The sequence below is a fragment of the Engystomops pustulosus genome, chromosome 3, assembly GCF_040894005.1.
Source record: "Engystomops pustulosus chromosome 3, aEngPut4.maternal, whole genome shotgun sequence".
In the NCBI taxonomy this organism is placed as follows: Eukaryota; Metazoa; Chordata; class Amphibia; order Anura; family Leptodactylidae; genus Engystomops; species Engystomops pustulosus.
In genome coordinates this window covers 105,777,044-105,846,368 of record NC_092413.1, presented here as the reverse complement: position 1 = coordinate 105,846,368, position 69,325 = coordinate 105,777,044, and the positions used below count along the sequence as shown (strand labels likewise).

The 69,325-nt window shown below is 43.3% G+C and overlaps 1 protein-coding gene across 1 annotated transcript; it reads left to right on the top strand.

Moving 5' to 3' along the window:
• Positions 1-8,880: 8,880 nt before the first annotated feature.
• LOC140122864 (G-protein coupled receptor family C group 6 member A-like) lies at positions 8,881-45,029 on the top strand. Its single transcript, XM_072144109.1, has 8 exons — positions 8,881-8,913; positions 11,409-11,607; positions 23,912-24,014; positions 29,905-30,202; positions 32,749-33,606; positions 37,115-37,315; positions 41,540-41,657; positions 43,972-45,029. Exons 1-8 carry the CDS (start codon positions 8,881-8,883, stop codon positions 45,027-45,029), a joined length of 2,868 nt encoding a protein of 955 aa, XP_072000210.1.
• Positions 45,030-69,325: the final 24,296 nt, after the last annotated feature.

The window sequence follows — 69,325 nt, the reverse complement described above, 5'->3', positions numbered from 1 at the left end:
GAGTCTTGAGATCTGGAGAGAACACCAAGATGTCATCTAGGTAGACCACTACACACGTATACAGAAGGTCTCTGAAGATGTCATTGACAAACTCTTGGAAGACAGCTGGAGCATTGCATAATCCAAAAGGCATCACAAGGTATTCGAAGTGACCATCTCGGGTGTTAAATGCTGTCTTCCATGCGTCTCCCTTGCGGATACGAATAAGATTGTAAGCCCCACGAAGATCCAAAATCTTGGAACCGCGCATGCGGTAAAACAGTTCTGTGATCAGTGGCAGAGGGTAGCGGTTTTTAACCGTGATCTTATTAAGTCACGATAATCAATACAAGGACGCAAGGAGCCATCCTTCTTGGTAACAAAGAAGAATCTTGCACCCGCAGGAGAAGAGGACTTCCGTATGAAACCTCTTTGCAAGTTCTCCTGGATATACTCTGACATGGCAGTGGTCTCAGGAACGGAGAGTGGATACACCCAGCCTCTGGGAGGAGAAGTGCCCGGCAATAACTTAATAGGGAAATCGTAGGGTCGATGCGGTGGCAAAGTCTCAGCCTGCTTTTTAGAAAAGACGTCAGAGAAGTCCTGGTAGCACGTGGGTAAACCCTCCAAGGGCTTCGTAGACAGAGAGGAGGCCAATACAGGTACAGGAAGAGAGGCCCCCATACAGCGGGACTGGCACTCAGGACCCTAATGAAGGATCTCCCCTGTCATCCAATTGAGAACAGGTATATGGAGCTGCAGCCACGGAAGACCCAACAGGATAGAGGACGTGCACCGAGGTAGCACGTAAAAGGACAGTCTCTCCTTGTGCAACACTCCGACTTGCAAGAACAGAGGCTTGGTGCGGTACAGGACCAGGTCAGAGAGGATCTGGCCACTTACAGATAAGATGACCAACGGCTTCTCAAGGCAAACCACTGGGATGTGATGCCGGGAGACCAGAGCGGCATCCACGAAATTCCCTGCAGAACCGGAGTCCAAGAAAGCGGAGACATGGATCTGGGGGCTGGCGCCAATGCTGAGAAGCACCGGAATCATCAGACGTGGAGAAGCTTGGCAGACACCTAGGGACGCTTCTCCCAAGAACCCTAGGTGCTGGCGTTTCCCGGACGCTGAAGACGGATAGGACAGGACCCGATGAAGTGCTAGCACAATAAAGGCAAAGGTTACCCTGGCGTCTTCTGATGCGTTCCTGGGAGGAGAGTCTAGCTCTGTCCACCTCCATAGGCTTCACTGCGGGTGGTATGACCAGAGGCTGGAGTGGTCTTTGGAAGGCCGGGGCCAGGCGGGGAAGGCGTCGAGGACGGACTTGAGGTTGCTCGAGGCGTGACTCCTCAGCACGCTCTCTAAATTGCACGTATATCCGGGTGGCCAAGTTGATGAGACCACTCAGAGTAGACGGCAGATCACGAGCGGCCAGAGCGTCCTTCACATGAGAGGCGAGACCCTTTTTGAAAGCTGCTGACAGGGCTGCGTCATTCCAGGAAAGTTCCGAGGCCAGCGTGCGGAACTGGACTGCATACTCCCCCACGGAGGAATTTCCCTGGCGTAGATTCAGCAAGGCCGACTTGGCTGAGGAGGCCAGGGCCGGTTCTTCGAACAAGGAGCGAAATTCAGACAGAAAGGCCGCAAGAGAAGCTGTAACTGGGTCATTCCTATCCCAAAGAGGTGTAGCCCAGGCCAAGGCTTTCCCGGAGAGAAGGCTGATTACAAAGGCCACCTTAGATCGCTCCGTGACGAACTGGGACGGCATAAGTTCTATGTGCAGGGAGCACTGAGTAATAAAGCTTCTGCACATCTTGGAGTCGCCATCGTACTTGCTGGGCATGGACAGCCGTAGTCTGGGTTCAGCAGCGGGAAGACAAACCGGAGCAATAGAAGCTGCAGGGATAGCCTCAGGAATCTGTTGCTGGTTAGAAAGTAATTGCTGCAGCATGGCAGTAACTTGTTCCAACTGATCTTGTTGCGCAGCAATCTGTCGAGATTGGTGGATCACGATGGTAGCGAGATCAGGCTTACTGGGAGGCGGAACCTCAGCGGGATCCATGGCCGGATCTTACTGTCAAGCTTACGGGATGTGGATCCACTGGACCACTGCAGACGATGACTCAAGCCACTACCTGGGACCGGAGTCTAAGTGGTACCCAGTTTTCACCAGAGCCCGCCGCAAAGCAGGTTAGACAAGCTGCGGCGTGGTACCACCAGGTCGTTCCTCGGGCGTGACTTGTCTGCAGTGGCGGCCAAGGTTGAGGTACAGAAACAGCAGTCAAGCTCGAGGTCACAGTACAGGCACAGGGTCAGGGCAGGTGGCAAAAATGCAACGTCAGAGTCCAATTCGGGGTCAGCAACAGGAGGTCCAAGCAGAAGGGACGGGAACACAGCACACACGACAGCAACACGGAGGAACACTGGTACACGGGAACACGGAGGAGGTCAGGTAACACAGGAACACAGAGGAAGTCAGGTACGCAGTAGACACAGGAACGCAGGAGACACTGGAACGCAGGCAAATCACAACAGAGCTTTCTCTAAGGCTGTGAGGCACAAAGATCCGGCAGTGTTAGATGGGAGAGGCAGATATAAATAGCCTCATGGGAAATAACCAGCACCAATCAATGACGCGCTGGCCCTTTAAATTTCCTAGAGGTGCCGCGCGCGCCCTAAGGCACGGGACCGCGTGCACACGGAGCGAGGCCGGGACTCAGGAGCGGGGAGAGGTGAGACACGCTGGCGCGGCGCCTGCGGGAAGCGAGAAGCACGGGTGAGCCCGCGACCCGCGATGTGGGTCGCGGGTCGACCTGTGACAGTTACATGTATTTCATTGAATGGTATACATTATGATACCATACAAATGTGATATAAATGTTACCTTTATATGCTTTAATTATAGTAACAAGGTAAACTAGCTACTGACATAAAAGAACAAGAAAAACAAAGAAAAAACAGAAAAGAGGTCTGCCAGTTGATTTATGGAAAATGAGAAGTTTGACTCAACGGTGATATAAATTGTGCAAAATATCAATACTTGTTGTCTTTACATATTGTGCGTGGAAGCATAGTCACCCAGTGTTTTTATGAATCCGCGATCCACCAAAATTTGATTTGGTCTAGGAGTGTTGCTTGGAAATATGTATTTATGCATGGGCTGTTGAGACCTCCTAAGTGGCTGGGTAGAATTAGTGTTTTGGTTGCAATTCTGGGTTTTTGACTCTTCCCTAATAATTTCTGTATAAGTTGTTGGAGACGTTTTATTGTAGAAGTTGGGGTATGGATAGGTAAGTTACGAAAAAAGTAAAGAATTTTGGGTAACATCAGCATTTTTGTTGCTGCTATTCTCCCCAGCCAAGATATTGCTTGTATGTCTTTTTGTAGCTGGTTGATTAGTTGGTTGTAATTGGTAGAGATTATCTTGTTAATTGGGTATGTTAGGGTAATCCCTAGGCATGGGATTTCTCCATTGGACCAAACATAGGAAAATTGGTTTGTTAGTTTTATACATATGGTGTCTGGGATACCCATGTTTAGAATAAGGGATTTGGTAACATTCACTTTATAATAGATAACTGAGCCAAATCTTTCAATTATCTGGGTTAGATGTGGTGGGGTGTTTTCTGGGGAAGCCAGGCATATTATGACATCATCTGCAAAGAGACCTATTCCTTGGTCTGTTGGTCCAACTTGCAAACCTTGTAGTTGTGGAGAAAGTCTAATGTGTTGGGCAAAGGGTTCCATAATTAGGGTAAAAATAAAGGGGATAAGGGGCAGCCCTGATGTGTTCCATTGGTTATTTTAAACGGGTTAGAAACCGCTCCTGATGTGTAAGTTCTGGCAGTAGAATTATTATATAGTCCTAATATAAGTGTCCGGAATTGGGGTGGGATATCAAACTCTTTAAGTGCTTCTTTCATGTAGTGTTTCTTCATTCCTTCTCTGCATCCAAGGTGAGGAGCAGAGAAGGCGTTCAATGTGTCCCAGACGGAGAGATCAAATATATAAATCTATGTGTTGCATCATAAGTTTGTCTTCCCTTGACAAAACCGACTTGATCTTTGTGAACTACTAGTGGGGTTATATCTGCTAACATTTTTCCGTAAATTTTAAGATCTGTGTTGAGTAATGAGATGGGTCGGAAATTTGTTGGAGTAGTGGGGAGTTTCCCTGGTTTAGAGAGGGTAATTATTACTGCTTCCACCATTTCTGTGGGGAATTTGCCTATATTGGAGATGTTATTAAATAATATTCAGAGATGTTAAATAATATGCGATTTATATTTTTTATAAAAATTATTGGTAAGACCATCAGGGCCGGGTGATTTGTGTTGTAATGTGTTTGTTTATTTAATCTGTGCAGTTCAGACTTGTCCGCGGTGGAAGCCAAGGTCGAGGTACAAAGTCAGCATGCAATCTCGTGGTCGGGGACAGGCAGGAGGTCAAGACAGGCAGCAAAGGTTCAGTGTCTGGGATGGAGCAGGAGGTCAGGGCAGGCAGTAAAGGACCGTAATCGGGAACAGGTCCAGGGTCACGACGGGAGATCGATATACGGGAACAGGTCACAGGAAACAGCTTTCTCTTGTGCAAAGATCAGACGGGAGATGCTGGGAGAAGCCAGCTTTTAGGCAATACTGCAATCAGTGGTGCGCTGGCCCTTTGAATTTACGTGTGCCGGAGCATGCGCTCCCTAGGGGACCGAAACGCTTGCTGGGAAGCCAGAATGGGAGCAGGAGCGTGTTGAGGTGAGTGACAACAGGGAGTACGAGCGCCTCGTAGAGGGGCATGGGTGTGCTTGTGACCTGGGATGTGGATCGCAGGAGCACCCGTGACAGTAACCCCCGCCCCCCCCCCCCTTCGGCCTCCTCTTTTTCTTACTCTGATGAAACCTTTGCAGGAGGCTACGGTCTAGAATGTTTTCCTCAGGCTCCCAGGATCTCTCCTCAGGCACGAACCACAATTTGTTATATATACCACACACCCTGAACTACGGCACCCTGCTAAGTAATATACACAGTAATATACACAGTACTCCATATAAGGTCACCCAGTTTAATTAAAATCTAGCCCCTATATACAGATTCCCCCATAGACAGTATATAGAACTATGCCAACCCCAGTACCATACAGCGTTTATGGTAATGCTTTCACATAGCCTTTAGATGAACATCAAAAATGTAGTTCATTAAAGTAAATTCAAAGTGCCCCTGAATCTGTGTAGTTGCCCCTACAGAATGATATGCTAATCTCCATATAAGTGAGGTGGTGAAAAGTCCTCTTTAAGGAATCAGGCCAAGCGACATGCTCAGCGGACAAAAGTGCCCTGTTAACATCAAAAGTGCATGAAAAAGCTGAATATGTATCATGCATTATTGGTACATTTGATGGAAACCATAATGAAATCAGTGTGTTCATTAGTAATTTATGGGAAGTTCTCTTACACGATAAAGAGGTGGCCAAAATCATCCCTCCAAAACCAGCAATCAGTTACAGGAGAGAAGCTTACAGGACTTGTTAATCCACAGTTACCTAACCCCGGAGAAACCAAGTGGTACATGACTGGATAGAGAACCAAAGGGGACTTTTTGATGCGGCCGTTGCTCAACCTACAAGTCCGTTACACCATGTAAATCCATGTAATACAAATGCATCCACAGGAGAAAGGTTTAAATATGACTTAATTGTTCTTCTGTGGGGGTTGTTTATAAAAGGATGGGCAGAGTCTGACAGAAAACTGGCGCAAGGACCTTAGTAAATATGCCCCATTATGTTTATTAGTACTGTGTCTGTACAGGCCTGTAGAAAGGGATAATGAACATTGAGAGCAATTTCTTACTGCATAGCTCTAACTGAAGAGTGGCTGGTCATTTTCCACATATATGGTAGGATGGAAAAGACCAGACATGTTTACTATGAAATAATTTCACCCACTATCTGCCCCAATTCAAACGGAAAGGGTAGGAAACAAGGAAAATTATAATCACTTAATTTTGGTATAAAACTTTTGTGCAAACTTTACTTTATTTCATTATAATATAGCAATATATATGTATATATTACATATAAACACTTGGGCTATGTATATAGCACTTTAAGGCTGTACTGCCACCTTGTGGCTGTTCTAAGTGATAGCATTTAATCCCATGTAATCTGGTGGCTAGTCCTCACTATATGTCCTCTATATGTACTCTATCCTGTAGATCAGCAACTTTTTAACCTCTAATATGTTATTACATTGGGATGTTTAGTACGCCTTCCTTTTAGATTGGGATAGATATTGGGTTTAATAGTTTTTTGGCCAATTACTTATGGTAGTTGACTCTCTTAGGGCACGCATTAAAAAGAACTAACATATATACACCATACACCTTCTGTGCCCAATGTAAGTCTATGGGAAAATGTTTTGTCATTGTTTGTGCTTTAATTTATCCACTCCCCTCTCCCCCCTGTAGAAGGTTTATAAAGAAAACAGTCACAGTCCCTGGTGTCCTGCAGTTAAAGAACAGAGCTTGGAAGCGGATACTCTGCCAGACTGACTAGAAGAAAAAGCAGAGATGGGGACAATCTGCCACAGTACTTTGGCATCTAGCCTGAGCCAGGGTACCAGCTAGCCAAGGCATTTAATCATCATGAATCCTTCCTTCTGCTAGGGAGGAGAACAGAGAAGCCTATCTATGCTTTGTATTGTTTCTGAATTTCCTCAGCAAAAAATAAGACTGCAGACACTGACTCTCTGGACTTATTTCTTATTTGGTGCTCCACCCCTTACGATCCCTTCCAGAGAGATGCAATACATGGTGATACCTTGACCATATCTGGCAGACCTGTATATATATACTAAATGACCTACTCCTATCTATGCATTTTTTATTTAAATATTTTTGAATAGCGACAGTTTCAACCTATTTTCAAAATGAGAATAGATCAACCCATTGTGCAGTGACCCGCAAAGGGGTTTCAAACCTTCTCCAAAACTTTAAAGCATAAAGAAGTGTTACAACAAAAACAAACAAAAAAATAACAATAGAAAAGTTGGTTATCAGTAGTAATCAAGTTAGTAGTGTATCTATGATACAGCTGGTGTGATGATGGCATAGATGTGTCTTACATAGGAAGTTCTAGCAGCAGAGGAAGCGGTGAAATCACCAGAGAATGGTAGGTAAGTAATGGTTCTTGGACTAATGAAGAGGGGCACTGTGCTACAAATTAATAATCGGGTGTGGGGCTAGTGACCAGTATACTTATTATTAAGGGGGATTGCTAAACAGTATATTAAGAGGGTTGCTGGATAATATTTTTATTAATAAATGGGACTACTGTACACTAAATTAATATGGGGTTTGCTCTATATTAAGGTTTTATCTCTATATTAATAAGTAAAAGGGCCAATGAACTCTTTATCAACCCTTTTGAGACCAGAATTCAAGAATTCTGACACCCATAACTATTTCATATTTTGGTGTATGGATCTGGGGATTGTTTCATCATTTTGCTGGATGATATGATGTTTTCATTACTACAATTTTGAAAACAATATGACCTCTTGATCACTTTTTATTCAAATTTTTATTGTTCAATTTGGAATTTTGGATGTTTTTCGGTTACATTGTTCATCACAGTGGATAACTGTTTTTGTATTTTGATAGAACAAACATTTTTGGTTGTGGGGATACCTAATATGTTTATGATTTATTGATTTATTAATATCTGATTTGTTTATTAATATCTGCATCCGGCAGACTTTAGCACATAGGGGCACATTGGAGGAGGAGTTCACCGAAAGTGCATTGTCCGATGATGCACTGTGCTGGACAATCATTAAGATAGATATCCTGCCTGTGTCACTTCCCTGCTCAGGTCCAACAGAGTTCACCTTCTACCTGGTGCATGTAAGTGCTTGATCTTGTGACACAATTTGAAAGTTAAATCCCGCGCTCAGTCCAAATCAGTCGGATTGTCCGCCGGCCCGCCCCCCTTTTTTCAGTGACATGAAAGCCAGCGCAGCTGTGCCAAAATCAGATTGTGTGTGACACAGTCCTCTCTAAAATACCTGTCACAGGCATGCAAAACCCGAAAGCGTTGGGAAATCCAACAAAAGTGCAGCCGTGGACCCTTAGTAAATAAGCCTCATAGTGTCACATTACATCTATGGGAGACTCAATGTTGTCATGCTAAAGCTGAAGTTTCTAGATGTGTGAAAGTATAATTTTTCTCACAGGTTTGGATGTATGTAACGACCTGGAATTGGGGCCATTACAAAATTCTTATGGACACTGAAGGCCTGATCAACTTGCTGTGATATGTAACCCAGTTTTCTAGAGAATATTACTCTTTCTAAGTGATTTCATTACTCGCTAATTAGGTTGCATATGTGTGTAAGCATATGGGTATATATTGAATTCAATGTATCTTTTTTTGAATATATGCATACCTGTTAAAATGATGTTTACACTATGTTGTTATAATAATAATAATAATCATAATAACAACTTTCGGGAAAGTTCTTCTTACCAACTTCTCTAAATAAACAGTTAATTATAAATAACATTCGGTTTACCCACAAATTATAATAAGACTCTATCCCATTACAAACTGAACAAAACAAAACAAAACACATAAAACACATGTTGCTCCACTTGTTATGCCCCTATTACACACTTGCAGGCAACTTTTAGTGCTCACTTTTGTTGTGATCATTATATACTATGGAAGCGCTGCTTAGGCACTGAACAAGTTAACCTAAGTGAAGAAAATTCCTTCCTGCCAAAACACTACTGCTGGGGAGATACCAGACTCAGGCTTGCATCGGTCAAGCATGCTTTATCTGGTTTCAACTTGACTGTGAGTAGAAAAATCTACTGCACCCTTCCTCTGCCTGGTAACTCATCACGCGATGTCGTTCCAATTGCACAAAACGGGAGCCATGGTATAAAGGAAGAGACTAGGGGGAAGCAGTGGAATAGCAGATATAGGGAACCTGGTACCAGATTTAACCCAATTTAACTACTACTCCCCCCAGATGGGATATGAAATGTCCTTTTCTAGAATTCCCTTTCCTCTATGTGAAATTTCTGCGCAATCTAATTCCAATTTTATAGGCTGGTGGGGAAGATTCAGTTCAGATACTCCAATCTTTGTTTTTTAAGTACCTAAAAACACGCTGTTGGTGTAATATGAAAGATACGATTCTTCAGATTGCATAGGACTTATGGTTCTGTCAGCTACAGAATCAGAGATACAGACAATTGAGAAAAAGGCAGGAATTGGAGTTTTATCTTTTAGATAAGAAAAGTGACAGATCCTCCTGCAATCTCTAAACTTGACTCATCTCAGGCAAGGGAAATATTTTACATGAAAAAGGGGCAGGAAATCTGGTGGTTTAAGGTTTTTACTAACACAGTTTCAATGTGTGTGGGTTTAGTAACACAGGACAAAAGGGTTTAATATGCTTAGGTTAAACCCATATAGAGAAAATAAAGATGTGTCACAGCTTTAGAGAAATCCCCCTTCAAGCAGTTGATTATGTGACATAAGAGGAAAACCCCTACAGTTACATAAGAGTTAAACAGTACTAAGATGAACTATGTAATGTTAACCACTTGACGCTCTGCATTCAATATATTTAATGCTCAAAATCAGAGCTGAGCCGGCATCATACAACATGGGGTGTCAGCTGTAACTGTGCATGTACATAGGCTGATTCAGCTAATACCCTGCAAAACTTCAATATTGCAGGGTATTATCATGAACAAGCCATGAGATTTAGGTCCCATGGCGGAAGAAATAAAAAAGTAAAAAAAATGTTATTCCATAAAAAATACATTAATAAATTAATAAAAATGGCCCAAATTCCATTAACACAAAAATGACATATTGGGGCTTATTTACTAAGGGTCGCGCACTGCACTTTTGTTGGACTTTCCGACGTTTTTGCGTTTTGGCTGTGGCAGGTATTTAACAGAAGTCTGCGCTGGCATTGTGTCACAAGCGATCGAATTTTGGCGCAGCTGCGTTGGCTTTCATGGGACAGAAATGGGGGAGTGCCGTCAAATGATATGACTGATTCGGACTGAGCGCGGGATTTAACTTTCAAATAGTGTCACAAGCTCAAGCACTTACATACACCAGGAAGAAGAAGTTGGACTCCGGCGGACCTGAGGGGGGAAGCGACACATGCAGGATATCGGGTGCACGATCTTGATCGTGAATTGCGGCAGAATGCATTATCGTCGGACAATGCACTTTCAGGGAACTTCGTCGGACAGGTAAGTAAATGTGCCCCATAATGTGAAAAAGGTGAAAATCATAACACAATCCCCACAGATATAGTATATTTATTATTAAAAAAAATTAATATGTTTTCAGCAATAGGGGATACCAACCCCAAAATGGTATCACTTAAAAATCATCCCGCAAAAAAATTGCCCACATAAGGGAAGCTATTTAAGTCTGCCGCTTCCTGCAAGCCCTGATTATTCGATAATTCTGCGTTCCTATGTCTCCTGCGTTCCTGTGTCTCCTGCGTTCATGTGTATTCCTGCGTTCCAGTGTGTTCCTGCTCCTGAGTCCTGTGTTACCAGTGTTCCTCCATGTTCCTGTGTTACCAGTGTTCCTCCATGTTGCTGTGTTCCTGCATTGATGTGTACTCGTGTTCCCATTCCCATCTGCCAGACCTCCCGTTGCTGACCCCGGATTGGACTTGACCCTGCATCTCTGCTGCCTGCCCTGACCCTGTGCCTGCACCCAACCACAAGATTGTCTATCCTTAAGGTACCTCAACCTCAGCTGCCACCACAGGCTAGTCGCACCTGTGGAACGACCTGGTGGTACCCTTCCGCAGCAAGTCCATCCCGCTTTGCGGCGGGCTCTGGTGAAGACCAGGTGCCACTTAGACTCGGGTTCCAGGTGTTGGCTAGTATCGCCTCCCGAGGTGGTCCATTGGATCCACACATCCCGAATCCTGATAGATTGTTTGTATGTCGACATGTTTTAAGAGGCATAACATTTAAATTTTTTTGAATTTGGAGTTGTTTTAGGGCTTGTTTTTTGTGGGAAAAGCTGTAATTTCTATTGGTAGCATGTTCGGGTAAATGCTACTTTTTTAGCACTTTTCTTATTCAGTTGGATGTGAAAATATCGTAATTTTTGTGTGTTTTTTAAAAAAAATCTTTTACGGCGTTCCCCATACGGGTTCAGTAAAAATGTTATTTTATTGTTTGGGTTGTTACTGATGTGATCATACCCAGTATGTATTGTTTTGTGGTGATTTTCACTTTTTTATTATTAGATTTTTGTATCTGATGGGACATTAGGGGATCTTTATTTATTATCCAAAGAAAGTAGAGTTTGACCGGCACTCGGAAATTACTTAAAACTTGAGGCTTTATTTCATATCCATTAAAAATATGTGTACATTTGCAGGTAGCAGACGACCACCAGGTGGTCGTCTGTACACGTATTTTTAATGGATATGAAATAAAGCCTCAAGTTTTAAGTAATTTCCGAGTGCCGGTCAAACTCTACTTTCTTTGGATATTGAAACCGGTCTCCGACAAGCCGCCTTGGACTCGAGCACCGGGACTATGCAGATACCTCCATTACCTTCCTAAGTCTGGCATACGTGAGTGAGCGGACAGCTCTGTTAACTTATATTTTTCTATCTTTATTTATTATTTTCATTATTTTTTTTATTTTGACTCTTTTCATTCTGCATAGGCTGACATAAGCACTGCTAGATCTAGCAGGCATTTACTGACGGCAGCCCTGGTGTCCTTCATTGGACCTCAGGATTGCCAGGGAAGCGGCTGGCACCTCGAGCCCTGCATGACCGCGGCATCTATGGGGTGAAACAGCCGGGATAGCGAGTATCACATACAGCCGAGATTGCGAGAGTCACATACAGCTGAGCTCCCACAGCAATCGCATGGGCTCTGCTACTAAGGCTGGGTGATCGCCGAGATGTACATGTACGTTGGGAGGCAGCAACTGTACATGTATGTCTAATTGCACCAAAGGGGTTAAATGTCCTGCCTATCAAGTAGTACCTGAATGGTTCTACTGCTCACTTGGTTGTCAAGCATTTTTTCTCTACCATGGATACATTCTTTAATGGACATTTAATTTCCTACTCAGGTAGAACAAGGGATGTTCTTCCCCACCAATAATTGGTGACAACACAGCTCCTACGTCTGTGTGCACAACAGACTCTTTGGTAAAGTCTTCTGTTATTAACTCCTCAATGATTCTTGACGTACCTGTATGTTATGGAGCTGTTAAGGATGTATGTAGAGGGCTCGCAGGGGGAGCATATCGCATGAAACACCCACCGCTAACACCAGCGAGCACCGTTGGAATTTATTTCCCACTTCCCAGTACAAGGCATGGAATAATAAATTCCATCACTGCAAAATGCAATTTGTTACACAGAAAAAGGCCCTCATACAGCTCTGTACACGAAAATCCCCAATTTTTGAAAGTGGGGAGCGAGAATTGAACAAAAAAGTCTGCATCCTTATGCGCTTAAGCTCTGTGCCCAGCCAGTGTTATTTTAGTCCTTGGAATCCTTCCCTTTAGTAAGGTCGGTTAAAGGGGCAGCAACACTTCATATACCATATATTCTATCCTATAGCCCTATCATATACCAAGTATCTAGCCTCTTCCTGTCTGATGGCACATTTTTCGTGGACTGGCTGGCAAACCGGCTTGTCTGATAGAATTCAGTAATGCTTGAACCATTGGCCGACGGCTCTCCCAATCTATACTATGTTTGATGACATCATCTAGATAGGCAGCACACATATATTTTGTTTACTGTAAGTCTCTTCATCAATCGCTGTGGCTGGGGCCTCATGCAAATAAAAATGGAAAACCACATATTGGAGATGGACATCAGGGGTACTAAATGCCATTTTCTTTTTGGTCTGCTCTGTCAATGGTACTTGCCAGTAACCTTTTTGAGATCTAAAGTAGTGAAATATCTAGCAGCACCTATCAATTAACTCCACAGAGATAGAGAAAATAATTTCATTATGACCGGAGCTCCCAATATTACTCTTCTCCCTCGTTATTCCATCTTTAACTACCGATGAACGGCACTTATCCGCAGTTTCTTATGCTGAAAGCATGCCACCATTCAGACTCTGAAACTGCGGATTAGTGCCGTTCATCGGTGGTTAAAGATGGAATAACGAATGAGAAGAGTAATATTGGGAGCTCCGGTCATAGTGAAATTATTTTCTCTATCTCTATGGACTTTTTCTAAGACTGTGTGGAACGGTCTTATACCATGAGTAGCTCCTTAAGGGGCAAACTGTGCACCACAAATAACTGTGTTTCTGTGCTATCAATTAACTTGTCTACTTGAGGCATGGGATATGCATCAAACTGTGATACCGGATTCCGTTTTATAAAATCCGAAATACAAGGTACCACCAGGTTATGGGTTCAGTTTAAGCCAAGTTACAGTCACAGTTGAACAGTTTATTTAATGTCTAAATATTTACACCAAATCTTAGTAAGGACAGAATTGAATATTTACATCTAATATTTAAATCTAGTGATTCAAGTAATTGAAATAAAATAACATGTTTCAACAGTTGCCATATACCTAGATGGCTGATTAATGTCCCATACAGACAGTATAGACTGTTAAGAAGAAACTGCACTCTAAAGCAATTTTGATTACGATTTGATCCAATGATTTCTAGACAAACAATATTCTACATCTAGGATAAATCAAAGTCTAACTCCCACGTGCAAGAACTACTTACATGCAATAGCAAGGGTGTAATATACCTAATCAATATCCCTGTTCCAAACAGTACATTGGACAACTATAGACCATTGAAAAAAGGAGTGGGTGAGCACTTACGCAATATAAAAAATGGGGTTAAAACCCATTCCTTATCACACCATTTTATCACATACCATAATAAAGATCAATCTACAATACATTTCTATTAGAGAAGAGCGAGCACTAAAATGCTCGGGTACTCGTTATTCGAGACGAACTTTTCCCGATGCTCGAGTGCTCGTCTCGAATAACGAGCCCCATTGAAGTCAATGGGAGACTCGAGCATTTTTCAAGGGGACCAAGGCTCTGCACAGGGAAGCTTGGCCAAACACCTGGGAACCTCAGAAAAGGATGGAAACACCACGGAAATGGACAGGAAACAGCAGGGGCAGCATGCATGGATGCCTCTGAGGCTGCTTAATGGCACCATTATGCCAAAATTATGGGCAACAGCATGGCCATGACAGAGTGACCGAATGAGGCTAGATAGCATCTAAAACATGCAATAATTGACCCTGACACTATAGGGGACTGCATGCAGAGGCAGCGGCAGCAGTGGCAGGCTAGAGAGTGTCATGGTGACATACCCTAAATGGACTCAGGCTTCACCAAAGGAGGTGAAATGATTTCCTATGTGAACAAAAGGTTGACGGTATATTTAGTCGATAACACAGCATGGTGGCGACATAGTGACCAAGTTCCATAACGTATCTGGTGAAACACCTGAAAAATGAGCCTGACACAGCTCTTTTGATAAGGGGACGACATGTGGATGCAGCCATGGAGGCGACTTCCATGATTAAGAGCGACAGTATGGGGCATTCATATTGCGCTGCTATGATTGCAACTTCAGGTCTCCAGCATGGCGGCGACAGATGGGCCGAGTTCCACTATGTATCTGGTGAAACACCTGAAAATTCTGCCTGACAAAGCTCGTTTGATAAGGGGATGATGTGCTGCATATCCTCTCGTGCTCCAGCGTCTGGGGTATAGAGAGTTGAAATGAGACATTGGTGGACGCTGTGGAGGATCGTGGAGGCAAAATGGACAGGAAACAGCAGGGGCAGCATGCATGGATGCCTCTGAGGCTGCCTAATCTTGGGATGGAGCTGGCGGTCCACTGCCAGGCGAGATTTCGCCTGTCCAAGCCCCTGTCTCTTGGCTCCTCCCCACCCAAAATGGGCCTGGGGGCCAGAAGCGTTTACTTTGAAAAAATTATAATTTTCAAAGCAGGCGGGGTCGTTTGAATATTTCACCTATAATACTAAATGAAATATAATACTATAATGGAATAGCATAGTGGTTCTATTTTTAATTGTTTTTCGGAAATGGTTCCATGATTAAGAGTGACAGTACGGGGCATCCATATTGCGCTGCTACTTCAGGTCGCTGCAACTTCAGGTCTCCAGCATGGCGGCGACAGATGGGCCGAGTTCCACTATGTATCTGGTGAAACACCTGAAAATTCTGCCTGACACAGCTCGTTTGATAAGGGGACGATGTATGGAGGCAGTGAAGTAGTAGTAGATTAAAGGTGCTGCAGTTAAAACTATGTTAGTTGGATCTTGGGATGGAGCTGGCGCTCCTCAGCCAGACGAGCTTTCGCCTATCCAAGCCCCTGTCTCTCGGCTACTCCCCAAACAGCACTTCTAAGAACCTTTTGTATAAAATCAAGTGTAGTAATGTTCTTATAAGTTTGGGTTATGGCGGAAGAGGGGAATGTAAACAGATGCGCAAGAAGTGCTGAAATAATATCGGTAAATGATAAAAGTTTGCCAGTATATTTTGTGGATTACACAGCAGGGTGGCGACAAAGTTAACAAGTTTGTGTGGAAGCCATGAAAACAACCCAAAATTCTGCCTGACACAGCTCGTTTGATAAGGGGACCATGTATGGAGGCAGTGAACTAGTAGTAGATTAAAGGTGCTGCAGTTAAAACTATGTTAGTTGGATCTTGGGATGGAGCTGGCGCTCCGCTGCCAGGCGAGCTTTCGCCTATCCAAGCCCCTGTCTCTCGGTTGCTCCCCAAACAGCACTTCTAAGAACCTTTTGTACGATGTATGGAGGCAGCTATATGGACGACTTTTGGAGGCAGCTATGGCGATGACTTGTGGAGGTAGCAATGGAGACAATGTGTAGAGGCAGCTAAAAAGACGACATGTGGAGGCTGCTATGGAGACAATTTAATTTGGATAGTGCCTGTATGTGGCAGTCCAAAAAGTTTTCAAACCAGAGGAGCAGGTAGGTGGTCCTCCAGAAAAATTAAATAGATTGAGTGCCTGTATGTGGCAGTCCAAAAAAGTTTTCAAACCAGAGGAGCAGGTAGGTGGTCCTCCAGAAAAATGAAATAGATTGAGTGCCTGTATGTGGCACTCCCAAAAATTTTTTAAAACAGAGGACCGGGTAGGTGGCCCTCCAGAAAAATTAAATACATAGAGTACTATAGCTAGAGCCAGTTGGCCCTGGCAAAAAATAGCCAGTTTCCTCTGCTTTAGTGTACAAAGAGGAGGAGAAGGAGGACAATGAGGAGGAGGAGTGCATACATTATTCAGGTTGAGCTTCTTTCACCTGGTGGAGAATGGAAGTCCTGAGAAATCCAGGCTTTATTCATCTTGATAAGCGTCAGCCTGTCAGCGCTGTCAGTCGACAGGCGTGTACGCTTATCGGTGATGATGCCACCAGCTGCACTGAAAACCCGCTCGGACAACACGCTAGGGGCAGGGCAGACAAGAACCTCCAAGGCGTACAGCGCCAGTTTGTGCCACATGTCCAGCTTTGAAACCCAGTAGTTGTAGGGAGCTGTGTGATCATTTAGGACGATGGTATGGTCAGTTACGTACTCCCTCACCATCTTTCTGTAAAGATCAGCCCTACTCTGCCGAGACTGGGGACAGGTGACAGTGTCTTGCTGGGGTGACATAAAACTGGCAAAGGCCTTGTAAAGCGTACCCATGCCAGTGCTGGACAAGCTGCCTGCTCGCCTACTCTCCATCGCTACTTGTCCCGCAGAAGTACGCCCTCTGCCGCTAGCGCTGTCAGAAGGGAAATACTGTTTCAGCTTGTGCACCAGGGCCTGCTGGTATTCATGCATTCTCACACTCCTTTCCTCTCCAGGGATGAGAGTGGAAAGATTTTGCTTGTACCGTGGGTCCAGGAGAGTGAATACCCAGTAATCGGTGCTGGAATAAATTCTTTGAACGCGAGGGTCACGGGATAGGCAGCCTAGCATGAAATCTGTCATATGCGCCAGAGTACCAACGCGCAAGAATTCACTCCCCTCACTGGCCTGACTGTCCATTTTCTCCTCCTCCAACTCTTCCAACTCCTCTTCTTCTGCCCATACACGCTGAACAGTGAAGAACTGAACAATGGTCCCCTCTTCTGTCTCGCCAACATTCTCCTCCTCTTCCTCCTCATCCTCCTCCACCTCCTCCGATATGCGCTGAGAAACAGACCTGAGGGTGCTTTGGCTATCAACAAGGGAATCTTCTTCCCCCGTCTCTTGTGACGAGCGCAAAGCTTCCGACTTCATGCTGACCAGAGAGACCAGGCCAAGCAGCGGGATGGTGAGGCTGATGATGGCGGCATCGCCACTGACCATCTGTGTTGACTCCTCAAAGTTACTCAGCACCTGACAGATATCAGACATCCACGTCCACTCCTCATTGTAGACTTGAGGAAGCTGACTGACCTGACTACCAGTTCTGGTGGAAGTTGACATCTGGCAGTCTACAATCACTCTGCGCTGCTGGTAAACTCTGGATAACATGGTTAATGCTGAATTCCACCTCATGGGCACGTCACACAACAGTCGGTGAGCGGGCAGTTGGAGGCGGCGCTGCGCTGCCCTGAGAGTGGCAGCATCTGTGCTGGACTTCCTGAAATGCGCACAGATGCGGCGGACCTTCGTGAGCAAATCAGACAGATTGGTGTATGTCTTGAGGAAACACTGAACTATGAGATTTAACACATGGGCCAGGCATGGCACATGTGTCAGTCTGCCGAGTTGCAGAGCCACCACCAGGTTACGGCCGTTGTCACACACAACCATGCCTGGCTTCAGGTTCAGCGGTGCCAGCCACAGATCAGTCTGCGCCGTGATGCCCTGTAATAGCTCTTGGGTGGTGTGTCTTTTATCGCCTAGGCTCAGCAGTTTGAGCACCGCCTGCTGTCACTTAGCGATGGCACTGATGCTGTGCCTAGAGCTACTGACTGATTGCGCCGTACCCACGGATGGTAATTCAGAGAAGGAGGTGGAGGAGGGGTGGGAGGAGGAAGAGGCATAGTAGGCCTTTGAGACCTGGACCGAGGTAGGCCCCGCAATCCTCGACGTCAGCAGTATATGACCAGCCCCAGGGTCAGACTCAGTCCCAGCCTCCACCAAGTTAACCCAATGTGCCGTCAGCGATATATAGTGGCCCTGCCCGGCAGCACTCGTCCACGTGTCCGTGGTCAGGTGGCCTTGTCATAAACGGCGTTGGTCAGGGCACAGATGATGTTGTCTGACACTAGCTTGTGCAGGGCTGGGACGGCACATTGGGAAAAGAAGTGGCGGCTGGGGACCGAATACCGAGGGGTGGCCGCCGCCATGAGGTTTTCGAAAGGCCTCGGTCTCTACCAGCCTATAGGGCAGCATCTCCAGGCTAAGCAGTTTGGAGATGTGGACGTTGAGGGCTTGGGCATGTGGGTGGGTTGCACTATACTTCCTTTTGCGCTCCAGCGTCTGGGGTATGGAGAGCTGAACGCTGGTGGATGCTGTGGAGGATCGTGGAGGCGAAGATGGGGTTTTCGCACGGGAGGTGTTTGGGCCAGGGTTCTGGGCAGGGGGCTGACCAGCAGATGACACAGGGGAAGGAGCTGTGGTGTGCCCGGCCGGAGGTGAACGGGCTTGGTGCCATTGAGTGGGGTGTTTAGCATTCATATGCCTGCGCATACTGGTGGTAGTTAAGCTAGTAGTGGTTGAACCCCTGCTGATCCTGGTTTGGCACAGGTTGCACACCACAGTCCGTCGGTCATCCGGTGTTTCTTTAAAGAACCTCCAGACTTCTGAAAATCTAGCCCTCGCCACGGGAGCTTGACTATGTGAAACATTTGGCGCTGATGCACCAGCTCTGGCCTTGTCTCTCCATCTGGCCCCACCACTGCCTCTTCCAACCTGTTCTGGTATAGGACTCGCCTCCGTCTCAGAAGCAGTGTGTTCACCCGGCCTATCAACCCAGCTTGGGTCTGTCACCTCATCATCCTCCGATCCCTCAGTCTGCTCCCCCCTCGGACTTCCTGCCCTGACAACAACTTCACCACTGTCTGACAACCGTGTCTCCTCATTGTCCGACACCTTTTTACACACTTCTTCCACTACGTTAATAATGTCATCATCACCCACAGACTGCGACCGGTGGAAAACCTGGGCATCGGAAAATAGCTCAGCAGCAACCGGACAAGTGGTTTGTGACTGTGGAAAGGGTCCAGAAAACAGTTCCTCAGAGTATGCCGGTTCAAATGCCAAATTTTGCTGGGAGGGGGCAGACTGGGGGGAAGGAGGCTGAGGTGGAGGAGCTGGAGGAGTGCTGATTTCGGTGACATGGGTGGACTGCGTGGAAGGCTGACTAGTGGACAAATGGCTAGAAGCATTGTCCGCAATCCACGACATCACCACTTCGCACTGTTCTGGCCTCAACAGTGCTCTACCACGAGTCCCAGTAACTTGAGACATGATGAACCTAGGGAGTGTAGTTCTGCGGCGTTCCCCTGCTCCCTCATCAGCAGGTGGTGTCTCACCCCGCCCAGGACAACGGCCTCTGACCCCTGCAGTAGTTGGACGTCCACGCCCTCGGGTTAAACATTTTCAAAATTAAAGTGTAAACTTTAAATTTTTTGTGTTTTTTTTTTTTTTTTTTAAAACAAAACGATGCTATCCTAGTGCTATGGCTAGTTTCTAACCTACACTGACAGCACAAAACTGGATTTTGTGCTGTGCCTGATGACTTTGAGTTATAAAAGTAAATAAACATAAAAAAAAATAAATCAGCAGACTGTGCCTTATTCAAATCAAACCCCTAATAAATTGTCCCACTTCGGTGTTTGAGGTGGATATGTGTGTCACTAAGAGCTAAACACAACGGTCGCAAGTCTCCCTGCAAATTCCTCACAATATGGCACTAGCTGCACTACTAGTGGCAGCAAGCCCAGCCACAAGCAAACCAAAAAAAAGTAAAATATAACGCTATTGTAGGCCTAAGTAAGCCGTTGGGGTTCTCCTATGGCTATTTTCTAGCCTACACTGAAAGCACACTGCTTTGCCAGATTACTTTGAGTTATAAAAAGAAATATACGTAAAAAAAATAAATCAGAAGACTGTGCCTAATTCAAATTAAACCCCTAATAAATTGTCCCACTTCGGTGTTTGAGGTGGATATGTGTGTCACTAAGAGCTAAACACAACGGTCACAAGTCTCCCTGCAAATTCCGCACAATATGGTACTAGCTGCACTACTAATGGCAGCAAGCCCAGCCACAAGCAAACCAAAAAAAAGTAAATATATAACGTTATTGTAGCCCTAACAAGGGCTGTTGGGTTCTTGTAGAATCACTCCTGCCTAACACTATTGTAATAGAACACCCTAACGCTTTCCCTGACCAGCAGCAGCTCTCTCCCTAGCGGCATCCAGACAGAGAATGATCCGAGAAGCGTGGGCAGGGGCTAGTCTATTCCAGGGTCACCTGATCAGGCCAGCCAACCACTGCTATTGACGTGTAAGGGTACCACGTCATGCTCTGTGGAGTGCAGAGTCTCCTGGCTTGTGATTGCCTCTGTTTCTGGCCGCCAAAAATCACAACCGCGGGAGATGCCATTTTCTCCAGCTGGCGAAATACTCGTCTGAGCAACGAGCAGTTTCGAGTACACTAATGCTCGAACGAGCATCAAGTTCAGACGAGTATGTTCGCTCATCTCTAATTAAAATGTACAGGGTCTTCTGAATTATAATATTGTGTCTGTCATGAATTATTATAATAGTGATTTACATATATACTTCACTAGAACAAACCTTAGTACATAAATACAGCACCAATATGGAGTTCAATACATCAGTACACCAGGACCAGTTCCCTGTCCCTATATACATATATATACAATATCCCAAATGATTTCACATATGTACAGCGCCCTCTCATTTACATGTATTACAATACCCCCATAATAAATGAATACATGCCGTCCCCCCTTTTAATTCATACTGTGCCCCCTACAATCGCCATGTTTGTAACAACCAGTGCAATAAAATGAAATTGTTACTGAACCCGTAAGGTGAACACTATGCAAAAAAGCAAAAAAAAATAAATTATTTCACATCCAACCTCATAAAAACAGAATAAAAATTGATCAAAAAGTGACATTAAAAAAAAAAGTTATGCCACTTGGAATGTGGCATTGCAAAAACAAATACATTTCTCAGCAAATTAGTTCTGCATTCTGTAAAACAAGTCAATATTTTAAAAAAAGCTTATATAGTGGGTTTATCCATAGTCGTTGTGACATCTAAAATTAAGATAACATATCATTTCTATGATAAAATGATAAAAAATTCTATGATAAAAAAAAGCAAACTAAACAAGAATTAATGATCTTCTCCAAATTTAATAAAACCTTATGAATTAGCTATAGATGCCCCAAAATAAAGTACCGTATATTCCGGCGTATAAGACGACCTGGTGTATAAGACGACCCCCCTACTTTCCTGTTTAAAATATAGAGTTTAAGATATATTCGCCGTATAAGACTACCCCTTTTCGAACGCATACAAAACACCGTTAAAAATTAAAAAAAAAAAAACAGATTTGAATTTAACATGGTCCTTTTTTTAATGTAAATTCTTATGACATGCAGGTATATAGCAGGAAAACTGTCGCTCATAAACATAAGGCATACAACAACAACATTACCATTACAGCACAGCCCCCAGTAGTATACAGCACAGCCCCCAGTAGTATACAGCACTGCCCTTAGTAGTATACAGCACTGCCCCCAGTAGTATACAGCACAGCCCCCAGTAGTATACAGCACAGTCCCCAGTAGTATACAGCACAGCCCCTAGTAGTATACGGCACTGCCCCAGTAGTATACAGCACTGCTCCCAGTAGTATACAGCACAGCCCCCAGTAGTATACAGCACTGCCCCCAGTAGTATACAGCACAGCCCCCAGTAGTATACAGCACAGCCCCCAGTAGTATACAGCACTGCCCTCAGTAGTATACAGCACTGCCCCCAGTAATATCCAGCCAGCCCAGCATTAATAGAAAATAATAAACTTATATACTCACCCTCCGGTGGCCCCGACCTGCAGCGCTGCTCCCCCGATGTCCGCGTGGGTTCTCTTCTGGCTTCGGCGCCCGTCTTCTGTCTTCACTAACTTCGTGCCGGGCGCCGCCATTGTTTTCCCCTGGACGGGGCCTAGTATGATGCGCCGCTGCTGACGTCATACTAGGCGCCGCCCCGGGGAAAAGCATGGCGGCGCCCAGCAGAAGAAAGAAGACTGCGCGGAAGACGATCCGTGCGGACATCGGGGCCAACGGAGGGTGAGTATGCACCCCGATGTCTTTTTGAGGCTGCCGGCAGCTTTGATCAGGTTCCTCTAAATATAGGTTTTGGCGAAAGATTTCCACAAAAATTGTCAAAGCCATACCAACATAAAGCAGACATTTGGGAAATGTTAGTTATGAAGTTATTTGGGTGCCCTGACGATCTGCCTGAAAAGCAAAGAACTGAGAAAACTGGGAATTTTTAAAATTTTAGACAAATTTCTGTTTTTACCATAACTAAACCAAAAAATATCAACTAATGTGAAGCACAATTTATCACAAAGAAACGTTAAATATCCCCTGGATATGTTAACGTGTTCCAAAGTAACAGCCACTTACTGTGACACAGGGCAAACTTTAATATTTTGGCTTGGTCCTGAAGCCCTAAAATGACTTAGCCCTGAAAGGGTTTAAATTCCCTAGAATGCATATTAAAAAAAACAAATAAATTGATAAAAATATTAAGTACACCTGCCTCCAAAAATATCTGATGAATCAAAATTAAAAAAAAGATTATCCCATGCTATAAACACTGTAATGGACAAAAAATGTCATATTGCCATTTTGCCTCTCATAAAAATGTTAATAAAGTGGTCACACTGTTGTCTAAATGGTACAAATGAAAATATCATCTCCTCTTGCAAAAAATGTCACTCTATGAAAGTCTGTACACCAAAGAATGAAAAAGTTACTGGTAGCAGAATATGGCTACGCAAGACCTTTTTTTAAATGCAAAGATTTTAAATTTATTTTAGGTATTAACACATAAAAAAAACTTTATACATTTGGTATCTCTATGATCATATTGACCAGAAGAATACAGGGCATGTATCACCTTGACTAAAAAGGAAAATCCATCAGAAAATGGCACAACTGCTTTTTTTTTTATAATTCCACAGAGTACATGGAACAGAATGTTATAAAGCCCTCATAAGGCTTTGCAAACAGAAAATCTAAAAACTATGGCTTGTGGAAGCGGGGTAGTGAAAATCAGAAACACAAAAAAACTGAAAAAAATGTGGTCCTGAAGGGGTAAATGGATAAATAAATGTGGTCCTGAAGGGGTAAATGGATAAATAAATTGCTTGACGGCCAGGAATTATTTTCTTCCTCACTGTGTTTTCAGGAATTTTATGTTGGTTTGGCAGTGCTATTTTGCTTTTGGTTCTACTTTGTATATTTCTGGTCAAATATAGCTCTTTGAAAACCAAAGGCAGAACAGGACAAAATAAAAAAATAAAGTTCTCCTGCAGCATTGGTCAAAATGAAAAGACTCCATTTGCTAAAGACAGACACTTAAAGAGTTAAAATAGAGTTTGTAAGGTGGTTTCCAGAAAGGAATTTCCAAACAAAACTAAAAAATCTGACATATGTGGAAATTCTTCTCTTGGTTTCATGTATTACTCTATAAATAGTGCAATCTTGCAGACTGCTTATTGCTTACCTTGAGAGTAAACACACTCCTCTCAATATGTTTCTGAACATACATGTGTTCATTTTCCTGTCGTTCTGTGGATATGCAATACCATGTGATGTACATGAACGTCCTTTAGCTAGATTACCTGGGGACATTATGATTGGTGGGATTTTTCCAATTCACTCAGGAGTATCTAATTTGTTACAGCGTCCTTATGCTGATGGGTTTACATGTACTGGGTAAGTACTATTTAGAATGTATACATACTATTTATTTTATTTTAGTTTTTTTTTTTTGGGGGGGGAGACTTAATGACATCAGAAATGTTTTATTTTTATGTTTCTTTTAGTCTACTCTAAAACCTACTTGCCTTGTGTTTTTAAAATCCATGTCATTTATACATTAGATTTTATTACATTTTCTTCTGGGGGTGGACTATCACAATTACAGTATTCCAAATACAATATCATTTAATAAAATTTTATGTACCAACATATTTATAGATACTTTTTCCCACCCACTTCCACTTGAACATTTTTTTTTCTAATATTTCTCATCAATTTTTTGTATGTCTCTCTTTATTATGTCTTTGGGGTAAAAACTCCATGACCAAATACATTGGCCCACATTTATCAATAGTAGTGCAAACTGTACTAAGTGCAGTTTGCCTGTGGGAAGTGCAGAGTGTGCTATATTACTGAAAAGTGGCTCATGATCCTGCATCAGAACACCCCTTTTTGTGCCGAATATTGTGTCACATGGGGCATAAAATAGTGCAGCTGCGACTCAAATGGGCTGTGGACACTTTTTAAATAAATGTGCAAGCAGTTTGCACATTCTTTCTAGTGCAAAGTCCAACAGAAAACTGGCGCAAAGGCTTTAATAAATGTGGGCCACTGTGTTCATCTTCATCCAAAATGTTCTGAATCAGACCTTTCCATATATCCCAGAAGTTTTTCCACATATATGTAATTTTTACTGCCAAACCTCATTACTTTATTCAAGGCATCAATAATATCCTTCCCTTTGGGACTTTCTTCCCTTTGGCATAATATATACTTTTAGCTATCATCCGAATAATTGGCTGTAACATGTGTTATGTTTTGCCTTTTATCTTTACAATGCAACAAATACGGCCAAGAATTAAGAGAAAGTCGTGGAGTTATTTCTTTGACTAAATAATTCTGCTATATACCTCCAAAATAAGAACACAGGGGGATATTTATCAGGACCTCTGCGCACCGCCAGTGTATGATAAATATCCCCCACAGTCCTAAAAGTAGTGAAATAAATTAGCATTGTTATCTTGATGTTTATTTGTTAGCATTTATTAGCTATATATGCATTATTAAATACATCCCTTATTATTTCTGATTTACAATTTTTACGCCATTTTCTTATACTCTTTTTTAAATTTTAAATTAACCATTTATACCAAATTGTTTAATTTCATACATTTTTCCATCTTATTATTGTAACGGGTCACACAGACAACAGAACTAAAAGTCTCTATGGGAAGAGTCCGGAGGGAGGAGTCTGTGGACCAGTGGACCCTCTGGACCACCGCAGGAGATGGTATGAGGCCCGCGGTGGCAGCCAAGGTACAGGGATGTGCAGGAAACCGTCCAAGCCTGGGATGACAGCAGCAACACAGAGGAACACTGGTAACGCTGGCGCGGACTGCAGACACCGCTGAACTGGAACCTTGGAAGGCACAGCAGGAAGCGTATGGGAACGCTGGAGACGGGAGAAACGGAGGCGTCTGGAAACGCTGGAAGACAGGACACACCAGGAGCGCATGGGAACGGTGTAGACACACAGAAACACAGGAAAGCGTCTGGAAACGCTAATGGGCTTTCTCTTCCACAGGAACGGCTTAGGGAAGCCTGGCATGGAAACCATAGGAGATCCTAGGAGAAGATCCGGCAGGGAGAGAAGGGAGGTGCCGGATTATAAGGGCGAGCCGGATTAGCAGTAGCCAATCAGGAGGACACTGGCCCTTTAAGGCTTGAGAAGTCCGCGCCCTCTAGTGGTGAGAGCGAGCGACTGCAGGCAAAGAGCATGCGGCCTACACGCTGGGAGCCAGAGTACAGGCCGGAGCCAGGAGAGGTAAGTGAGGGCTGGGGGAGCGGGGACCGCGGCAGGAGAACATGGGTGTACCCGCGATCCTCTTGGAAAGCTGGAACAGCTTTAGGAAGCTGCGGAGGCTGGAGCGGCTCTTGGAAAGCTGGAACAGCTTTAGGAAGCTGCGGAGGCTGGAGCGGCTCTTGGAAGCCGGAGGCCTCTGGGAAGGCCGGTGGAGACACTGGAGCGGCCTCTGGGAAGGCCGGTGGAGACACTAGAGCGGCCTCTGGGAAGGCCGGTGGAGACACTGGAGCGGCCTCTGGGAAGGCCGGTGGAGACACTGGAGCGGCCTCTGGGAAGGCCGGTGGAGACACTGGAGCGGCCTCTGGGAAGGCCGGTGGAGACACTGGAGCGGCCTCTGGGAAGGCCGGTGGAGACACTGGAGCGGCCTCTGGGAAGGCCGGTGGAGACACTGGAGCGGCCTCTGGGAAGGCCGGAGGTTCTGGAGCGGCTTCTGGGAAAGCCAGAGGAGAACTTGGAAGCGGTGGAAGCATGGCGGCCGGCTGGAGTGGTTCTTGGAAAATCGGATTAGAGCTTGGAAGCTGAGGAAGCACGGCAGCCGGCTTTTGGAACACCGGAGCCAAGCGAGGCTGACATGGAAGCGGGACTTGTGGTTGCTAGCAATCAGACAGCTGCAGAGGCATGGAGGCAGGCTGGAGTGGCTCTTGGAAAGCCGGAGCAGCACTGGGAAGCTGCGGAAGTAGAGTCTGCGGTAGCCGGGAGTCTAGCAGCGTTCGGAGCAGGGTGGTAACCACGCTCAGATCCTTTCTCCAAGAAAAAAATCAGTTGAGACTGCTGGGTGAGGACCTCTGCCAGCAATTGGTCTGAGTCATTAGAACAGTCCATGTCCTTGACAGGATCCATGGCCTTGGCGGGGTCCATGGCCGGATCTTACTGTAACGGGTCACACAGACAACGGAACTAAAAGTCTCTATGGGAAGAGTCCGGAGGGAGGAGTCTGTGGACCAGTGGACCCTCTGGACCACCGCAGGAGATGGTATGAGGCCCGCGGTGGCAGCCAAGGTACAGGGATGTGCAGGAAACAGTCCAAGCCTGGGATGACAGCAGCAACACAGAGGAACACTGGTAACGCTGGCACGGACTGCAGACACCGCTGAACTGGAACCCTGGAAGGCACAGCAGGAAGCGTATGGGAACGCTGGAGACGGGAGACACGGAGGCGTTTGGAAACGCTGGAAGACAGGACACACCAGGAGCGTATGGGAACACTGGAGACACACAGAAACACAGGAAAGCGTCTGGAAACGCTAATGGGCTTTCTCTTCCACAGGAACGGCTTAGGGAAGCCTGGCATGGAAACCATAGGAGATCCTAGGAGAAGATCCGGCAGGGAGAGAAGGGAGGTGCCGGATTATAAGGGCGAGCCGGATTAGCAGTAGCCAATCAGGAGGACACTGGCCCTTTAAGGCTTGAGAAGTCCGCGCGCGCGCCCTCTAGTGGTGAGAGCGAGCGACTGCAGGCAAAGAGCATGCGGCCTACACGCTGGGAGCCAGAGTACAGGCCGGAGCCAGGAGAGGTAAGTGAGGGCTGGGGGAGCGGGGACCGCGGCAGGAGAACATGGGTGTACCCGCGATCCTCTTGGAAAGCTGGAACAGCTTTAGGAAGCTGCGGAGGCTGGAGCGGCTCTTGGAAAGCTGGAACAGCTTTAGGAAGCTGCGGAGGCTGGAGCGGCTCTTGGAAGCCGGAGGCCTCTGGGAAGGCCGGTGGAGACACTGGAGCGGCCTCTGGGAAGGCCGGTGGAGACACTGGAGCGGCCTCTGGGAAGGCCGGTGGAGACACTGGAGCGGCCTCTGGGAAGGCCGGTGGAGACACTGGAGCGGCCTCTGGGAAGGCCGGTGGAGACACTGGAGCGGCCTCTGGGAAGGCCGGTGGAGACACTGGAGCGGCCTCTGGGAAGGCCGGTGGAGACACTGGAGCGGCCTCTGGGAAGGCCGGTGGAGACACTGGAGCGGCCTCTGGGAAGGCCGGAGGTTCTGGAGCGGCTTCTGGGAAAGCCAGAGGAGAACTTGGAAGCGGTGGAAGCATGGCGGCCGGCTGGAGTGGTTCTTGGAAAATCAGATTAGAGGTTGGAAGCTGAGGAAGCACGGCAGCCGGCTTTTGGAACACCGGAGCCAAGCGAGGTTGACATGGAAGCGGGACTTGTGGTTGCTAGCAATCAGACAGCTGCAGAGGCATGGAGGCAGGCTGGAGTGGCTCTTGGAAAGCCGGAGCAGCACTGGGAAGCTGCGGAAGTAGAGTCTGCGGTAGCCGGGAGTCTAGCAGCGTTCGGAGCAGGGTGGTAACCACGCTCAGATCCTTTCTCCAAGAAAAAAATCAGTTGAGACTGCTGGGTGAGGACCTCTGCCAGCAATTGGTCTGAGTCATTAGAACAGTCCATGTCCTTGACAGGATCCATGGCCTTGGCGGGGTCCATGGCCGGATCTTACTGTAACGGGTCACACAGACAACGGAACTAAAAGTCTTTATGGGAAGAGTCCGGAGGGAGGAGTCTGTGGACCAGTGGACCCTCTGGACCACCGCAGGAGATGGTATGAGGCCCGCGGTGGCAGCCAAGGTACAGGGATGTGCAGGAAACAGTCCAAGCCTGGGATGACAGCAGCAACACAGAGGAACACTGGTAACGCTGGCACGGACTGCAGACACCGCTGAACTGGAACCCTGGAAGGCACAGCAGGAAGCGTATGGGAACGCTGGAGACGGGAGACACGGAGGCGTCTGGAAACGCTGGAAGACAGGACACACCAGGAGCGTATGGGAACACTGGAGACACACAGAAACACAGGAAAGCGTCTGGAAACGCTAATGGGCTTTCTCTTCCACAGGAACGGCTTAGGGAAGCCTGGCATGGAAACCATAGGAGATCCTAGGAGAAGATCCGGCAGGGAGAGAAGGGAGGTGCCGGATTATAAGGGCGAGCCGGATTAGCAGGAGCCAATCAGGAGGACGATGGCCCTTTAAGGCTTGAGAAGTCTGCGTGCGCGCCCTCTAGTGGTGAGAGCGAGCGACTGCAGGCAAAGAGCATGCGGCCTACACGCTGGGAGCCAGAGTACAGGCCGAAGCCAGGAGAGGTAAGTGAGGGCTGGGGGAGCGGGGACCGCGGCAGGAGAACACGGGTGTACCCGCGATCCGCGACATGGATCGCGGGAGCACCCGTGACAATTATATTCAATTCTCTTTGTCCATTATCATTTACTTTCCTTAAAATCTTGTAAGCCTCGGATATAGACAATCTTTGATTTATAAGCTGTATATTCTGGCTTTGATTTTGGTTATTAACTGTTTAAATGCTGCTGGTAAGGTCGCCGGTGGCATTTAAACTAATGCGGCCACACACACCACTAGTTTGGGCATTTAAAGAGTTAACCTAACCCCTTCAGTAGAAGTTGGAGTTCAACTTGCACAGTTTGCATGTGCCTAATGCCTACAAAATGTTAATGTTAGTGGACCACCAACACTTCTCAGGTTCAAGTGATTGTCAGTAGTGAGCTGAATATGTTTTGGACCTTAAGGCCTCTGACATATGCTAGGGCCTGGACGACCATGCGTTGGAGAGCGCTGCTGAACCCTCTCCATCTTTTACGGTAGGGTGGGCAATACTTCCATTTCAATGGATTGAAGTATTACCCATTGAAATGCACATGGCCATATGCTACCCAAGAAAAAAATGTCAGTGTGAAAACAGCCTAACAGCTTTACTGTTCTGAAACAAAAAGACAGATTCCTGGTTCCATACTAGGGTACATTTGATAACTGAAAAACAAATATTAGACTATGGCACTGAGCCAGTGGGCTTGTACCTACTGCAGATCCGAGAGACTATGATAGCTCGCTTCCCCTAGATTTTGTTACTGGGATGCCAACTGCTGATATAGAGAGCCTCCATCCATTATCAAATGACTTATGTCCTGTGATTGTTGTTGACCCCAGCATCTGCAGGGTTAAACAGAATTTTTTTATTTTTTTAAATATTACATTTTGTTCCAGACTGGACTTACGAACAGTGACTGATGCTCTGGGAATGATCTATGCAATAGAAACCATTAACAATTCCACCACTTTCCAAGGCATAAAATTGGGATATGAAATTTATGATTCATGTGCAGATGGTATGAAAGCAACTCAAGCAACAATGAAGTTGATCCCTGAGTTTTTTGCCATAAGAAATTCAACAGAGTGCAACTACACAGAAGTTATACCTGCTGTCAAAGTTGTTATTGGAGAGGAGTTCTCAGAAATCTCTATGACAATGTCAAGAATTCTAAGCACTTATTATATTCCTCAAGTAAGTGTCTATTATTATAACATGATTTAATCATTAAACTGATTTTAACAAGTTTTAAATCTTTAAAAATAGCAAATAAAACCAGGTGTTTATTCCATGCACTGTTTTTCTAATTAGCCTATATCAAGCATGATAATGTGACAAAACAGGTGAGTATTTAAATGCAATTTAATGTTAATTATAAAAATGTTGTGATTGTACTTAGCGCACCATGACATTCCCCAACGTCATGGAGATTGCAAGGGCTCAGAAGCAGATCCAGTGCGATCCATGCTGGACAGCGACAGCCACATTGCTGCACAAACAACTGGGATTGTGATAGTTGTGATCCCGGCTGTTTAACACGTTAGGCGCCACAGTCAAACATGGCCCAAGCGTCTTAAGGGCTCAGCCATCTCTCCACCCAGCGACTGGCACCCCTGTGCAGGGCATAGGGGTGCTAATCATGGCATCTCCATGGCAATAAACTGCTTGCACTTGTATTAATCAAATGTCTGTGCCACTTTTGTGTCCCCAAAAGGGGTGTGTTAGTGCTCAGTCGGAAAGTGCGCCACAATTTTGTCAGTGCCACAATTCTAAGGAAACAAAGTGCTCAAAAAAGATGGTGCACACTTCCTGAGCAGTGCAGTGCAGATTTGCACTCACCGGCCACTTTATTAGGTACATTAATTTCTAATCAGCCAAACACATGGCGGCATGTAGACATGGTCAAGACAATCTCCTGCAGTTCAAACCGAGCATCAGTATGGGGAAGAAAGGTGATTTGAGTGCCTTTGAACGTAGCATGGTTGTTGGTGCCAGAAGGGCTGGTCTGAGTATTTCAGAAACTGCTGATCTACTGGGATTTTCACGCACAACCATCTCTAGAGTTTACAGAGAATGGTCCGAAAAAGAAAAAAACATCCAGTGAGCGGCAGTTCTGTGGGTGGAAATGCCTTGTTGATGCCAGAGGTCAGAGGAGAATGGGCAGACTGGTTCGAGCTGATAGAAAGGCAACAGTGACTCAAATCGCCACCCGTTACAACCAAGGTAGGCAGAAGAACATCTCTGAACGCACAGTACGTCGAACTTTGAGGAAGATGGGCTACAGCAGCAGAAGACCACACCGTTTGCCACTCCTTTCAGCTAAGAACAGGAAACTGAGGCTACAATTTGCACAAGCTCATCAAAATTGGACAGTAGAAGATTGGAAAAACGTTGCCTGGTCTGATGAGTCTCGATTTCTGCTGCAACATTCGGATGGTAGGGTCAGAATTTGGCGTCAACAACATGAAAGCATGGATCCATCCTGCCATGTATCAATGGTTCAGGCTGGTGGTGGTGGTGTCATGGTGTGGGGAATATTTTATTGGCACTCTTTGGGCCCCTTGGTACCAATTGAGCATCGTTGCAATGCCACAGCCTACCTGAGTATTGTTGCTGACCATGTCCATCCCTTTATGACCACAATGTACCCAACATCTGATGGCTACTTTCAGCAGGATAATGCGCCATGTCATAAAGCTGGAATCATCTCAGACTGGTTTCTTGAACATGACAATGAGTTCACTGTACTCAAATGGCCTCCACAGTCACCAGATCTCAATCCAATAGAGCATCTTTGGCATCTGGTGGAACGGGAGATTCGTATCATGGATGTGCAGCCAACAAATCTGCGGCAACTGTGTGATGCCATCATGTCAATATGGACCAAAATCTCTGAGGAATGCTTCCAGCACCTTGTTGAATCTATGCCACGAAGAATTGAGGCAGTTCTGAAGGCAAAATGGGGTCCAACCCCTTACTAGTATGGTGTACCTAATAAAGTGGCTGGTGAATGTATGTAGAATGTGCACCACAAATCCTGAATCAGGCACACTCTGTACACTTCACAGGAAAACTGCACATAATGCAAGTTCATGCAGGATAAAATGAGAAAACATGTATCAAATTTTGTTTTGCAGTTTCTTTTGTTGGGCAATACCCCACACGTCAATATAATCTACTTTAGAGCGCAGAACAGAAGGAGCCATTGAGCTTTTAGAGGGCAGATTTTGAAAAGTTCCTGATATACGAGAATATTGACCCCCCCCCCCATAAATGATCCTATTTTGGAAACTACACCACCTAGAGAATTTATCAAGGGTTATGCTTTTTACCACCACAGATGTTTTATAGAAAGTATTTACCTTGGCTCCTAAATTTTTATTTTTTAAAACTGCTGTATGGGTGCACAATGTGGCTGAGAAGAGAAGGAACGTCTATTGGCAGATTTTGCTGGAACAGATATAAGGTGCAATGTCCCGATTGCTGTACCCCTAAGACTAAAACTAGACCCCTATATATATATATATATATATATATATATATATATATATATATATATATATATATATATACACACTATGGCCGGAAAAAATATAAAAATAGCATACATATTTTAATAGAGATCTGTATTTTAATTTCTCTGTGATGTGTCATTGTGTCAGTGGTTGCTTAGATCAATTTAATTTAATTTGTCAGAATGATTCTACTTTAGTAATGGTTTTATTAAATGTTGCCTTTAGATTAGTGCTGCCTCAACTGCTGATACTCTTAGTGATGAAAGAAGATTCCTTTCTTTTCTACGGACAGTTCCAAGCGATAAATATCAAACCCGTGCAGTTGTGGAGCTGATCAGGACATTTCAGTGGAATTGGGTTGGTATCATTGCTAGTGATGATGATTATGGACGATCCGCTCTAAGTTTTCTCAATGACTATTTTAAAGACTTTGGAATATGTACTGCATTTACTCACGTGGTTCCAATTTATGTTGAGCACCCGGCTTTACCCAGCAGCCTTATTGATATAATTACTGACCTAAAAAAAAGCACAGCTAAAGTTGTCATTGTGTTTGCAAGAGCTGAAATTGTTAGTAGCATTTTTAAAGAAGCCATCAGAAATAACATATCCCGTACATGGATTGCCAGTGACTCTTGGATTGTATCTGGACTTGTTCAAAATATTGAAAACATAAAAAATGTTGGAGCAGTATTGGGATTTACTTTCAGGGGAGATTCAGTTCCTGGATTCATGGAATATGTTCAAAACATTTTCCCTATTAACCAAGAGGCAACAAATGATTTCCTTGAAGAATATAGGGAGCTAAGGTTCGGTTGCACGGAAGAATACAGGGAATACCTGCAATGCATGAATTCATCTTCCAAGAACTGCAAAGTTCCTGATTTATCCCAATACAAATCTCCACTGGCATGCAATGTGGAAAATATTTCTATAGTTAATGACGACTATCTGTTGAAGAATATAGAACCTGGTACATTATATTCAACATCCCTAGCCGTTGCAGCCATAGCGGAAGCACTACAGAATATTATATGCAAAGATGGAAAATGTGATAAACATCTTCAAGTGTCACCACATCAGGTAAACTATTATGTCATTATGGAATGTCACATGCAATAAATATTGTAGGCAATGTTAGAAAGCCATTAACTTTTTGGGACCCATAAAATCCATAAAATAAAATTATTTTTATTTTTGCTTTACATTACTTTTCACAAAATGTTTCTACTCCCATGAAAGGCTCCTACAGGGAATTATCATTTGTCTAGAGGGCTTGTGAACCTGGCAGACCCCCCTTTAAATGAAATTACTATCCCTTAATTTATTTTTCTCTCATATGAGTTTCTTAAAAGAAATCTATCAGCAGGATCAAGAATTATAAACCAAGCACACTTACATTCAGGTACGTGTCCCCTCTGGCAGGAACCAAACTTATTTTATCTTCTTACATCCTTGGTTTTCCAAAAATCCTGATTTGATGATCCTAATTTCCATTTTTTTTTGTTAAAACAAGATTATAAGGCACTAAAATAAGAGTGGATCCTGCTAGAGGAGATGCACACCAGCATGTAAGTGTGCTTAGTTTACAATCCTTGATCCTGGTGGTAGATTTCCTTTAATCATCATTCCTCTTTCATCTCCCTCTCCTATTATGGCCCCTCTCATCTCTTACTTATGCCCTTTGTCACTTTATTGTTGGATGTGTCCTTCTTTTCCACATCCACAGTTATCTCATTGATCTCTTTCCTACTTTCTGCATACATGCTGGAAAAGTTGGATTTGGACGGGTGCAGTCAGACTGTGTTCACATGTTGCATGTTTGGGGCTTTGCAGCAGGTGTTTTGCATGTAAATAATGCGTGTGTCCTGTTGCTCATTCCAGAACATATGTGGTAACACATATGCATCCTGGCAAAGCCACTCTCTGTTGCATTTTCCAAAGCAGTCAATACACATCTAGAAATGGAACTTAATTGAAATGCAATTCAGCATCTGTGGAGAGTAGATTTGGCTAATTGAATTGCATTAACAGTGCGTTACCATAGTGGTGACATAAATGCAAAGTTAATGTCAACATTTGGTTAACAGTAAGTTAACATTGTGTTTTATCAAACAATGTTAACACAATGTTACTAGGCAAATTGCAATTACAAAAAGCAATTTAAACGCCACATTTCAAGCACATCGTAATGAAGGACTAACAAAATTAATGGAAAAACAAAGAAACATTCATTGATACATATCTATAATAATGATGAGATGAGTTAAATACAAGATGAAATGAGCTGAATTTAAATTTTCTGGGGAGCCATTTCCTGTCATCCTAATGGGCCCAGACCTTTAAATCAGCACTTCATACTGGGCACAGATATCTTCTGTTCCAGCTCAGACAAGGCCATGGGTGTGATAGAACCTTAGGTCTTTAAGCTTAAAGATTTTTCCCATGTAAGTAAGATCTCAAATTTTAATCCCCCAGTGATGTTTACACAATGAAGATAATGTCTAACCCCTTACTTTCCAATTTTACTCAGTTTTATTGCTGTTTTAGCTTCCATCACTCAGTGATGGTCAGTGTAAGAATCCAGAGTTTGGACGGGGACCCTCTAAGCAGACACTCCATTTAGTGCTTTGAGATGCTGTGTGCTGACAAAGTGGTTAGATTATCAGGGTACAGGGTTTATCTACACTTTTATTTACCTTCTGAATAGTCTACTAGTGTCTGACACATAGAGCATAGAGATGAGACAGATCAGCGATTATAGATGAGGAGATCAATGAGATGGACATAACACACAATGACACTCTCAGCTCTGAGCCATAACACACACAGTCAACTCTGCTATAACTACATCCCCTGCTTTAAAGATCTAATCTTATCTATAGCTTGTAGATTTAGTCTCCTCACACTGATGCTTGCCGGCAGGAAGTGTCTCAGTGTGAGCTTCTATTACAATGCAGGGGGAGAGGGACAGGAGGCAGAGAGCACTGCAGCAAACCAACAGAAGAAGATATTCTTGAGAAGAATCTGCCATGCCTGACCCTAAATCAGAGAATTTATTGTCAGATCCCCGGGCAACCAAAATTGTATATACTAGGACTGATAGAGACAGGTTGGAATTAAATCTGTGAAATGCTGTATTTTTGGTAATAACAGTGAATTAGAGAATGCATTATTTTGTTATCTTGAGTATATTTAATAAACTTGTCTTCATGGGATTACCACTTTAATGTCTAGCAGTTGTCAGCAGTGTGATGGGGGATTAGCATGAGAAGGGTTCTCAACTTTGACAAACTGGAAATACAATAAATAGGACATAAGGAACTAATTAAAAATTATGTTTGTTACCCAAACACGTTGATAAATTCAAATTGTATTAGACAACCACCTATAACTAGAGATGAGCGAGTATACTCGTCCGAGCTTGATGCTCGGTCAAGTATTAAGGTACTCCAAACGGCTCATTGCTCGGTCGAGTATTTTCCCTGCTCGAGATCGAGCACTTAATTAAAAAAACACAGTGAAGAACAATGAAGAATAGAATAAAAACAGTGAACACAGTGAACACAGGATCATTTAAGTGAAAAACACAGTGAAAAACACAGTGAAGAATAGATTACAGATGTTCGGCACATCTGCTTACTTGTCGGGAGATACGCGCAGAATGGTGCGAACAAAATAGTATGTGAAGAACAATAAATATGTGTGAAGAACACATTGAAGAACACGGTTTGCAGGACAGAGACACCGGGGAGCAGGACAGAGACACCGGGGAGCAGGACAGAGACACCGGGGAGCAGCACAGAGACATCGGGGCAGCGGCAGCACAGGGACATCGAGGCAGTGGCAGCACGGAGACATCAGGGCAGCGGCAGCACCAAGACATCGGGGCAGCGGCAGCACGGAGACATCGGGGCAGCGACAGAACGGAGACATCGGGGCAGCGGCAGCACGGAGACATCGGGGCAGCACGGAGACATCGGGGCAGCACGGAGACATCGGGGCAGCACGGAGACATCGGGGCAGCACTGAGACATCGGGGCAGCACGGAGACGAGACATCGGGGCAGCGGCAGCACGGAGACATCGGGAAGGGCAGAGAGATCGGGGAGACTTCAGTGGAAGAAGAGGAGTGGATCCTGGGACAGCATATCTCCCGACAAGTAAGCAGATGTGCCGAACATCTGCAATCTACTCTTCACTGTTTTTCACTGCGTTTTTCACTTAAATGTTACTGTGTTCACTGTTTTTATTCTATTCTTCACTGTTCTTCACATCTGCTAACTTATCGGGAGATAATATACGCGCGGAACAGTGAAGAATAGATTGCAGATGTTTTCTTACATCTGCTAACTTATCAGAAGACATTCTTTTTCAATAAAATAACACATTTTATTCCCGAACCATGGTCCCTTTGAATCTGGAAAAGTTTGTCTCGAATAACGAGCACTCGAGCATTTTAGTGCTCGCTCATCTCTACCTATAACCTTTAAGTAATTTAATCTTATCTTTCTGCAGATGATATTGCCAACATTACAGTTTACAACAATATTCCTCCATCATTTTTTAATAATTTTAATCTGATTTTACAGCTTCTTCAAGAAATAAAAGAAAGAACATTTTCCTACAATGGTGCCAAATTCAACTTTGAAAGCTCTGGGGAAGTATTGCTGGATTATAATTTAATTAATTGGCACATGTCAGAAGATTCTACAGACTTTGAGACAATTGGGAGATATGATACTTTGAATCAAAGAATACATATCATCAGAAGTCTTCTTTTATGGAACACAGTAAATAATTTGATACGTACTAATATTTCAGCTACCAAAGACACTTTTAGGAGAGTATTTAAGATTTTTTGTACCTATTAACATGTGTAAAGGAAACTTAAAGGAAGTCTACCATCAAAATCAGGCATGATACCAGGTTAGGTTACACTGTGTAGGGTTAGAAGGTAGCATTTCTCCCTTCTAACCATGTGCTGAAACTTTCTCTTCTGCCATGAGATTATATCAGGCAGAGGGAGGAGGAAGTGCTGAAGGAAAGGGAGACAGTCTAACAGCCTATGAATCTACAGCACAAAGGGCCTCTGGTAGCACCCGAAGTGCCCTTCTGGCTCATTAACAAATTTAAAAGTTGATTTTAGAAGACCTAGATGGTCTGAAAAATAGTAAAAAAAAATTCAATTTTAAAAAATAATTAAAAAAATTTTTTCGAATCACCCCCCTTTCCCTAGAACTGATATAAAACAAAATGAACAATTAAAATCACAAACATGTTAGATATTGTCGCTTCCCGAAATGCCTGATCTTTCAAAATATAAAAACGTTTATTGCCGGCGGCAATACACTATTTTACATCACAGAAAAAGGTGATGTAGGTCACACAGTCCTCAAAATGGTAGCAATGAAAATCAGCTCATTTTGCAAAAAATGACATCTTACACAGCTCCATACACCGAGGTATGAAAAAGTTCTTAGCATTAACCCCTCAACGCTGAAGCCACTTTTCACCTTCCTGACACGGCCCATTTTTTCAAATCTGCCCTGTGTCACTATAAGTGGTTATAACTTCGGAACGCTTTAACATATCCAAGTGATTTTAAAATTGTTTTCTCGTGACACATCGTACTTCAGGTTATTTGAAAAATTTTGGTGGTATGTTTTGCATTTATTTATGAGAAAATCAGATATTTGGTGAAAATTTGGAAAAATTTTTGATTTTGGAAATCCAAAATGTTCTACTTTTTCCATACATAGTCATAACCGCAAAAAAAACATAATAACTAACATTCACTAAATGTCTAATTTATGTGGACATGGTTTTTTATACATACTCTTATTTTTGTAGGATGTTATGGGCCTTTGAACGTTAGGTGCGATTTTTCACATTTTCATAAAAAACGCAAAATCCTGCTATTGAGGAACCTGCTCAGGTTTCAAATCACTTTGAGAGACCTAAATAAAAGTAAACCCCATAAATTACCCCATTATAGAAACTACGCCCCTCAACGTACGTGAAACAACTTTTATGAAGTTTGTTAACCCTTTAATTGTTTTACAGGGGTTAAAACAAAATCGGATGCAATTTTGAAAGTAACATTTTTTGGGCTAAATTAATATGTTTTTCAAAAAATTTACAAATTCTCAGTGGATAAAATACCAAAACGCTCCACAAAATTTGATACCCAATCTCTTCCGTGTATAATAATACCCCATATGTGGTGGTAACCTGCTGTATGGGCACACGCCAGGGCATCAAAGAGAAGCTGCGCCATTCAGAGCAGATTATGCATTGTCAATTTTTATTGGCTGTACAATCTTTATTTTTTTGGCAATTTGGACATATAAGGGCTTATTTTCTGCTACATGAGATGCACTTTACAAATACTTCATTTTAGTGGGTTATTAGCTTATTGATGAGATTTTATTAACTCTTGAATGTATGGGTGAAAAGAAAATTGTCAATTTTGGTTTACTTTCTTTTCGTATTTTTTGGGGGTCCTACACCGTACACTAAAAATATTATATTATCTTCATTCTATAGGTCACTACGATTACGGTGATACCTCATTTATATAGTTTTTCATTTATTTTTACAATTTTACTGCATAAAAACTAATATAGAGGAAATCTCATTTGTTTTTGCATCGCCATCTTTTCGGAGACGTAACTTTAATATTGTTTGGTTGACAGAGCTAGTTTAGGGCTTATTTTTTACGTGTTGAGTTGTTCTATTCAGTGGTACCATTTTTGTGCACATAACTTTTTTTGATCACTTTTTAGAACATTTTTGTGTAGAGATTTTATGAAAAATGTACATTTTTGGCGTGTGTTTCGGGTTTTGTTTTTACGGCGTTCACCGAGCGGGTCCAATAATGTTTCTGAGTTATTGTACGGATTGTTACGGACGCGGCGATACCAAATATGTGGGGGGTTTTGGTGATTTTGTGTTTTTTTCACTTTATTGCATGTGTATAGGGAATATTTGAGTTTAGGGGACTCTAACTTTATTTAATTAATTATTTTTATAAAAAAATTATTTTATGTAATGTTTTTAACATTTTTATTAACTTTTACAGGTTAGCTTGAACAAGTGATCCACTGATCACTTGTTCAAGCTCTTCTTCACATTACACAGTGTAATACAGATGTATTACACTGTGTAATGTAACACACGGCACAATGCTCAGTGTGTTACAGCCGGGTCCTGTCAGAAGGCAGGGACCCGGCTACAGGAAGGAGGATCGCGCAGTCCCGGGGCTGCGATCGGAGCAGTGGACCCCCCCGGTAAGCGCCGCGGGGGGGTCCGATTCTTCTGAAATGCCCCTTGCACGCCGCGGTCGCGCTGTCAGGGGTTAACACCCGCGATCGGAGAAATCTCCGATCGCGGGTGTTAGAGGCAGGTGTCGGCTATAATATATAGCTGACACCTGCAGCTTCTGGCGCCGGCTCCGTTCAGGAGTCGGTGCCAGAAGCATGACGTAATAGTACTGCATTTTGCGGGAGCGCACCTCCCGCGATGCGGTACTATTACGTCAAATGTCAGGAAGGGGTTAAGAGATGGAGAAACCAAATTTTTTACACATTAGCCCACATTTACTACAGTAAATTTGGTATCATTGGGATTGTACCGAACCAAACAGTAAAGTAGACATATCATTTGGAGTGCAGAGTGAAAGTTGTAAAAATTGTGCTTGGGCAGTTTTCTGATGAACTTTGCGTGTTCCTTTCAGTGCAGACTGCTTGCACAGGCATTTAAGAAGTGGCTGTTCCACAAATTATGAATCTGGTACAGCCTGCACACTAAATGTGGGCCATTGTTTTTATTTTTGAAAATGTATTAAAACACAATAAAACCTATATAAATTGGGAAATCACCGTGATCGCACTGAACCAAAGAATACAGTGATGTATTATTTGGAGCGCACAGTGAAAGTTGTATAAACTGATCCCACAAGAAAGTGACGCTAATGCATTTTTCCACCAATTTTACACATTTGGAATTTTTTTTACAGCTTTCAAGTACACATCATAGATTAATAAATAACGTCACTGAGAAGTAAAATTTGTTACACAGAAAATAAGCCCTCACACACATCTGTACACGGAAAAATAACAAATGTTATAGATTTTTGAAGGTGGGGAGCAAAACGCTGCGGTACCTAAGGGTTAAAGTAAAACAAAACAGTCCTTCGAACATTCCCCTACACCATATGCTTTTTGAAAGTAGACACCTGGTACATTGTCACATTCTTATTAGCACGTAACACTGTACATAAGCACCTTCATGCACCCACCACTAACAGCTAGGGATGGTGCAGCTGGCTGTAATTCAGCCACATAGTAAGACAATGTAGACTAGTGTCCAATACTGGAGATATATGTGGCACATCTAGTCTAATTTTCTGCCACTTATTTCTTGTCTTATTATGTGATAAATTCTGCCCTAGAATAATGGACTATATTTATTTTTGAATGTGCCCTATAGTGTCTGAAAAGAGATACCTTGACATATGGATTCAAAAAACACCAAAGTGACATACATGGGGGGCTACTTCACATTTTTCAAAATTTTTGTGCACTTCTTTTTGCTACTTTATGATGCTTAAGTGGATTTGCACATTTTTTGTGCCTAAGACATTCTCACTGTAAAGTTCACCATGCCTGAGTTTCTTCTGTTGCACCTATACAATCTTAGGAATTAAGATGTGGAAGTATGAAAAATTGTTGGATTTTTGCCAAATGGTTTTTGCTCTTAAAGTATCCACTCCCATGCTGGCATTGGGGAAAGATTTGAATGTGTTTCTCTAAAACTTGTGACTTACATGTCAGCTTTAACATCCTCTAAGTTCAACAAATCCAACCCCCCCCCCTCAAAAAAAGACAGACGCAAATTGCCAGACTAAAGATAATTGTATCTTCCATCAGCCCTTTCACAAGCCTTTTCCTTTTTTTATATAATAACTTAGAACAACAAGCATTACAGATACTTTTTTATATTTAAATCCATAGGTTCCATTTTCTAACTGCACACCTAATTGTATTCCTGGATATTATAAAGAACATTCATTGACTACATGCTGTTATAAGTGTCTTCCATGTGCAGAGGATTACTACTCTCCCACTGTTGGTATGTACCTATGACTGAAATCTGGGCAAAGCTGCTGTCATATTTTAGCATCACTACATCACAAACATAGAAAGATAAGTAAGAGTACTGCAAGATTTATCAAAAGTATCTTAGAGCAAAACTGTTCTAGTTGCTTTTGGCAACCAATTGACATTCGGCTTTAATTTTCTCTCAGTAGTTTATAAAATGAAAGCTGAGCTCTGACTGCTTGCCAAAAGCAACTAGAACAGTTTTGCTCACTTGATAAATCTCCCTTTGTCCACGTTAGTTGGTGCCTCCATTAGCATCTTGGTCAAATTTAACAGTAAGAATATTGCATCATGGAGTGTCATGGAAATGAAAAGTAATAAATTTAGTACAATTGATCTACTGCAATGTTGTGGTTTATGTAATTAAAAGAATTCAGGAGGCAAATTGAACAGTTGTTTATTTTTTTATTTACTATTATAACATAAGCAATAGAATGTTGGACAATGTTTTAGGACTGATTTTAGATCTACTGCAGTGACCAATCTAGGTAAACCAGTGTCCCTCCTCACCATGCCTTGCCAACATGTAGGTATCACGAGCTTCCAATCGGTTGTTGTTTTGCCATTTTGTGATAACTTATATGTATATCTGCTAAGAAATTCATATATCTGTCTATGGGTGGCAGTTGTGGGGTTTCATTCGAATGTTGCTACACTGCAAAGATATATTTCATGAAACAGTTTACCTTATTTTAGCTATGTTAAATGGCCACTTACCTTTCAACAATCTTTGCATGAATCAATCGTACAAGTGAGTACAGGCAGTCCCCTACTTAAGAACACCCGACTTACAGATGATCCCAAGTTACAAACAAAGCTCTGGATTTTGGTAATTTACTGTACTTTACAGTCTGTAAGGTGTCTGTAATTAAGATTTATTGTTAGTCCTGGTTCTTATGACAACCCAACATTTTTAAAACCCAATAGTCATAGAGATCAAAAGAAATTTTGCTCGGGGCTATAATTATAAAGTATACAGTTCCGACTTATATACAAATTCAACTTGAGAACAAACCTTCAGAACCTATCTTGTATGTAACCTGGGGACTGTCTGTACATGAAACTTAGTTATAAGTGGTTTCATCTCCTATTTCAGTGATGGTGAGTATGAGAGTGAGATATGTGAGTCCTCATACTACAACCAAAACCCACTTATAAATCACAAAATATCAACATAGTTATTTAAAGGGCTATTGCCACGAAGATAAGTTTCTTATATGTACTCTGGATAACAAAATAACACTTTTCCAATTCCCTGTTATTAACAAAAATACAGCATTTCGCAGTTATAAGTCCAACCTGTCTCTATCGGTCCTGCTGTACACAATTTGAGTTGCCCCTAGACATGACCCAGTAACTTTTGACTTAAGGGTCGGGTCGCCATCTTGGATTTCTGTGTGACTGCATGGACCTGAAATTTCTGTTTCTTTCGGCTGTGTGCCTGTAACCACGCCCACTGCACAGAGCTCAGAGACACTTACATCCTGCCAGGAGATTGTGAGCAGAGAGAGAGGCTGCAAACTACAAGGAGATAAGTGATCAGGGGGAAGAGGGAGGCAGGCACATATCTGTGAGACTGAGAACAGAGATGTATCAGAGCTGACTGTGTAATAGGCATCTAATGGATCTCATGCATCTCTAATTAGTCTCATCTCTCTTTCTATGTGCCAGTGTGTTAGTACAATGTCAGAAGCCATATGAAAGTGTATATACACCTATACCCTGATAATGTATCCACACTGTCACCACACAGAACTAGATGGATAATACAGTAATGTGTCTGCTTAGAGAGTCCCGCCCACACCCTGGAATCATACACTGACCATCACTGAGTGTTAGGAGCTAAAACAGCAATAAAACTGAGTAAAGTTGTAAAGTAAAGGGTTAAAAATCTTTCAATCTTACCAGTGTCTTGAGGTACCAATACAGCAGCAAGAAGGTGGAGCAATTGAATTATCATTGTAGCTTTCAGCCAGGTCTCCTGAGCAGGTTTATTTGGATTTGGATGATAATCCTCTTCTGTTCCCACATTCTCCCTCCTCCAGTGGTCATAGGGAGCCAAGAATGTCACAGAACTTGAAGACTCATCTTAATTCTTTCTTGCTAAGAAGAGGGAGAGAATATTTGAGAGGTGCCAGTTTATTTAGAAACTTAATGCAGAGGATGGATGGTGGGTGGGGGGGGATCAGGATAGAGAAATCTATCTGTCATATAAGTTCTGTTATATAAGTTCTGTAATTGTTACATAAAGTTATATGCTATTTATCTTTTTTTTTTATTATCAGATGCAACTGCATGTATAATTTGTGACCCCTGGCAGTGGTCAAGAAATGGAAGTCAACAATGTGTAAACAGGACAATTGAATATTTGAAGTGGAAGGATCCATTTGCTATTTCTCTAGTGACTCTAGCAGCAGTTGGGGTTCTGCTTCTGATAATAACAGGAGCTTTGTTTTTTAAGCATTTTGATACTCCCGCAGTAAAAGCAGCAGGGGGCCACTACACATTCTTAATGATGATATCGCTTCTCATTAGTTTGATAGGCATTGGGTTTTTCATTGGGGAACCAAACAACACTATCTGTAAAATCAGACAACCTGTCTTTGGTATTAGCTTCACTTTTTCTGTTTCTTGCATCTCAATCAAATGTATACGAATTATTATGGCATTCGACTCTGCATCAAAAGTACAAAAAGTGAAAAACACAAAGTACCAGCCAGTGGTTATTATTAGTTTATTAACCGGTATTCAAGTATCTATTTGTACTATGTGGCTTGTCCTCAGATCACCATTTTTAAATGAAATTTATACTATACCTCAGATTATACTTTTTCAGTGTGATGAAGGTTCATATGCAGCATTTGGCATCATGCTTGGATACATTGGGCTACTTGCATTGATTTGTTTCCTTCTAGCTTACAAAGGTAGAAAACTACCGGAAAAATACAATGAAGCGCGATATATTACTTTCAGCATGCTAATCTATATGTTTGTGTGGATTCTCTTTATCCCAATCTACATAAATTCCACTGGAATGTATGTCTCTGCTGTGCAAGCTCTGGCCATATTGGCTTCTACATACGGAATTATATCCTGTCACCTTCTTCCGGCCGGATACATTATATTGTTTAAGAGAAATATCAACAACAGAAAAATGTATGTAGAAAGTATCTGTGCATTTTATAAAGCAAGGAGAAACATTTTATCAATTCACCAACACAAGTTTAATCATATAACCAAAATAGGAAGTCCAGTGGCAGGCGATGACAGCTCTACATCCACTCAAACACCCCAAAAATCCTTTCCTTCGCTGGTAGCAAGAAAAAGGCACAACAGTTGCTAGTGATATCTTTGACCGGTGCCATTAGACTGATTTTGACATAGTCAGAATTTCTTAGGAAGACCATTCTTCATTTATGAACACTTGTAGGGCACACATAACTCTATACTTGCCAACATCATAGATAAAAGAGTGGCTTGGTTTATATTGTTATACTCTGAGTAATTTATTAAAAAGAAATACAATAAATGAAAACATATGTATAGGAACTACACATGTTTCCCTTGAACTAAGTGTTTCCTTTGGTTCTCTGCCTACAGATGTAATGTCCAAAAATGCAGATAAGAGGTAGCATTGTCCTGATGAATTGAGAGGGTACTGTCCCTGCTGAAGCTTGGGTACTCCTCAGAATTAGAGTAGGAGAAGCAATGTTAAATCTTCTTTTGCAATATGTACCCCTACTCTTACAGCCATCCATTGGCAACTGTGTTTGCTTCTAGGCTGCTGTGCTGGTGTAGGCTATTTCTTGAAAAGACTGCATTGAAAGTAGGTGTATACTTGAGAACAACATTACAAAACAACATACAATTTCCTTAAAGGACATCTACTACCAGGATCAAAGATTGTAAATCAAGCCCAGTGACATACTGGTCTGTGCCCCCTTTGACAGGATTTGCAGTTCTTTTATCTTTTTATGCCCTGGTTTTTACAAAAAAAAGGTTTTAAATTTATGAGCCTTAGGATTTTTTTCTTTAAAAAAAGGACACAGGAAGCTCAAAGAAGAGCTAATCCTGCCAGGTAATCCACTGGGGACACACACCATTATGTCAAAGTGCTTGGTGTACAGTCTTTGATCCTAGTGGTAGATGTCTTTTATTGTAAAGGTTATTGTGTAGTCCTAAGTGAATATATCTTAACATGTGTAAAATATCAGTATTTTGGACTGAACGCCCACTTTTTAGTGACTAAATATCTCATTAGCAGAAAGAATCAAAAGGATAGACTCACGTTTGCTGAGGAGCATGTTGTGTAGACCCAGGAGAAGTAGTCTATAGTTCATTTTACAGATGAATCAAGTTTAATTTATTTTGTTCTGATGGGAAACAGTATGTTCATCAACAAACTAGTGAAAGACTGAACCCAAAGTGTGTGAAGTAGTTAGTGAAAGGTGGTGTATGAAGTGTCATGGTTTGGGGATTGTTTTCTGCAGCAGAGTTGGAACCTCTCATACAGCTACATGGCAGAGTGTATTCAAGTGTATATCAGAGCCTTCTTCAACAACACAAGGTGTCTTCCTTGCATTCTTCACTAGATCAGCCAGCAATTTTCATGCAGGGCAATGCCCCCTGTCACACAGCAAAATGGGTAAAGCAGCTCATTGAAACTGAAATCATTGAGAAAATGAAATGGCCAGTCCAGAGTCCTTATCTTAACCCAATAGCAAACCTCTAGAACATCCATGTTGACAAAGTTATGGCCAGAGAGAGACAGGAAATAGAATGAACCAAAATTCACAGCAGAGCAGCTTGAGAGACTAGTGATGTCCTGTGGCCACAGATGTTCTTAAGTCATTAAAAGTAAAGGTCTGTACACTTCTACGGATTGGTGACTGTTGTAACCTCCAGAAAATGTAAATATAAGCTTACTCCGTGATACAGTCATTGCAGGTCTCTAATTATGATCACAAAATTGTTTGCAAAATAAAGATTTTATGTTGATATACTTTGGTAATTTTGTAAAATACTAGTCCTAGTGGCATAGTGTACCCCTTACAAAAAAATGTATCAAACGTTGATCAATGGAGATTATTTTTGAAAAAAATAAATTGATTATAAATTTTTCCCTTTTCGGCACCAAAAGCAGTGGCTGTTAGCTGTATATTACAGCTGACACTGTGCTCTAACACGAGTTTTAACCCTTTACATGCCGCGGTCAAGCATGACTGTGGCGTGTAATGGTGTTCCCCATATGGCCGCTTAGCGGGGGGATCCAATCCTCTTCTGGGCAGCCCCCAGATTTTAAGTTTGAATAATTTAAAAAAGTTAAAAAAGAAGAGTTTAAGCATACGAATAATTTAAAAAAAAAAATATATAAGCCGCTAAAATGTCACTTTCCCATACAAACACTTAAGTAAGTATAAAAAACACAAATAACCAAAAACACCCCACATATTTGGTATTGCCGTATCCGTAACAATCTGTATAAAAAAAAATGAATTGTTACTGGACCTACATGCTAGATGCTAGGAAAAAAATGCAAAAAACCATCTGAAAAAAGATCATTTTTAATTTATACCTTTAAAAAAATGCTCTAAAAAGTGATTAAAAAATGTTACGAACTCTAAAATAAAACCACTAAAAAGAACAAAGCTTCTTGCAAAAAATAAGCACTTAAGCAGATTTGTCAGACAAAATAAAAAAAGTTATGGATATGAAAAGACGGTGATACTAAAATTAACATTTTTGACCAAATTACTTTTTATTCAGTAAAATTGGGATAAAAATAAAAAATGTATATAAATGAGGAATTTTCGTAACTGTTCCAACCCATAGAATAAAAAGTATATACTATTTTTATGGTAAAGCAAACAGCCCAAAAGAACCCAAACAAATCTTCCTAAAATTTCATGATTTTCATTTCATCTACCAACAAAGAGTTAATAAAATCTCACCCATTAGCTATAGATGCCCCAAAATTATGTACCATAAAAGAGCATCTCATGTGGCAAAAAATTAAGCCTCTTTAGGTCCACATTAAAAAAAGAAAAAAAAGTATAGCCTGTACAATTTGACAATGTAAATCTGCTGTGGATGGTGCTAATTTCATTCTATGCCCGGCTATGTGCCTATTGAACAGGTTACCACCACATATAGGGCAACAGTGTACTCAGGAGAAATTGGGTATCAAACTTTGTGGAGCCTTTTTTCATTTAATCCAATGCAAATGTTTAATTTTCTACCCAAAATAAATATGTTGTTAAAAACAATAAAAAAAAACACCTAAGGGGTTAGCAAACTTCTAAAAAGTGTTTTTTCCTACATTGAGGGGTGTAGTTTCCATAATGGGGTAATTTACTAGTCTAGCTATTATTTAGGCCTCTCACAGTCAATTAAAAGTTGAGCCGATCCATCTAAATACAGGGTTTGGTGATTTTCCAAATTTTTTTTAAAAACTCACCCAAATTCTAAGCCTCATGACATTCTAGTAAAATATGTGGAATAATAAAAAAAACCATGCCAACATAAATCAGACATTTGTGAAATGTAAGTTATAAATTTATTTGGGTGCTATGACTATCTGCTTTAAAAGTAGAAAATGTATAAATTTGAAAATAAAGAATGTTTCCAAATTTTTGCCAAATTTCCATTTTTTTTGTAACTAAACACAAAAGATATCATCCAAAATGTTAAACTAATTTGAAGTACAATGTGACATTAGCAGCATGAAAATAACAAAATAACCGAAAATAGAAATGTCATGAAAATTATTAACATTATTATTAACATCCCTGCTGATGTAGAGGGTTAATAGGTGTTGCGAACTTGTCCCTCTCTGTGTCAGGAGCTGCCTGGTGACACTGATTACCTCACTAGGTCTGTAGCATGGTAAACTTGGTAACTGCAGCTTTAAGCCTGTGAGGTCAAAAGTTATCTTCTCTATCCAATTGTATACTCTGTAATTTCTGTGAAGGAAGGATTGTGCTGGTTGGACTGTGTGCTACCTCAAAAGGGGAGGTTATAAACCCCCCTTTGGTAGGGAGCACAGGGTCCAGATTCACATGGTAGACTCAGGTCCTGTCTGTATTGCAGATGGTCAGGCATTGTGCAGCTCAGTCTGTAGAGAGTCAGTGTTCCAAAACAGGAAGCAGAGGTGTCACAGGCAAGCTGCCTGACACCCTAGCCAGTCCCAAGAGACTAGGCCTAAGAACAGTGATCCACCTTCCATTCCATCTTTACAAGCCCAGCCTGAAGCCATTATCCAGGCTGTGCATTATACGAGGCTCTCTCGTATACCAAGCACAGTGACCATAGTGTACCCATGGCCGCTACAGCCACTCTGGTATTCCAGATGTGGCCCTATATTTTTACATGTGAACACGCGTTTTCCCTTGAGATTTGCTACCTGGAGTGTCATAATTGAATATAACCTTTTGTTGCCTCTCTGATACAGCTCTGTAATCCACCAATATATTTCCAGAACACTACACAAAATTTTATTCAAATTCATTACATACTGTGCTGCTGGTGCCTCTACTATTACTACAAGCAGGGTCCCTGTCTATCTCCTATAAAATGATCCTACAGTTACATATTACAGATTTCCTAACTATACTAATGTTTGTAATGTTGTATTATTTTGGTGCAGGGCTAAAGGCAGCATCTTGCTGAATAATATTGCTCAAAAATTAGTTTTATTTTGCGAAGTCTTTTTTTTAGCCCAAGACCCCACTTTGCCTAAAACTTTCCCTAGCCCCTATTCATATGTAATAACCATTCCTGTACATAAGCCCATACATTTGGTTGTGCCAATAACAACTTTACTAAAATGCAGCTACAGAAAACACAGGAGAAATCCCTACTTTATTTCCAGTGACTGCATTTGATGTGTTCTCTATCTTCTCCATTAGGCCCAGCATCACCATGTCTCTTCTACAGCCACATGTTCACCATATGGAGTTCACAACTAAGACATCTTGTGTTCTTCATTGTCCCTATATCTTGGTTCCCTGACAATGCTATCCTGTTGTTACCCCTAATACTCTACCAAAATACTGTAAGGCAGCATTCACAAGGGGGGTTTGGCCTGTGTTTAAACAATATAAAACACCTGGTGCTGCTTACTGAGTGCTGTCCGTGGAAGTTCTACCCATGGAAGCTAATGTCCCCACAGCCCTCAGTAATGTCTTCACCCCCCAGTAATGTCCCCCACAACCTCCAGTAATGTCCACACTGTTCCCGCATGTTCTCTCTCCATCCTCACTCAGTTACACACTCTTCTTTCAGTTACCCCCTCATGTCCCCCCTTCCTCATTCAGTTACCCACTCATGCCCCCCCCTACTCAATCAGTTACTTCCATTTAGTTGACTCTCAGGTCCCCCTTTCCTCATTCAGTTACCCCGATTCAGTTAGTCCCCACATGTCTCCTCTTTTTCATGTCCCCCCCCCCAGTCCATATCATGTTTCCCTACAACTCACTTGTGAGGTTGTGCAGCTCTGTGGACTGCCTAACCCTCCTGTAGCCTCCGGGGTGTAGTAATATTCTCCTGGAGGCTGAATGATGTCACTTTATGTCCTGTGGTTGAAAGCAGTGTGCCTAATGCACACTTTCTATCACTATCTATGTCACACAGATAGTGATGAGAGTATGGAGAAATGCTTGGACAGTAGGTCCCGAATCTTTTAAACTAGCAACGGCCTTGGTACAGAAATTTTTCTACAGATCATGACCACATTCTCATTCATGTAAGTTTTTCCAGTTTCTTGCCAACTTGTTTCATGTGGGTTTACAAATACATTTAATTTTAATAATTTTTAATGAGTTATGTTCATTCATAAGATCTGTTATTTTATAGTGTAATGTCTATTCTTTTTAAACCAAAACCTTCACCATGAGTTGTAACATTTATGATTAATAAAGATATAATTTATACATTAATTCTTCATTGTGTTGTTCCTCTAATTGTGAAATAATTCAGCTATTTAGTATATTTCTAGAATTTGTGATTCTATAGTCCACACAGCCACTTGGCACTTCACAAATTATAAGAGTCTATTTATTTCTCTTTTTGGATGGCGTATGTATGTAGGATAAGTAGGTGATTGATTAGGGTGCAAGAACCACCATTTTGAGTTGCATTTGCATCAACATTGATAATCAATTATAGTCAAAATTTCAACCCTTGATAAACTTTGATAACACTCTCAAGTAGAGATCAGCAGGTTTGTCAAAATCTGAATTTGACAGGTCTGTCTGAATTTTGCAACAAAATTTGGTTTGGGACCTGGTTTCTGGGCCAAACTTTGACCGGAACATGAACCTCATAGAAGTAATTGCGGACCAAGATTTTGACACCCAAAATGGCTCTGAAACTGGGCTAGTAAGGGCTAGAGTTTTGAAAAATAGTGGGATAAACAGGGCAATTTCAAAGAGGTTAAAGGCGCTCTGGGTACACCCAGTTATTCCACTTTGAAGTTCTGGGAATGTGAAACTGAAAAAATTTAATTTGGGTTGTTCAGACCCAGTTCGTCACTCTCATAGTAAAAAATGCTATGGGAAAACCACACACCTTTCCTCTCCCTGCAGTTAAAGACACTCTGGGTACAACCATTTATTCCAACTTGAAGTTCTCAGAATGCGAACCTGAAAAATTTTATTTGAAGTTCCATTAATGCGGAATTTTAAAAAATGTTGAATTTGACATTCCATTAATACAAAATAGTTTTTTTTTTAAATTGAGGTTTCATTAATACGGAATTGAAAAAAAAATGTTTTCAAACAAGCGGGTCTCAGACTGCTGGGAGTCATTCCCAGGAGGTGGTTGCGTAATGGAGGGCAGGATAATACGCTAGCAATAACTAGGGAGACAGGTGGTTTCTGTGGCTCTGGAGTCCATCTTGCAGGAGAAGGAAGCCCACCTCTTGGCAAAGAGGTACAAAACCAGGCTTTCCTGACATCTCTGGAGGGTTTAGGAGCAATGCTCGACGTGCTGCTAGTACCACCCCACTCCAATCACTGCCTCTGTGGGCGATGGGTAGAGTGGTCAGGGAGACACATCCATCTCGCCCTAAGCTGTGCATGAAACCCTTTGGGAAATGTCAATTTTAGCTAGTGACTGGTTCCAATAGTCTATAAAAATGGCTTTGTCAGCATTCTTGATAAGTCCAGAACTTTATTTCACATTACCTGGCTCCTTCCCAGGAGCATGTAGTGAGTTCTGCAGAGGGCAACTGCAGCATCCTTAGTGCCTCTGTCTCCTCATGCATTCTTACTGTACTCCACGCCATCCACCTCCCTCCCCTGCCTGCTCAATGCACATAACTGAAAGTGGGGAGGGAGAGGGAAGTTGATGGGTGTGGAGGAGAGAAGACACTGGCACAAAGGCTGCTTCAGCTGCCCCTCAACTTGGGACCCACCATAAACTGCTGGCAGGGAACATAGTTATGTGAAATAAACTTTTAATAAACATTTATGAAATACTGAAATAATTGAGAATGCTGACAAAGTCTCGCTTTAAAAATTTGCTTTAAAAACTGAAGAGGAGGCCTGCTATCTCTACATAACTCAAGCCCCATGGTAGTCTTAATGTGGCACTGAACCTAACTGTATACAATTTTGGATTCATTGTCCCTTCTTATAGCGTAGACAACTAGCTTGGCCATGGATGTGGAACAGAAGGGAATTTGGTAATTTTATGAAGACTGAGTTTGCAGTCCAGCCTTTCAAGTGTATGAAGTCTTAAAGCCATGCATCCTCCTTTGAGAATTCTGAAACACTTTACACCTAAAAATGTGTCCCGTAAAGGCAATCTCTATGAGGAGAATGATTTCCTTCCTGACTCATATCTATGGCCTCTTAGCTATTGAAATCAGTCCAGTTATTGGTAGCATTGGAGTTTTTCTTTTTCTCACCCTGGGAAACATATTTTGATAGTCCTTATCCAGAGTCATAATAAGAGAATAGTCCATTCCTAGTCAATGGCCCTGGAAGACAGATTATTAAACGACTGGAATATGTACAGAAAAGGTCTTCAATTTGTTACACTATCAAGTGTTACTAAGTGGAATAAAGTATGAGAGTACAATAAGATCTGTATTTTATGTCTACTCCCCTCCACACATTGCACACATTGAAAACCCCTTCAAAACTAGATAGTGGTAGATTGCTATGGTACTTTCCCACAGAATAGTTTTCTAAGAATCCTAATCAACAAGAATGCTAGCACAAGTTTCAGATAATTGAGGTATTTAAATAATTGTAAAATAATAGCTGTGCAACCAGTTTGCTGACTTATAATGGTAAGTTTAGCGCAGGTTTTCCAAGAAGCATGTCTATTTATAACATTTCTGAACCTTCACCTGTTAAACATGTCCAAAGAGGACTTTCTAGACAAAGTGAGAAAAATGAGAAAAAAAAATTCACACAAATTCCATAAATCTATAGATAAAAACAGCTTGCTTCTATGGAATCCACATTCCATAGTGTTTTCACGAGTGTTTACAAATTGATTTACACATTTGAAAGGGGTTTTCTATGCCCCTTGGCCATTTTCAAAATGCTCACTAGTGATTAGCAAACCTGCAGTGCACAATTCAGGTCCATACTGAATTTGGCACCTGCAAACCTGGAAATCAAACAAAGGCTGCTGTTTGGGATCCAGGTCCATGTTCGGAAAAAAGTGCCAAGCTGCTTGATCAAGTAGTCTACAGACCCTTAGCAACCACAGGCTTTTCATCTGTAGGCATGCCTGTGATTGGCATGCCTTTTGAAGACAAGAGTTTGGCATGTTCCCTTCTGGTTCAATTCTGGAATAACTCTGTGCACTTAAATAGCTGCACTTAGAAAAGTTGCACTGGGTAAGACCATGGGACCACCCAGGACAAATTAGTTACAACTACCAGTTGGTACTCAAGATGGCGGAGAGACAGAGAGACCAGGAAGTCTCCAGGGGGAACAGGGAAACAGATTTGCATTTACACTTTCCAATAAACATTGGAAGTGCAGAGAAACACAAGAGATGCCGGGACTTTTAGTGCTGAATTAAGCAGACATACCTGTGGATGAGAGAAATGAGTGATGGTGAGAGCAGGTAAAAGTGATATTGAAAATGATGATGGATTGCAAGGCCATATTCTATAATGCTACATTCTGCACTTAGAAAAGTAAAAAATGAATAATAAAAGTGCTGTTTTTAATGAATAGCATGCAGTAATACCTAGATTAAAAGAGGACTTTCTAGACAATGTTAATAAAACCATGTAAAAATTTCAAAGGAATTCCATACATTCTATAAATACAAACATCTATATTGCTACATTTTTATTCCAAAGTGTTTTAGAATGTTTACAAATGGATTTACACAATGGGGCTTATTTACTAAGGGCCGGGGATCGCACTCGTCTGACTTTGCACCGTTTTTGGGATTTGCACGGCTTTGACAGGTATTTAACAGGTATCTGGGATTGTGTCACATGCAATTGTTTTTTGGCGCAGCTTCGCTGGCTTCCATGCGGGAGAAATTGGGGGGGGGGGGTGCCGTCGGACAATCCAACTGATTCCGACTAAGTGCAGGATTTAACTTTCAAATTGTGTTACAAAACAATGCACTTACATGCACCAGGAAGAAGAAGGTGAACTGCGGTGGACCTGAGCGGGAAAGCGATACATGCTGGATATCAGGCACATGGTCTTAGTGAATCTTGGCACAGTGCATTATCGGCGGACATTGCATTTTAGGTGAACTCATTGGGGAAGATTTACTTACCTGGTCCATTCGCGATCCAGCGGCGCGTTCTCTGCGGTGGATTCGGGTCTTCCGGCGATTCACTTATGCAGTTCCTCCGATGTCCACCAGGTGTCGCTGCTGCGCTGAAGTCCGCCGAGGTCCGCTGGAGTTCACGATCCGTTGCTGGGTGCAGGTAAGCGCATGTCCAGTGACACTTTTTTTTAAAAAATGCGGCGGTTTTTCCGAATCCGTCGGGTTTTAGTTCAGCCACGCCTCCGATTTCCATCGCTTGCAAGCTGCCACCGATGCGCCACTATCCGACCGCGTGCGTAAAAAACCTTGGGCAATACAGGGGAAAACTATGCAAATCGGAAAAACGCGATTCGGGCCCTTAGTAAATGACCCCCATTATGTTAGGGGTTTTCTATGGCTTTGGCAATTTCAAACTGATTACTAGTGATGAGTGCACCAAAAGCACACAATTTAGGTCCATACCAAATTTTGCAGTTTCAGTACCCACAAACCTGTAGACCGAACAAGCACTGCTATTCCAGATTCAGGTCCGTGTTTTGAAAATAGGGCAAAAGCAGCCAATCAAGCAGCCTACAGTCACTTAGTAACCACAGGGATGTACATGCATGTGATTGGCTGGGCAGGGCATAGAACCAGGGGCGCACCGGCCATGAGGCGAGTTGAGCATCTCGCCTCAGGCGGCGCGCTTCCCGCAGGCACTGAGCTCCCAGGCCGCACGCCGTACGGGACCGCGTTGCAGCCCTCCGTCAGTCCACCTTGCTCCCCGACGCTGCCGGCACCGAGCTTCCGCCCCCCTGCCTGCCTGCATCAAACTCCTGCCGGCCGGCAACACTTTCCGGTGCTCTGTCTGACACCCTGCTCCCAATGTGCCGCCGCCCCCCACTCCCCGCATACTTTCGGGCTCCCCCACCACGCCACCGCCGCTGCAGGACAAGGCCCCAAACTTTCCAAGAACAGGTATGGTTACTTTATCTTTATATATATATATATATATATATATATATATATATATGTAATATGTTTATATATATATATATATATATATATATGTAATATGTGTGTATGTATATATATATATATATATATATGTAATATGTGTGTATGTATATATATATATATATATATATATATATATATATATGTAATATGTGTGTATGTATATATATATATATATATATATATATATATATATATATGTAATATGTGTGTATGTATATATATATGTGTGTATGTATATGTGTATGTGTATGTGTATATATATATATGTGTATGTGTGTATATATATATATATATATATATATATATATATATATATATATATGTGTATGTGTATATATATATATATATGTGTATGTGTATATATATTCCACCCTCTGGCCCAGCCACCACTAATGTTCTTGCCCATGCTTACTGGTCTACATATCAGTTGTGATGCACAACTTATGACTAATATATATTGTATACCTACATACAAAGTATGCACTAAATCTCAAAGAAATGAAAAATAAAACACCACTTGATTTATCGAAAATGTAAGCTTTATTAACATGTACACAAGATAACACATATATGGTCACTATGACATAAAAACATCCCATGAGGAACACTAAAATACATCTCTGGTCCAAATATTGTAAATGCTACTGCAATCCCAACTATACTTTACACCGCTAAATTAATACAGGATTCTATACAAAGTGCTAGCGCTTGACTCGGTATAATATATCACATGATCATTAAATAATACACAAATAGTATAACTTTGTCAGGAAAAAGTGAACAGTGCTTAGTCTATGTATAGATACTATCAATTTGATGATATACAAATTCCAAAAATCCTAATACATTAAATAACTGTGAAATGAGAAACCCATATAACCAATGTATCAGAAATATAAACACTACATGATCAATGCATACATTTTTAAATAACCGTATATACTCGTGTATAAGCCGAGATTTTCAGCACAAAAAATGTGCTGAAAAACCTCACCTCGGTTTATAAACGAATCAACTAAAAAAATAATAATAATACTCACCCTCCAGCACCCGGATCCTCGGCGGCAGCTCCTGATTCTCGGTGGCGGCTCCGCTTCTCTCTTATTTCTTCACTGGCGGCTCCCGGTCTCTTTGCTTACTTCACTAGCCGGCAGTTGAGTCTTGACAACTTGTTGAGTTGTCTGATCCGGTTAGCAGCAGTGAGCCAAATGTTCGCTACTTCCCGCGGTCGGGAGTTTAAATAGAGCTGGAGCGGGACTCGCGCCTGCGCACTGGGAGTGACAAGATAGTGCGCCTGCTTCTTCGTGACTGGCGGTACCGGAGCTCAGAGCTTCCTATTTGAAGTGTATAAGTAGTAACCATGGGGACCAAACGATCTTGCCTGTCAGGGTAAGTATATGTGCTGTGTCTGAATACGTGGGGAAGAGATGGATGGGGGAAACGTTCAGATAATTTAGTGGATGTTCTATGGAATTTTGAAATAACGGGGGGAGGTGACCTGAGGGATTTCTGAGAGAGAAATGGTATTTATATTGAGAGTATTGTAGATATTAGGGAGGAGGAACTTTATGATGAGGATGATAGGATGGCTGAAGGGAACTACCTATGAATTACATCATATTGTTGATATTAGGGGGACCCAAGATCACTTGATTTTTACAATTATGATTTGTATAATTGATTTGTATAATTGATTTTTGTGCATACTCCATCGCTCTGAGTAGACTTTTCAGTGACTCCTGTTTTTGATATAACAGGTATTATTCTAAAGGTATGAATAATTTCCTTGATGATTGTATCAAATCTACTATGACATATTATTTATTTATTTATTCTTTTATGTAAACATATATTTCTGTGATAATCTGACACAACACTATTACAAATTACAGAACCTTATGGACCTGAAGAAGGGGTCATTCCGCCCTAAAACACGTTGTCCAAATCTTATTGTTGACCTTTGAAGCTTTACTGTTTTGAATATGCAATAAATGTTTTAAATATATACCAATCGAATGTATGTGTACATTAACTACCTAGTTGTCGTTTAAGCAGCGTGACCAAAATACTGGCACTCTTCCTCACAACCTATTGTAACATCAGGTTTATTCTGAAAGCCGGAGGACGCAGCAGCTTCAGGCATACATACCTGTGGTAATTAAAAGAACCCATACCTCCCAGAGGAACATATACCCTTACACTACTCACGATATCATTCCACTCCCATGGAGCGCGGTGTAACCGCATAAAGAACATATAGTATTCACTATATACAGACCCAGGTAACCACCATACAGATAGGCCCCTACTTAAGAACACCCGACTTACAGTCGACCCCTAGTTACAAACGGACCTCTGGATATTGTTAAATTACTGTACTTTATCCTTAGGCTACAATTAAAATATAAAACAGTTATCACAGGTGTCTGCAATTAAGATTTATTGTAATTCCTGGTTCTTATAAAAATCCAACATGTTTAAAATCCAATTGTCACAGACACCCAAAAAAAATTCTGACCGGGGTTACAGTTATAAAATATACAGTTCCGACTTACATACAAATTCAACTTAAGAACAAACCTACAGAACATATCTTGTACGTAACCCAGGGACTGCCTTTACACAGCTCCCTAGCATCACTATATACAGATCCCCCAGCAATCTCTATATACAGATCCCCCAGCAATCACTATAAACAGCTCTCCCAGCAATCACTGTATACAGCTCCCCCAGCAACCACTATATACAGCTCCCCCAGCAACCACTGTATACAGATCCCCAGCAATCACTATATACAGATCCCCCAGCAATCACTGTATACAGCTCCCCCAGCAACCACTATATACAGTTCCCATAGCTCCCAACCGTCCCTGTTTTGACGGGACTTTCCCGTTTTTCGTACCTCTGCCCCGCGTCACGGGCAGCTATGAGATTGTCACGGATTCTCCCCCCAGGTCCCGCTGTGTACCGGCGCTGTGTCCTCATAGTAAATACTTTGAAAGCCAGAACTCACAGTACAGAATGGCTTCTACAGACATTGGGAGGGAATCCTTTTCAGAGAAGTGTCGGGCTTAGCGGAGAGCAGGGACCACATCATCAGGTTCATATCACCATCTGTCCATATATGGTCACTGCATCTCCTAGGGTTCCCCAGAGCAGACATCAGGAGGGAATCCTTTTCAGAGAAGTGTCGGCACGTCATCAGCTCAGATCAGCATCTGTCCATATATGGTCTCCAGGGCTTCTCCAGACACAAGATCTTTATTTAATTAAATTACATAAAGTTTTAGCCAGGCTGAGATTCGAACCTGGAACCCTCTGCACTGCAGACAGGAGCTTAACTAACTGAGCTATAAACCCAGAGATACAGAGCTGAGGATTTCTGGTAACTAAGACATGTTATCTGCCATTTACACTGTGACACAGACTAATGCCCTGATATATAGAGAGGGATCTTCTCAGAGATTATTATTATTGTAATTATTGAGACTATTATTATTATTATAAATTTTATTATTTTTATTATTATGGAGATGATTATTAATAATAGTAAAAATAATAATAATCATCTCAATAATAATAATAATAATAATAATAATAATAATAATAATAATAATAATCTCAATAATAATAATAATCATCTCCATAATAATAATAATAGTCTCAATAATTACAATAATTTCTGAGAAGATCCCTCCCTATATACCAAGGCATTAAATCTGTGTCACAGTGTAACAATAGTCATAGTTCTTAGTTACCAAAATTCTCCACCTTGTTAATCACAGAGGTTATAGCGCAGTTGGTTGAGGTGCTGTGTCATTATTGTACATGGACACTGCAGGTTCTGGGTTCAAATCCCAATGAGGAAAATTTTATTTTTTTTTTTAATTGAGATGATTTTTATTATTATAATATGGCTAAAATTTGGGGCGTGGCCAGGGAGTGATTGGGGGTGTGGCTTAGGGGGATGGCGTGCCGCCATTTTGTCCCTCTTTCCCTTTCACAAATGTTGGGAGGTATGAGTTCCCCTGACAATCATTATATACAGCTCCTCAGCAATCACTGTATATAGCTCCCCTAGCAATCACTATATACAGATCCCCCAGCAACCGCTTTGTACAGCTCCCCCAGCAATCACTGTATACAGCTCCCCCAGCAACCACTATATACAGCTCCCCCAGCAATCACTATATACAGCTCCCCCAGCAATCACTATATACAGATCCCCTAGCAACCACTATATACAGCTCCCCCCAGCAACCACTATATACAGCTCCCCTAGCAATCATTGTACACAGCTCCCCCAGCAATCACTATATACAGCTCCCCCAGCAATCACTATATACAGCTCCCCAGCAACCACTGTATACAGCTCCCCCCAGCAACCACTATATACAGCTCCCCCAGCAATCACTGTATACAGCTCCCCCAGCAATCACTATATACAGCTCCCCCAGCAATCACTGTATACAGATCCCCCAGAAACCACTATATACAGCTCCCCCAACAACCACTATATACAGCTCCCCCAGAAATCACTATATACAGCTTCCCCAGCTATCACTATATACTGCTCCCCCAGCTATCACTATATACAGCTCCCAGTAATCCCTATATACAACTCCCCAGTAATCACTATATACAGCTTCCACAGCAATCACTATATACAGCTCCCCCAGCAACCACTATATACAGCTCCCCCAGCAATCACTATATACAGCTCCCCCAGCAACCACTATATACAGCTCCCCCAGCAACCACTATATACAGCTCCCCCAGCAATCACTATATACAGCTCCCCCAGCTATCACTATATACAGCTCTCAGTAATCACTGTATACAGCTCCCCCAGCAATCACTGTATACAGCTCCCCCAGCAATCACTATATACAGCTCCCCCAGCAATCACTGTATACAGATCCCCCAGCAACCACTATATACAGCTCCCCCAACAACCACTATATACAGCTCCCCCAGCAATCACTATATACAGCTTCCCAAGCTATCACTATATACAGCTCCCCCAGCTATCACTATATACAGCTCCCAGTAATCACTATATACAACTCCCCAGTAATCACTATATACAGCTTCCACAGCAATCACTATATACAGCTCTCCCAGCAATCACTGTGTACTGCTCCCCCAGCAACCACTATATACAGCTCCCCCCAGCAACCATTAGAAACAACTCCCCCCAGCAACCACTATATACAACTCCCCCAGCAACCACTGTATACAGCTCCCCAGCAACCACTATATACAGCTCCCCCGAGCAACCACTATATACAGCTCCCCCCAGCAACCACTATATACAGCTCCCCCAGCAATCACTGTATACAGCTCCCCCAGCAATCACTATATACAGCTCCCCCAGCAACCACTATATACAGCTCCCCCAGCAACCACTATATACAGCTCCCACAGCAATCACTATATACAGCTCCCCCAGCTATCACTATATACAGCTCCCAGTAATCACTATATACAGCTCCTCCAGCAATCACTATATACAGCTCCCCAGCAATCACTATATACAGCTCCCCAGTAATCACTATATACAGCTTCCCCAGCAATCACTATATACAGCTCCCCCAGCAATCACTATATACAGCTCCCCCAGCAATTACTGTCCCCCTATAACTATATACAGTCCCCCTATAATAACTATACACCCCTATAATAACTATATACTGTCCCCCTATAACTATATTTACCCCCTATAACTATATACAGTCCCCCTATAATAACTATAAATCCCTTTAATAACTATATACTTTCCCCCTATAATAACTATATACAGTCCCCCTATAATAACTATACACCCCTATAATAACTGCATACAGTCCTCCTATAATAACTATAAACCCCCTATAACTATATAACCCCCTTATAACTAAATACAGACCCCCTATAATAACTAACTACATACAATCCCCCTATAACAGTGATGGCAAACCTTTTAGAGACCGAGTGCCAAAACTTCAACCAAAAGCCACATATTTTTCACAAAGTGCCAAATGCCAATGTAAAGTAACTAAAGTAACTCACTGGTTTCAAATGAAAGAAGGAGAAATTTGGATTATTATTGTAGTTTCCCTCTAAGGTCCCCTTAACAGGGTGAATCATGGGTCCGAAGAAGGCTCTACAATCATAATCCAGCTCTGTCCACTCCTCTTTGCTTCTTGATTCCTGAATGGTGAACTTTGTGTGGGAGATGGCCTGGGTGCCCACAGAGAGGGCTCCTAGTGCCACCTCTGGCACCCGTGCCATAGGTTCGCCATCACTGCCCTATAACAACTATATACAACACCCTCCCCCCCTATAATAAATATATGCAGACAATCCCCCTATAATTAACTATATACGGTCATAGATAAAATAAAATTGTTCTCACTTTCCAGCTTTCTCCCGCTGCACGCTGTCATCATCTTCCTTCTCGGTGTCGGATGTAAACAAAGATGGCGGCTCCCTGCTACAAGCGTCGCCGTCGTTGCGGTGCCGTGACGTCACACGCTGAGACGTCACGCACTGCGCCGCTAGGGGGCACAGAATGTGTGTGAGGGGGATTGCAGGGGGCACAGTGTGTGTGTGTGCATGTGTCTGCAGGGGGCACAGCATTTGTTAGTACGCAGCCGGCTGCAAGTATACAATAGGAAAATACAAGCAGCACTCAGGACGTCTTGAGCAGGTGGGTGCAGGCAACACAGGACTTCATACCTCCCAACATTTGTGAAAGGGAAAGAGGGACAAAATGGCGGCAGTGTCCATGTACAATAACGTTACAGTGCCCCAACCAACTGAGCTATAACCTCTGTGATTATCTAGGTGTAGAATTTTGGTAACTAAGAACTATGACTACTGTTACACTGTGACACAGATTTAATGCCTTGGTATATAGGGAGGGATCTTCTCAGAGATTATTGTAATTATTGAGACTATTATTATTATTATTGAGATGATTATTATTATTATTATTATTATTATTATTATTGAGATGATTATTATTATTTTTACTATTATTAATAATCATCTCCATAATAATAAAAATAATAAAATTAATAATAATAAAAATAATAATAATAATAATAGTCTCAATAATTACAATAATAATCTCTGAGAAGATCCCTCTCTATATATCAGTGCATTAGTCTGTGTCACAGTGTAACACTGGCAGTGCAGAGGGTCCCAGGTTCGAATCTCAGCCTGGGCAAAACTTTATTTAATTTAATTAAATAAAGAGCTTGTGTCTGGTGAAGCCCTGGAGACCATATATCAGTGATGGCGAACCTTTTAGCAGCCGAGTGCCCAAACTGCAACCCAAAACCCCCCTTATTTATCGCGAGGTGCCATCCAAAAGTTAAAGCAGTAACTTGTTGCTCCCTGTTCAACAACTTTCAATCACATTGGCCTCCTGAGGACAGCAACACAGTAGAAAGATGGAAAATTTTCATCATTTTACCTTCTTTCCAGTGTACCTCTGTACACAGAGAATTGTGGGACCAGAAGAAGGTCCTCCAAAGATAATTCGACCCTGTCTACACATTCTCCCTCTTCCTACAGTCCCAAGTAGCAAAGCAAGTATCAGTGCTTGGAACTGCAGGAAGATTCTTAGAGTCCTGTCTGGTGTGCTGGGGCGATGGCCCGGGTGCCCACATAAAGGGCTTAGAGTGCCGCCTCTGGCACCCGTGCCATAGGTTCGCCACCACTGCCATATATGGACAGATGCTGATCTGAAGCTGATGACGTGGTCCCTGCTCTCCGCTAAGCCCGACACTTCTCTGAACAGGATTCCCTGCCCGATGTCTGCACTGGGGAAGCCTAGGAGATGCAGTGACCAGTGAGTTCTGGCTTTCAAAGTATTTACTATGTGGACACAGCGGGACCTGGGGGGAAAATCCGTGACAATCTGACAGCTGCCCGAGAGGTAAGAAAAACGGGAAAGTCCTGTCAAAATCGGGGCAGTTGGGAGCTATGGGACTGGGCCTAGAGTCCTCCAGATAGAGATTTGAAGAAAACGTGCAGCACCCCTTTTGGTTTTAAAAAATAAATGTGGTTCTTTTATTCCATCACATGTTACAATAGCGACGTTTCGGCTCGAGGGAGCCTTTTTCAAGCCATTTACATAGTGCAATCAGCGGAAATTTATACAAACATACAAGGACATGTGACTAACAATGATCCGCCTACCATATTTACATATTAGTGTTAAAATGTACAAAAATGCATAAAAATATATAAAGACCAACAGTGTATTAATGTGAACATATTAAATAGTATAGGGATATATAGACTAGGTTGAAACAATGTGCCAACGTGCTGATTAGCCGCTAACCTTCTATCCACAAAGAGCTGTAGTGCTAGTGCCGGAGGGAGTGAATTCCCTATCTCCTCCTGGATGTGTCCCCACACGTGTAGTCATCTCCGATCCTCTCAAGGACTGACACAGCGTGTATAAAACAATAAATACGCTGTGGAACGCATAAATGGAACGCACGCTGCAAGTATAGGCGCAGTGCGGCCATGACAGGCAGGGATGAGAGGAGAGAAAATGATGGGTGGAGTGGTCATGGGGGGTGGAGATTTTAGTGCTAAGTTGATAGGTGGGTTTCGAACTGGGGGGAGGAGATAGTGAGGGGTTTATATACGGGGATTAGGAAGGTTCTGGGGCTGTTATGCACTATATTATTCTAATAATTCATGGCAGGCACTATATCATAATTTGAGGGACGTAGTACAAAAAATAAAGATGGTGTCATTGTGTATGGTAACTTAGCATACCTCCCAACTTTTGGGCGAGAGAAAGAGGGACAAAAAGGCCCTCCCCCTTTTCTAAACCACGCCCATTGCCACACCCACAAGCATTGTATAATATTGACCTTGATGGTCCCCACATAGAACAATGCTCCTTACTTGCCACCCCCCGTGGACACGTATAATTACACCTAATGCAACTCTGCAACATATAAAACCCCTCTTTAATTTTATCCTCCCTTTACATTTGGTTTTCCACTTTTATTTAATCTCCCAAATTTATACATAATCCTATCTGTACTCCTACCCCCACCCCTCCTCACATGGTGTGGTCCCAGTTCTCTATCCTCCTCCATCCGGCTCCTGTCCTCCATCCTCCTCCTGTGGCCTCCTGTCCTGTATCCTTCTCCAGTATCCTCCATCCTCCTCCTGTATCCTCCATCCTCCTCCTCCTCCTGTATCCGCCTGTCCTCCATCCTCCTCCTGTATCCTCCATCCTCTGCCTCCTCCTGTCCTCCATCCTCCTCCTGTATCCTCCTGTCCTCTATCCTCCTCCTGTAACCTCAATTTTCCTCCTGTATCCTCCTGTCCTATCCTCCTCCTGTCCTCCATCCTCCTCCTGTAGCCTACTGTCCTCTAGCCTCCTCCTGTCCTCCCTCCTCCTCCTGTAGCCCACTGTCCTCTAGCCTCCTCCTGTCCTCCATCCTCCTCCTGTAGTCTCCTTTCCTCCATCCTCCTCCTGTAGCCTCCTCCTGTAGCCTACTGTCCTCCATCCTCCTCCTGTAATCTCCATTTTCCTCCTGTATCCTCCTGTCCTATGCTCCTCCTGTCCTCCATCCTCCTCCTGTAGCCCACTGTCCTCTAGCCTCCTCCTGTCCTCCCTCCTCCTCCTGTAGCCTCCTGTCCTCCCTCCTCCTCCTGTAGCACACTTTCCCCTAGCCTCCTCCTGTCCTCCATCCTCCTCCTGTAGTCTCCTTTCCTCCATCCTCCTCCTGTAGCCTCCTCCTGTAGCCTACTGTCCTCCATCCTCCTCCTATGACCCCCTGTCCTCCATCCTCCTCCTGTGGCCTCTTGTCCTCCAGCCTCCTCCTGTGGCCTCCTGACCTCCTCCTGCACCCCATTGTCCTCCATCCTCCTCCTGTGGCCTCCAGTCCTGCAGCCTCCTCTTGTAGCTCCTGCACTCCATCCTCCTCCTGTATCTCCCTGTTCTCCATCCACCTTCTGTAGCTCATGTCCTCCATCCTCCTTCTGTAGCTCATGTCCACAATCCTCCTCCTGTGGCCTCCATCATCCTCCTGTGGCCTCCATCATCCTCCTGTGGCCTCCATCATCCTCCTGCAGCTCCTGTCCTCCAGCCTCTTCCGGTGTCCTCCAGCAGCCTCCTCCGGTGTCCCCCAGCAGCCTTCACCTGTCCCCCACTAGCCTCCTCCTGTCCCCCACTAGCCTCCTCCTGTCCCCCACTAGCCTCCTCCTTTCCCCCAGCAGCCTTCTCTGTCCCCCATTAGCATCCTCCTGTCCCCCAGCAGCCTTCACTGTCCCCCAGTAGCCTCCTCCTGTCTCCCAGCAGCCTTCACTGTCCCCCAGCAGCCTCCTCCAGTCCCCCCAGCAGCCTCTTCCTGTCCCCCAGTAGCCTCCTCCTGTCCCCCGGCAGCCTTCACTGTCCCCCAGTAGCCTCCTCCTGTCCCCCAGTAGCCTCCTCCTGTCCCCCAGAAGCCTTCAGTGTCCCCCAGAAGCCTTCACTGTCCCCCAGTAGCTTCGTCCTGTCCCCCAGTAGCCTTCACTGTCCCCCAGCAGCCTTCACTGTCCCCCACTAGCCTCCTCCTGTCCCCCAGCAGCCTTCACTGTCCCCCAGTAGCCTCCTCCTTTCCCCCAGCAGCCTTCACTGTCCCCCAGTAGCCTCCTCCTGTCCCCCAGTAGCCTCCTCCTGTCCCCCAGTAGCCTTCACTGTCCCCCAGCAGCCTTCACTGTCCCCCAGTAGCCTCCTCCTGTCCCCCAGCAGCCTTCACTGTCCCCCAGCAGCCTTCACTGTCCCCCAGTAGCCTCCTCCTGTCCCCCAGCAGCCTTCACTGTCCCCCAGTAGCCTCCTCCTGTCCCCCAGTAGCCTCCTCCTGTCCCCCAGCAGCCTTCACTGTCCCCCAGTAGCCTCCTCCTGTCCCCCACTAGCCTCCCCCTGTCCCCCAGCAGCCTTCACTGTCCCCCAGTAGCCTCCTCCTGTCCCCCAGTAGCCTCCTCCTGTCCCCCAGCAGCCTTCACTGTCCCCCAGTAGCCTCCTCCTGTCCCCCAGCAGCCTTCACTGTCCCCCAGTAGCCTCCTCCTGTCCCCCAGCAGCCTTCACTGTCCCCCAGCAGCCTCCTGCTGTCCCCAGTAGCCTTCACTGTCCCCCAGTAGCCTCCTCCTGTCCCCCACTAGCCTCCCCCTGTCCCCCAGCAGCCTTCACTGTCCCCCAGTAGCCTTCTCCTGTCCCCCACTAGCATCCCCCTGTCCCCCAGTAGCCTTCTCCTGTCCCCCAGCAGCCTTCACTGTCCCACAGTAGCCTCCTCCTGTCCCCCAGCAGCCTTCACTGTCCCCCAGTAGCCTCCTCCTGTCCCCCAGTAGCCTCCTCCTGTCCCCCAGCAGCCTTCACTGTCCCCCAGCAGCCTCCTCCTGTCCCCCAGTAGCCTCCTTCTGTCCCCGAGCAGCCTTCACCAGTGCCCCAGCAGCCTTCACCTGTGTCCTCCAGCTCTCCCTGTCCTCTATCCTCCTCCTGCCCCCCTCTTCTTGTGGCCCCCTGTCCCCTCAGGTTCTTACCTCTCCTGGTTCCAGTCATTCAGTCTTCTCCCGGGCTACGACTTGACTCGCAGAGGGGGTGGGGCCAGTCGGGGCGGAGCTACCGCCTCACATGACTTCATCATGTGAGGAGGTAGCAGGGGCTGGTCCCGCCTCCTCCTGACTCCGATGCTTCCGCTGCTCTGAAGTTCTTATCTACGGCGCCAGGAGGAGGCGGGACAAAGCGGGGGAGAGGGGGGAAGCCGTGACATTCTCCCAACCGCCCGTGATGCGGGTACAGAGCCCAAAAAACGGGACTGTCACGTCAAAAACGGGGCGGTTGGGAGGTATGTAACTTAGTGTAGGGGAAGTAATATATACTAACTTTATTTAATATTTTTAAATTGAAGAGTGAACTGCTTATGTTATAACTGTAGTAATGAATTTGGGAGTTTATGTATATATAATCACTGGTGGCAGGGCTCTTTTTTAAAGGGATTGTGTCACCATAGCAAATGGCTGTAATTGGGTCCAATGCATTCTGACAAGTACTTTCACCATTTACACTTATTACAAAATATGCAGCCTTACTGAGATAACTCCTTTTGTTCCGATTGATGGCGGCCCCTGCTGGTAGCTGTGTCCCGTCCTGAGTTACAGCTGATCTGGCTGAGTCTGCGCACAAACATTCCCCCAGCTGCTCTGCACTACAGATCACTCCAAGGGCTCACAGCTCCTCTCCACACTGAGAGATCAGCTGACACAATGCAGCCAATAGGAAGTGAGAGAGGAGGAGGGGCAGAGATTGTGCTGCCATGGCCACTGTTTACCAGCTCCACAGGTGCCTACAGCAGCAGATACAAGGTAAATGCAGCCAGAGGAGTCCTCCCCTAACATGAGTTATAGCAGCCCTCTCCTCCCTCCACCATTAGTCAGGTCAGCACAGTACAGTAGGCTGCAGAGATAACACAAGTAACAGGCTGAGCTCTGATCTCTCCTGATGCAGTCCTCCTTCTGTACTCTCCTCCATTCACTGTCCCTCTATGTTACACTGCTGTCCTCCCCCTGTACTCTACACCATTCACTGTCCCTCCATGTTACACTGCTGTCCTGCAAAGGGGCCCCTGTCCCTGACTAGCAGGGAAGTAGCTAAAGATCAGTAACATGTGAGAAGCTGTCACCTATTTATCTATCCAAGTCCTATTATCTATCACTTGTCCTCTATCTATCTATCTATCTATCTATCTATCTATCTATCACCTGCCATCTATCTATCTATCTATCTATCTATCTATCTATCTATCTATCCTATATCTATCTCATATCTATCTATTTATCTATCACCTGTCATCTATCTATCCATCTCATATCTATCTATCCATCCATCCATCCATCCATCTATCTCATATCTATCTATCTATCTATCTATCTATCTATCTATCTATCTATCTATCTATCTATCTATCGATCTAGTGATTTAGTTGCAATTCCTTACAAAATACACAGAAAGAGATGCAATTAATGGCCCTTAAAATACAAAAGTTTATTAGTAAACGTCATAACAACAACTAAAAAGGCCCATGTTAATGCACCTAATTTTGTACAATCAATGCATACAAGTAGAGCAAAACAATGTATTCTCACAGCATCATGGTCGGTCAGGCGGACAGTAAAGTGTAAATATGTCTGAAGTCTAGAAAAATGTAGGACGGCAAACTCCATGCGTATCCTCACTTCGAAGTGACTTCCTAAGGGGTAAGTGGCACTTACCCCTGAGGAAGTCACTTTGGAGTGACGATACACGTCGTGCTTGCCTCCCCTGCACCCACCTAGATTTCCGCCATGCATGTCAGCCTGACCGACCATGATGCTGTGAGAATACATAGGTGCACATTTACTAAAAAACTGTGCAGTGTGTACTATGTGCAGTGACCTGTGTAGTGTGCAGTTCTTCATGAATCTGTTGCCCCCTGCACTGCTCCGACAGAGTACACCAACTTTTTTTGGTGCACTTTTAACATGGAGCGTGTGACACATTTCTATTGGACTTTGCATGTTAAATCTGGTGCACAGTCCGACTGAGCACCAGAATGCCCCCTACATAGCCTAACTCTCTTCGAGTCCCCGTGGCTACGTAGCACACACCACCGCCATTGGCACACACTATGATGTCAGCAAGCGGCTGACGTCATGGTGTATGCGATAGGACTGCGCGGGAGCTGAAGATAAAAAGAGACAGGCACTTGCTATATATACGAGGGGGCAGGCACTTGCTATATACGAGGAGACAGGCACTTGCTATACACGAGGGGGCAGGCACTGGCTTTATACTGGGGACTTCCTGGCTATATACTTGGAGGTTGCTGGCTATATACTGGGAGCAGG

Bases quoted from the DNA above. Each gene is read 5' to 3' on its own strand.
- LOC140122864 (XM_072144109.1), top strand. From the start codon at position 8,881: ATGTCGTTCCAATTGCACAAAACGGGAGCCATG. The intron at 33,607-37,114 runs GTAAACTATTAT...CTGATTTTACAG, and splicing joins TTCAAGTGTCACCACATCAG to CTTCTTCAAGAAATAAAAGA. The intron at 41,658-43,971 runs GTATGTACCTAT...TTTTATTATCAG, and splicing joins TTACTACTCTCCCACTGTTG to ATGCAACTGCATGTATAATT.